At 43.6% G+C, this 72089-nt stretch overlaps 1 protein-coding gene across 1 annotated transcript; it reads left to right on the forward strand.

Moving 5' to 3' along the window:
* Positions 1-5990: 5990 nt before the first annotated feature.
* LOC135504667 (fibulin-2-like) lies at positions 5991-53762 on the forward strand. Its single transcript, XM_064923434.1, has 16 exons — positions 5991-6095; positions 8832-10357; positions 32397-32511; positions 33212-33341; positions 39730-39949; positions 40301-40525; positions 41599-41703; positions 42451-42552; positions 44747-44881; positions 47807-47944; positions 48808-48951; positions 49062-49190; positions 49941-50066; positions 50317-50562; positions 50646-50769; positions 51357-53762. The coding sequence occupies exons 2-16, from the start codon at positions 8968-8970 to the stop codon at positions 51712-51714; spliced, it is 3687 nt and encodes a 1228-aa protein (XP_064779506.1). The 5' UTR covers positions 5991-6095; positions 8832-8967; the 3' UTR covers positions 51715-53762.
* The last annotated feature ends 18327 nt before the right edge of the window (positions 53763-72089 follow it).

A 72089-nucleotide genomic window follows, 5' to 3' on the forward strand; every position in this document is an offset into this window, starting at 1 on the left:
CTCCCTCACGCATCTTTGGCTCATTGGTTGACACTGCGTGTCTGATTGACAGGAACAACATGTGAGGCTGTTAGTCTGAGCAGAAAGTCAGAACGAATGTGTGTGTGCTTGAGCATTTAGGCCTATATTATTTTTTTTATTTTTTCATTCTTTAAATTACTTAATTATATTAATTTAAATCTTTTGATTATTTATATCTTAATTTTTAAAAATACATTTAATTAGGACTCGTTTGTGAACGACCCATCACTAGTGCGTGCTCAGTTCCCTCCTGTACTCCCTGGTCACCCATGACTGCATGGCCAAGCACGACTCCAACATCATCATTAAGTTTGCAGATGACATAAAAGTGGTAGGCCTCATCACTGACAACGATGAGACAGCCTATGGGGAGGAGGTCAGAGACCTGGTAGTGTGGTGCCAGGATAACAACCTCTCCTTCAATGTGTTAAAGACAAGGAGATGATTGTGGACTAATGAAAAATGAGTACTGAACATGCCCCAATTCTCATCAACAGGTCTGTAGTGGAGCAGGTTGAGAGCTTCAAGTTCCTTGGTGTCCACATCACCAAAAAACTATCATGGTCCAAATACACCAAGACAGTCGTGAAGAGGACACGACAACACTTATTCCCCCTCAGGATACTGAAAAGATTTGGCATGGGTCCTCAGATCCTTCTATAGCTGCACCATCGAGAGCATCACCGTCTGGTATGGCAACTACTCCGCCTCCGACTGCAAGGGACTAGAGGGTAGTGCGTACGGCCCAGTATATCACTGTTGCCAAGCTTCCTGCCATCCAGGACCTCTATACCAGGCGGTGTCAGAGGAAGTCACAAAAAATTGCCAAGGACACCAGCCACCCCAGTCATAGACTGTCCTCTCTGCTACTGCACGCCAAGCGGTACCGGAGTACCAAGTCTAGGTCAAAAAGGCTTCTTAACAGCTTCTACCCCCAAGCCATAAGACTCTTGAACAGTTAATCAACTGGCTACCCAGACTGTTTGCATTGTCCCCACCCCCTATTTTTACACTTCTGCTACTCTCTCTTTATTATCCATGCATAGTCACTTTACCTCTACCTAAACGTACATATTACCTCAAGTAACTGACTTTTTTCCCCTAAATGTTTGTTAACCTTTTGAAAATACTAATATTAATGGACCAAAATACCAACAAATCTTCAAATTGAAGATGTCAGAAATGTCATATCAGCCTTTGGTGCCTGGCCTTAAAGACATCCTCCAGCTATTTTTTTACTTTAACTTTTGAAAAGCAATATTCAATGTGTAAATACAGTGTAGTCCACACACTAAATGGTAAGAAAATGTGTTTTAAGCCCAACTGCAAACTTCATGGAGTAGGGCATTCAAGGAGTTGGGAATCTGTGATGTCATCGGCCTTCCCCTTAATTGAGGAACAATAGATGAGCAATAAAGAACAAGAGAGGAAAGCCCCGCCCCCCCCTCCCCCACTTATACTATGTCATGTGCATTTTGTTAAGTCAATCACGTGTTAAATTAGATGTAACTGCACTGCCACTTTAAAACAGCTCCTACTTCTCAAGTCACTCCCTTTGTGTCTCAAGTCACAACTGACTATATTCTCCATACAGTAGTGTACTGATTTTGACCAGTCGCTCTGGATAAGAGCGTCTGCTAAATGACTTAAATGTAATGTAATGTAATGACCAGAACTTAGTTTAGGGCCCTGGTCAAAGTAATGGACTGTATTGGGAAATGCAAGGTATTTGAGAGGCAGTCTGGAGCAAGGAGCAGAGGTACACCATGCAGGTTCCTCTGGGCATTAGTGAGCTGAATGGACCTTCACAGCCAGTTAGCTCATGGGCTCAGGTCATTAAAGAATCAGAGACGGCCTGTCTGCCAGGCACAGCACAGCCCAGGCTGAGATCACAGTCCTGCTCTGGACAAGAGGAAAATCTATACGTTTGTCTCCAATGCGGTCACTATTAGAGTATGTAGTGAGTCACGATACACATGAACAAACTGTGGGTGGATAGACTTGACCTGCACTGGACAATATCCATGGATGCTGGCAAGCGGACAGTGGGGGCAAATGTTTTATCCAGTTACAGAATAGCACTGAACAACACATGGATTAGACTTGTATAGATTTGTACAGATGTGTCTATAACACAGTATCTTAATCCAGTGAAGCCTGACTAAGGGGATTTCTGAAAATGAAAAGTCTTGTCATATTCATTTTGTCTCTATAACCTAACAGAAAAAACAGGCTTCTGGCAAAAGTTGTGGCAAATCCTTTGCCAATTTGCTGCAATAAATTATGCAGAGATGTCATCGACATGTCATCGATTTGTCGTGGGAGTGTCCCTAAAACAAAGCCAGGAATGGCACCATACCCCCTTGTGTCTGTCATTTAACCACGGCAAGGTGACTGGGAATATGGTTGAATACAAACAGTCCAGTTATTCCCTCTGTAAGGCAATCAAACAGGCAAAATGTCAGTACAGAGACAAAGTGGAGGCATAATTCAACAGCTCAGACACAAAATGTTTATGGCAGGGACTCCAGACAATCACAGATTATAAAGGGAAAACTAGCTACTTCACGGACAGCCTAAACACTTTCTTCGCCCGCTTCGAGGAAAACACAGCGCCGCCAATGCGGGCCACCGTCGCTTCCCAGGACTGTGAGCTCTCGTTCTCTTTGGCCGAAGTAAGTAAGACATTTAAGCGTGTTAAGCAAGGGGCCCTGGGTTTGTACCTCGCCCTGTGCAACTGGATCCTAGACTTCCTGACAGGCCGCCCCTAGGTGGGGAAGGTAGGCAACAACATCTCCACTATGCTGATCCACAACCCCACATGGGTTCGTGCTCAGTCCCTTCATGTACTCCCTGTTCACCCATGACTGCGTGGCCACGCACATCTCCAAATCAATCATCAAGTTAGCAGACAACACAACAGTGATAGGTGAGTCAGCCTACAGGGAGGAGGTGAGGGCCCTAGCGGAATGGTGCCAGGAAAATAACCTCTCCCTCAATGTCAACAAAATTAAGGGGCTGATCGTGGACTTTAGGAGACAGCAGAGGGAGCATGCCCCCATCAACATTGACGGGGCTTCAGTGGAGAAGGTGAAAAGTTCCTTGGCGTCCACATCCCTGCAATCTGAAATGGTCCACCCACACAGACAGTGTGGTGAAGAAGGCGCAAGAAGGCTTCAGGAGGCCGAATAGTTTTTGCTCTCTTTAAGACCCTCAAAAGCTTTTACAGATGCACCATTGAGAGCATCCTGTCGGGCTGTGTCACCGCCTGGTACGGCAACTGCACCGTCTGTAACCGCAGGGCTCTCTGGAGGGTGGTGCCGTCTCAATGCCTGCCCTCCAGGACATTTACAGCACCCGGTGTCACAGGAAGGCCAAACGGATCATTGGGGACCTCAGCCACCCGGACCATGGCCTGTTCACCCCGTTACCATCCAGAAGGTGAGGTCAGCTTCTTTCTCAAGGCCATCAGACTGTTACATAGTCACCACTAGCTGGCCGCCGCCCAGTACCCTGCCCTGAACTTTAGTAACTGTTACTAGTCGACGACCACCCGGTTACTCAACCCTTTACCTTAGAGGCTGTGGCCTATGTACATAGACATGGGACACTAGTCACTTTAATAATGTTGACATACTGTTTGACCCACTTCAAATCTGTATACTGTATTCTAGTCAAGGCCTATCCTATTTAACTATTACTGTACATATTCTATTCTATCCTAAGTATTCTTCAGATATACTACATATTCTATCCATAAACTGTCCATAATGTCTATACATCCCATTATATATATATATATATATATATACAGTGCCTTGCGAAAGTATTCGGCCCCCTTGAACTTTGCGACCTTTTGCCACATTTCAGGCTTCAAACATAAAGATATAAAACCTCTGAGACTATCACAGTGCAGGTGCATTTATACGGAGACTTAATTACACACAGGTGGATTGTATTTATCATCATTAGTCATTTAGGTCAACATTGGATCATTCAGAGATCCTCACTGAACTTCTGGAGAGAGTTTGCTGCACTGAAAGTAAAGGGGCTGAATAATTTTGCACACCCAATTTTTCAGTTTTTGATTTGTTAAAAAAGTTTGAAATATCCAATAAATGTCGTTCCACTTCATGATTGTGTCCCACTTGTTGTTGATTCTTCACAAAAAAATACAGTTTTATATCTTTATGTTTGAAGCCTGAAATGTGGCAAAAGGTCGCAAAGTTCAAGTGGGCCGAATACTTTCGCAAGGCACTGTATATATACACATATACAGTGCACCAGGCCTATAGTGCGCCTCGGCAGTCCAGTACGCCCTGTTCCTCCTCCCCGCACTCACCCTGAGGTGCGTGTCCTCAGCCCGGTACCACCTGTGCCAGCACCACGCACCAGACCTCCAGTGCGCCTCCAGGGTCCAGTACTCCCTGTTCCTGCTCCTCGCACTCGCCCTGAGGTGCGTGTACCAAGCCCGGTACCACCAGTGCCGGCACCACCACCAGGCCTATAGCGCACCTCGGCAGTCCAGTACGCCCTTTTCCTCCTCCCTGCACTCACCTTGAGGTGCGTGTCCCCAGCCCGGTACCACCAGTGCCAGCAACACGCACCAGGCCTCCAGTGCGCCTCCAGGGTTCATTACTCCCTGTTCCTGCTCCTCGCACTCACCCTGAGGTGTGTGTACCCAGCCTGGTACCACCAGTGCCGGCACCACGCACCAGGCCTATAGTGTGCCTTGCCAGTCCAGAGCGTCCGGCGACAGTAGCCAGTCCAGAGCGTCCGGCGACAGTACCCAGTCCAGAGCGTCCGGCGACAGTGCCCAATCCAGAGCGTCCGGCGACAGTGCCCAGTCCAGAGCGTCCGGCGACAGTTTACAGACCGGAACCTCTAACGACGGGCCACAGTCCGGAACCTACCACAACGGTCCCCAGCCCGGGGTCTCCAGCGACGGTCCCCGGACCGGGGTCTCCATCGAGGGTCCCCAGCCCTCAGTATAAAGAAGTGGGTGGCGTCCAGAACCTAAGACGCCACCAAGGTTAGATGCCCACTCAGACCCTCCCATATAGCTTTAGGTTTGCGGCCGAGTGTCCGCACCTTTGGGGGGGGGGGTACTGTCACACCCTGACCTTAGTATTCTTTGTTTTCTTTATTATTTTGGTTAGGTCAGGGTGTGACGAGGGTGATATGTGTATTGACCTGTCTAGGGTTTTTGTATGTTTATGGGGTTGTGACTTGTCTAGGTGTTTATGTCTATGGTTGCCTAGATTGGTTCTCAATCAGAGGCAGCTGTTTATCGTTGTCTCTGATTTGGAACCATATTTAGGCAGCCATATACCTTGGGTAATTTGTGGGTTATTGTCTATGTGTAGTTTCCTGTGTCTGCACTCATTATATTTATAGCGTCACGTTCGTTTTGTAAGTTTGTTTAGTGTTTCTTCGTTGTTATTAAAGAAGATGTATTCACATCACGCTGTGCCTTGGTCTCATCGTTATAACAAACTTGACAAAGAGCCGCAGAGATCATGTGATATTTTCTTATTGAGTGAGAAGATTTGCAGGAGAGTTTGATTATTGTGTGTAGGCTTTTTAGCCTTTATTCTTTTCAAGTTATGGACATTAGATGGGCATAACATGGGTATAATAGTTAGAGTTATTCACCAGCACAACCTACTTTTGGGTGAATCATCTGGAATGACAATATACAACGTCACAATAATGACAATGTAAATGGGGAAAATGACTGCATTCGTCAAATAAACCCAAGTGCAAAGACTAATATTGGAATGTGACATCAAGCAGCCTATTTCAATAAAGTAAAACAGCAGCTAGATACACAGATTGAAGCGATTTGGAATTCGTTCAAACGTGAATCAGCAGCTTAATGAAATAGAGGCGCAAAAGTATTCCTGACCTCATAAGTGATTTGCTGAAGTATTCGGAGGGCAAAGTTTTTGTTCCGCCCCTATCCTCTCTCAGTTTTCAGAGAGCGCTTGCACATCCCCCTTCTCTTCAGAATGCGCTCAGCTAACTTTGGGCCAGCATACAAGATACCGGTCGCACACTGACAGAACTGAGAGGTAAGGCAAAGAAAAACTTTTCAATCACTGCCTCACTGCCTTTGCACGCTTGTTTGTGAGAATGTGTTTATGTGTTAACCTTATAAGAGACTGCATGTAACATGTAAAAAATTATGGTTTTCCTTTCCAACATTTCTACCCATCAGTTATGTGCATGGCAGGTTATATTGACATTTAATTCTCCACATAACTAAGAACATTTCAGGATTTTATTTATCCTCTATTAAATTATGCCTATTTCACTTTCACACTTAACGTTTATTGTTAAAACACAGAGAGAAAAAAAGTTCTGTTTCCAATATCAAATTATGGAGTATTCTCAGCCCTGAAGTCTATTGCTTATGTCCATTTGTATGTAATGACAAAACGTAAACAGTAATATTTGTTAAAAGTGATTTGGCTCTGTGAGTTTGTGCACCTTATCAAACCTCAGGCTACTGACTTTATTACATTCAAGTCATTATTCGCAGCCTAGCAGATATCATACAAGATAATGTCAGTCTATCTTTAAATCTTTACACCAGTCAGAAAATATAGTATTTAAATACACGAAGACAAACATTACTGTTGAGAACTTTTCCTGTTAAATCACATGACAACAATGTTTTCTGTATCCTTTGCTCAAACTCCTTGGTACTAGGAGAGGTACATGAGCAAACCATGTACACAAACATTGTCTGGAAAACTTTGGACATTGTTTTAGCTGATAGAAAAAAAACTATAATTTGTTTCATTTAAATAAACTAATCTTACATAGGTCAGTAAAGATACAGCGACTAGATTTGTCTTCCATTCACTTTATCTTTCTTATCACAGATTCTGGTAGTGGTTTAGAGTGAGTGGCACATGTTTATACAATTAGTTTGATTTGCCCAGCCCCAACTTTCTTTTTCTTTTATGAATCTCACTGTCAGCTGTGGCAGACATAGGAACTCTGAGCCTCAGCCTTCGATGCAGTACATCATGCCATGTCGTTGCATGCCATGTGCTGAATTCAACATCATTAAAACACCAAACCAGTGGGGCACATGCCAGTCAAGACTGTGAGACCTGTTAAAATGATTCCTTACCCGCTGCATACAAAGCCATCATTGACTGTCTAAGTGGTGCATTCGTCTGTGCTGCAGTCCTTCTCATTCTGTGGTCTGGTATGATGAAGTGAGAGAGACGTAGCCCCAGATGTGCGAGAAGTAGCCAGAACCAATGTTTTATTTCCAGTTGGATGTCTAATGGCTCTCAAAAACGTATCATTTGAAGAAACGTTGAATTTGGAAGGGGAGATTGTAATATTTCATTTAGAAAAACTCTGCAGTTGGCTGTGACTGCCATAACCTGTGATTGGTTGACTTTAACACAGAGGGGTTGTGTTAGTGATAGAATCCTCACTGAAAGGAAGTGCATGGTCCCCTACATAATCAGCACTGAAGGGCATATTTGTGCCAAGATAATAGGATTCCTCAACACAGAGCAGCACACCATAAATCTATATATATGCAGGTTAATAAACTCAACATTCTCATTAAAATATAGTCATGGAACCAGGACATCATATGGCAGGAATATGTTGATATAGAAAACAGAGGGACTGTATGTAGAGTTATGAGTTGCTGCTGGGAGTTTAAAGACGTGTCAGTGCAGGCTTCTCCATACAACCAACGTACACATGAGCGTGAAGGGTGTCTATTGAGGAAAATATACCATGTCAACACTGGGTGACTTTTGCCCTCCCAAACTGCTCCACCATATGTTGGAATCCATGCACCAGCAAGCTGTTTCTAAGCATTATGGGGGCAGTGAGTCTGGGCTGTTGTGCTATGTGTGTGTCTTTTGAGTCTAACACTGTTCATATTCCTCAACTGGGTTAAGGTCGGTGTTAAAGATTAGTCAAATGTTAGGAATGGATCTAATATTTGTTTTATACACCATGTTTCACTTAGAACTGGAATGCATTTTGAAAATAACTTATAGAATCGTACCAACAGATTTCTTTGATTGAAACGTTATAGTGTTTCTTAGGACTGGATCAAGCACACGAACAGTTGGGGGGAAAAACAGGAAAAGTGAAATAGAAAACACCTGGTTTTCAATAGATTCTCTGATTTGTAGTCCCATCACTGACTTGGATCACACACACGAGTTTAGAATTGGCTGGATATGGATCACTGCAAAGATTGTTCAGTCTCCATACAGTAGTGTAAGAAATGCATCTTATTAAAAGTTACAGAACGTACTTCTTAGAAAGGACACATTTTTGAATTGCAGATTTGGAAAATCTCTGACACTAGCAACCACATTAAGCCTACTGTGGTGCATGAGCTTTGTCCTCTCTTTATCGGTGTTATTCTGTGTGTAGGAGCTGTCAGGTACAGTGCCTTTTCTTTTCTAACTTTGGACGGTTTGTCTAGGGTTGTCCATATTTCCCCCTATCCCTATCCGGCATTACCTGTAGCCACTTTTCCATAGCAATGTAATGAAAACCACAGTATGCATCCCGAGCTGTCCTGTGACCAGAGAATGGGCATGGAAAAACATACATTAGCCCAATGGTCAATTTTATTATAGGCCTAATGACAGTAATGATCGCTGGTTTAATCAGTGGAGACTGGTGGGACCCAGTTCAATGACAAACAACTTGGTGATGCCTTGGTGATGGACTTGGTGATGATCTTGTGGTTCTGTCACTGCAGTAGGTTGACATAACAGTAATGTCATGTTATTTCTCTTTCATTCTCACAGGTTAAAGGAGGCCATTTGAAATCAAAACCTTCAACATCATTCTCACTCCAGGTCGCCTGCAGAAGACTGTGGACAATAGTTATCATCAAATTCCATTTTCAACAATTGTTCTTGGGCTCTGGGACTTTTATGAAAAATGAACCAAGAAAAACTGATGCTGTTTCAATGTGTGCTCCTGTTGTGCCTGGGCACCTGTCTAAGCCAAAGGGACTGTACAGGCGTGGATTGTCCAGTGTTGGACAACTGTATTGAGGAGGTTTTGGAGAAGGACGCTTGCTGTGCCACCTGCGTTAAAATAGGATGCTCATGTGAAGGTTATCAGTACTATGACTGCATCCACGCAGGCTTCCGGAATGGGAAAGTTCCAGAAGGAGAATCTTACTTTGTGGATTTCGGAAGCACAGAATGTTCTTGTCCACAGGGAGGCGGGAGGATCGGGTGCCATTTCATCCCATGTCCCCAGATCCCTCCCAACTGCATCACTGTCGTGGAACCTGCAGATGGGTGTCCGCAGTGTGAGAGCATCGGTTGTGTCCGAGGCAACCTGAAGTATGAAGCGGGTCACTCCTTCCAGATGGACCCGTGTCAGGTGTGTCACTGTCCTAACGATGGCGGGAGCCTGATGTGTTCTCCTATCCCTGACTGCGACCCTCGTCACATGAAGAAGCCCATGTTAGCAACAACCAGACAAAAAAACATCTCTCTGAGAGACCTCAGCAAACCGCATGACAATAAACAGACAAGCCCATTAGACCTACTCGCCCCCGGTAACACCCTACCTCTTTACAAACCGGACCCACCTGTCCTGGATGAAGATAAGGATTATGACTACACACTGCCTGACTCCTCATCTACTATACCACAAGACCTGGTCCAGACAACAGAATCGACCACAGTGTCACCATCCTATGCTGAGACAAGCTTTCCTACTTATGAGATATTTAATGACCTGAAGCAGGAGCTGAGAGAGAGACTGGGAACATATGATCAGGAGACAAGAGAGGAGGTGACTGTTACCGCGGATCCACATCACATGGACCAGACCACCTCAAAGGCCCAGGGGGAGTCAACAACCTCAACAACAACAACAACAACTAAACAGGAAGTTACCTCAGAGAGCCACAGGCATCAACAGGAAGTTGTTGACCAGGACAGCAGACATCACAGAGATGGTGACTTAGTGATGAAGAGTAACACTTCGAAGGACATCACACAAACTGTCAATAGTGACAAGGGAGTGAGACACACTGGCCGCCACAAACACAGAGACAACCAAAACAGTAGCCACCATGATGGCAGTCGTTCATCCCAAAGCTACGGGTGGCACCATGAGAAGCACCTTGAGGAGCATCTTGAGGAGCCCACAAAGCCCCAGAGTAAACTTGACCAGGACTTTCTCGCAGTGAAGTTCAGCCCAACCAGCAGTGCTCCTGTCATGAGGGAGGAAGGAGACCAGGCAGCCAGGAGACAGTCCCAGGTCCTCTTCAACTACCAGGGCCCAAACGAACAGTCTCGAAACACTGAGGGTAAGTCAGCAATATATGGCCACTCTACCAGTCCACAGTCTAAAATAATAGTGTGCTGCTGATATTTTTGTATTCATTTTTTATAATTACTGTACTTGTATTTAGGGTAAGTAAATCTCCTACAATGTCCTCTGAGACCTAGTTAAAGGCCATACATAAAAGCAGTTCTTTCATATGCATTTTGTTCATTAAAAGATAGGAACCACATTCATCCAATGTAATGGTTTATAAATGTGTGCCTGTGAAGACAGTAGCCCAGTGTAAGAACTAGAACATCAGATGATGTACTGCCCTCCTTCTCTTACATCCTATGACATTCTTAATCAGTCTATAGTAGCTGCGAGCTGACACAGGTCCAGTAAAAACTAGGCTTCACGGAAAGCATACGGTCTCTAGACAGTGAGCCTTCCACTTTTCTAGAAAGTTCAAGTTCATTTTATCAAATAGAAATTCCTTAGGATAACCCCGCAATAAAGGACTACAATCGAGTCATCTGGAGAATTCAGGGATTGTTTCCATGTTTGCGTTAATTCAAACCCAAAGTGACAGCTAGATACAGTAATGTGACATCTTCCTTGTGGTGTCTTCATCAGGTCTTCCCTCTTCCCAGTAGCCTCCTGAACACCAAATGTTTTTATATTTTTAAAGTGTATATCAGATAGCTGCAGTGAAATGTGTTGTTTTACAGGGTCAGCCGTAGCAGCACAGTGCCCCTGGAGCAAATTAGGTTAAGGGCACATCAGCAAATTTTTGCATAGTCACCTCAGGTATTTAAACCAGCGTCCTTCGGTTACTGCCCCAACGCTCTAACAGATAGGCTACCTGCCACCCACTCAGCTTCTGTAGATTCTGTAGCAGTGTCCCTCGCGTACAATCATCAGTAGGCTCAGCATTAGCAGCCCTCCCCAAGGCATAAATACTGTACATCGAGAGGAGCTTCTGAGATGGAGAACAGATCATGAAGAGACTAGCTAAATGTCTGGAGGATGGGTTAAGAGAGTACAGTATTCATAGAGCAGGGATCATCAACAAGATTGAGGCCAGCGGGTCACCATCTCTGCTTTGAAATTGGGGTTGTTTGTAACACATATTCATAGGTAATACCTGTGATTGTGTACGACCTTCAAATTACCACTGTAAGGGGCCTCCAATATGTTGCATCATGTTCTCATGAAATCTAGGTTTCCCACTGGAAGAAAAAAATCCTCAATCAGTTCTTGAGATTCCAATAGGGTTTACGGGTTTACCTTTTATAATATCTACAGTACTACTATGGATTACACATAATAGGATTTCAGTGTACTGCACTAAAACTGCACTAAAATGTAATAATCTCCTCCTGATTTTAGCACTGCCACAGCTACTGAATTACAGTACAAACTAGGTCAGCGCTATAGGAATTCAGACTCTTGCACTATACTGTAAGTAGGTAGTGTGTGACAGTCAACTGTGGATTTTCCCAGCTTTGACTAGACACCCTTCTTTACTATACTATAACTGTTGAGACCTGTTGGGATTTTTTTCTGCTTTCAGCACTTGGCCTCCATAGGAATGTATAGTGTATGTATTAGCTGTATGGGGTGTTTCTTTGGGAGTTAGCATGAGAGATACCTATCACGTACATTCCATGCAGCAAGGATTCACGAGAGCGAGAAGATTGAAATATGCCAGGTCATTATTGGCATTGGTGTTTACCATTCACACAATTTGTTTCTAAAGGCAAGGCCAAAGTCAACTTCTCCAGTATGGCTTGTAAGTGCCTATGAGTTAATATCCCCCAGCTTGCCTTGGATGCAGTGCGACACATATATTTGTTGTGACAGATGCCCTCAGCTGTTTTCTACGCTGCATATCTGAATATTAGGGTATGATCCAAGAATGAAATGTTAGATTACTGTTGCTTCAAAGTAGGTTGACAGAGAGTCTAAGTTCATTCACGTAAATGTCTGTCCAGCACACTCTGAGTATCTCTGTCCCATTTGGAGCAGCTCATTCCCAGGGGCAGTGGAGACAAAGATGACTAGCCTGGCAACTGTCCAGCCCCCTGGGTCAAGCTGACATTGTTAAGGGTCAGAAGTCATGGTCACGGGGTGAAGGGAAAGAGGGTCCAGCATGGAGACATCCTTAAGGACAGGAAGAGACTCAATCGATAAGGTCCCTGAGTTATGCCTGTTATCAACCCCCATTAGGGCAGCATGCCAGAGTCATTCGGAGAGGAAAGGAGAAAGCATGCACTTCAAAAACACAAAATATATTCACTACACATAAACAGTCCTGGTTTCTATTGGAAAGCGGTCCAAGGTAAATCATTTTTCTTTCTGTTAGAGTCGATAACTACCCTGCTCCATCTAGAGTCTGGGCTACGTCCCTCCCTCTACCAACTACATGGTATGGGGATTTCTAGGCACTCCGTGGTGGTCATGGTCGTGGTGGTGTAGGATGTCTTGGGGGGTTGTACTTGAAAAGGGCATAATATGGAAGTGATGAATGAGACCTCTGTTGTGGCCTGATTGCCAGACGATACTCATTGCTCCCTCATGATCCACTTTGATTACTCTTCTCCCACAAGGCATTGGGCCTCCCAATCCAACCAGTAATCACTGGAGCTCAGCTAGACTACACCTTCACACTCACTCCTCCTGCTCATTAGGGAACCCACTTACCCTACTCAACCAAGCTGAAGCCATTTTGGGATTGATCTGTTAAACAGGCATGGGGAAAATGTTAGATGTGTACAAAAGTTCAAGTCCATTTTGGACTTTCGTGCAAAACTATCATTTTCAGTGGCCACTTTGCTGTAATTGTCACCTTCAGTATTGGTGTCAGGCAACACTGGCTCAGTATTCAGGTAGGCTTCCACACACAATCATACAGCCTAGCCTATGGTTATGATGTTGAACTCAGCACAAGACAATGATAAGGACACCCCCTCAATTGGGTAAATGGAACACTATTATTGTTGCTGTTATTATTATTACTGCACATTGGACTTGGCTATTATTACATTATTTATGGTCCAAGACATTTAGCCAATGATGACAGACACCATACCAATTAATGAACAACGGACAATATATCGAAGTGTATACAGATTGGGGCTGCTTCCTTGTGGGGCTACAGCACATTGCATCCTTAAGGGCTAAATAAAGAAAGAATTAAGAACTCCTCTTCTCTCACCAGTCCACTATTGCTCAAAATGATTAACACAGCTGTTTTTTTACCCTTTTTGTGGTATCCAATTGGTAATTACAGTCTTGTCCCATTGCTGCAATGGTCAAGAGCCGTGCATCCTCCGAAACACGACCCAGCCAAGTTGCACTGCTTCTTGACACGGAAGTCAGCCGCACGGAGGACAGACCAAACTCTCCCCTAACCCAGACGACGCTGGGCCAATTGTGCGCTGCCCCATGGGTCTCCCGGTCGCCTGCGACAGAGCCTGGACTTGATCCAGGATCTCTAGTGGCACAACTAGCACTGTGATGCAGTGTCTTAGACCACTGTGCCACACGGGAGGCCCCCGTAGGTTCATTTCTGAGAGATGTGAATACAGCACTAATTCCACTTTCATTAAAAAAAGGTAAGGATGCCACCCAGTGTTCTCATGTTTTTGTGATAAACACAGATATTCATCTCTTTTACAAAATGTTGTCACGTCTCGAGACTTAGTTAATCAAATCTTTCCACACGGATTAAATAGGCTTTGCTCAAAAACGTTTATCCTCGGATAACCATTGACTATTACATATCTTACATGCTTCATCAGAAACAACAGCTCCTTGGGCTGTTTTATCTCTCGATGCAGAAAAAGCTTTTGACAGACTAGAATGGTCATATCACTGGTCTGTCTTGGAACTGTGGCTCCAATGTTATTTATATGATTAAAATACTACAGTCAGGTCCATAAGTATTTGGACAGTAACACAATTTGCATAATTTTGCCTCTGTACGCCACCACAATGGATTTGAAAGGAAACAATCAAGATGTGCTTTAAGTGTAGACATTAATTTAAGATCTTTGTCAAAAGTATTGTATGAACCATGTAGGAATTGCAACCATTTTCTCTACAATTTTAGGGGCTCAAAAGTAATTGGACAAACTAACGTAATCATAAATTAAATTGTGAGTTTTAATATTTGGTTGCAAATTCTTTGCCTGAAGTCTGGAACCCATAGACATCACCAGCTGCTGGGTTTCTTCCCTGGTGATGCTCTGACATACCTTTACTGCAGCTGTCTTAAGTTCCTGCTTGTTCTTGGGGCATTTTGCCTTCAGAATTGCTTTCAGCAAGTGAAATGCATGCTCAATTGGATTCATGTCAGGTGATGGACTTGGCCATTGCAGAACATTCCACTTCTTTGCCATAAAAAAATATTGGTTTGCTTTCGCACTATGCTTCAGGTCATTGCCCACATTTCTGTGAGCACCATCCAATGACTTTTGAAGCATTTGGCTGAATCTGAGCAGATAATATAGCCCTAAACACAGACTTCATCTTGCTCCTTTGGTCAGCAGTCACATTATCAATAAATACAAGGGAACCAGTTCCATAGGCAGCCATACATGCCCACGCCATAACACCACCTCCACCAAGCTTCACAGATGAGGTGGTATGCTTTGGATGGTGAGCAGTTCTTTCCATTCTCCATACTCTTCTCTTCCCATCATTCTGGTACAAGTTGATCTTTGTCTCATCTAGCCATAGGATGTTGTTCCAGAACTGTACAGGCTTTTTTAGATGTGGTCTTCCTGTTTACATCTTGTGGTAAACCCTCTGTATTTACTCTGGTGAAGTCTTCTCTTTACTTTGACATAGCTATGCCTACCTCCTGGAGGGTGTTCTTGATCTGGACAACTGTTGTGAAAAGGGTTTTTCTTCACCAGGGAAATAATTATTCTGTCATCCACCACAGTTGTTTTCCGTGGTCTTCAGGGCCGTTTGGTGTTCCTGAGCTCACCAGTGTGTTCTTTCTTGTTAATAATGTACCAAACAGTTGATTTGCCAACACCTAATGTTTTTGCCATCTCTCTGAAGGGTTTGTTTAGATTTTTCAGCCTAATGATGGCCTGCTTCACTGGCAGTGACAGCTCTTTGGACTTCATATTGAGGGTTAACAGCAACAGATTCCAAATGCAAATGCCACACTTGAAATAAACTCTAGACTTTTTATCTGCTTACTTGTAAATTAACTAATGAGGGAATAAAACACACCTGATCATGGAACAGCTGAGCAGACAATTGTCCAATTACTTTTGGTCCCTTTAAAAGGGGGGCACGTTTATAAAGTGCTGTAATTCCTACACCATTCACCTGATTTGGATGTAAATACGCTCAAATCATATTCATTGTTTAATTTCAACTCCAATATGCTGTGGTAGACAGCTAAAATAATAGTAACTTGGTCAATGTCCAAATATTTATGGACTTGACTGTATATGCCAAATCCCTCAGACATTGTCATAACAGGCAGTATCTGCTCTGTTCAGAATCACAAGAAGAAGTAGATAAGGTGAGCCAATATTCACCTTTGCTATTTTTATTATCCATGAAACCCCTGGCCCAGGCAATTCGTCAATCGAACGAAATAACAACAATTTCCCTAATCTCATTATACCCAGACAATATTTGACTACATCTAGACAATATATCTCAATCGCTCCCAAACGCATTGAAGATCATAGATAAATTCAACTTTGTCTCAAGTTATAAAATGAATCCTAACCAAATCTGCTCCACCGCCTCTCAAGACCCTGAACGAGGACTCCATCTCTACTTATTGAATCCCAATTGTTTCCCATATTAAATATTTAGGAGTATATATATTTTCTTCCTTAGATAAAACCATTGCAAGAAACGTTTTACATAAAAAAATGGCTATTATTTGGTTATTTTGTTATATACAGTGCCTTCAGAAAGTATTCAGACCCCTTGACATTTTCCACATTTTCTTAAGTTACAGCCTTATTCTAAATGGATTAAATAAATACAAATCCTCAGCAATCTGTCCACAATATTGACAATGTGAAACAGGTTTGTAGAAATAATAATATAGAAGCAAACTACAGAGATATCCTTGATGAAAACCTGCTCCAGAGCACTCAGGACCTCAGACTGGGGCGAAGGTTCACCTTCCAACAGGACAACGACCCTAAGCACACAGCGAAGACAACGCCGGACTGGCTCAGGACAAGTCTCTGAATGTCCTCGAGTGGCCCAGCTAGAGCCCAGACTTGAACCCGATCGAACATCTCTGGAGAGACATGAAAATAGCTGTGCAGCAATGCTCCGCATCCAACCTGACAGAGCTTGAGAGGATCTGCAGAGAGGAATGGAAGAAACTCCCTAAATGCAGGTGTGCCAAGCTTATAGCATCATACCCAAGAAGACTCAATGCTGGATTTGCTGACAAAGATGCTTCAACAAAGTACCGAGTAAAGAGTCGGATGCAATATTGTATGATGTAATATTATGTAATATACTTATGCAAATGTAATATTTAAAAACATTTTTTTATACATTTGCAAACATTTCTAAAAACCTGTTTTTGCTTTGTCATTATAGGGTATCGTGTGTAGATTGATGCGGGAAAAACAACTATTTAATACATTTTCTAATAAGGCTGTAACCTAACAAAATATGACAAAAGTCAACGGTCTGAATACTTTCCAAAGGCACTGTAAATATTTATTTTTACCCAATTGCTATTATACAGTCTTGTCCAATCTCTGCAACTCTTGTACTGACTCGGGAGAGGCAAAGGTCGAGGGCCATGTGTCCTCCAAAACACGACCCTGCCAAGCCGCACTGCTTGCTTAACCCGGAAGCCAGCCGCACCAAAGTGTCGGCGGTAACACCCTCCAACTGGCGACCGAAGTCAGTGTGCATGCACCCAGCCCGCCACAAGGAGCTGCTAGAGCACGATGGGACAAGGAAATCCCATCCGGCCAAACCTGGACAATTGTGCGCTGCCTCATGGGTCACCCAATTGCGACCTCCTGCAACACAGCCTGGGATCGAATCCACGTCTGTAGTGACGCCTCAAGCATTGCGAAGCAGTGTCTTAGACCGCTGTGCCACTCGGGAGGCTCTATTGCTAGAAACTTTAACAGAGTGCTCAAATCAATTCAATTTGACCTCAGTAGATGGACTAACATCCCAGTTGCTTTAACCAGCAGAATATCTTTTGTCAAAATGAATATATTGCAACGGCTAAATTTCGGTAGTTCAATGCTTCCCATATCTCCCCCTTCTGGCTGTTGGGATAAAATTAATAGTGTGGTTTACATTTGTATTTGGCAAGGTAATCGATCCCGCATAACATTAACAAACTTACTAAGAGGGAAAGACGTAGGAGGACTACGCGTACCAATTGTATTTCCAGGAACTGGCATTAAATTGGTTTAGACATGATTATTCTGCCCCCTGGCCTTTACAGAGAAATATGGTGTATCCTATTGGCCTGGAAGAGGTCGTCTTCACTGATATATGCCTTAAACAATGTAAACTACGCCTTGGTTGTATTATTGTTCACACAAATTCTATTTCGCGCATAATTGAAAAACGATGTAACTGGAAATCAAAATGACTCATACTCCATTACTTCACAATAATGCCTTGCGATCTGGAGGGTTGCAATAATGCCTTTTGCATCCCCCCCCAATGGTCCAAATGAGGAATCCGTACCCTTGCCTATATCATGGACAGTAATGGTTTAAGAACATTCCAAGATTCGAAGGATACATACATATTACCAGGCAACTATTTTTTCTTATATTGACAACTTAGGTCACCTATGCTGGCCTATGGAGTCCCTTGGGAAACCCAACCACTGAACCCTACAACGAGAAAATTATCTAGGCTCCCGAAAGGACTGATCTCTATAATATATAAACAACTTTTGGAAAGCTCATATTATGAGCTAGCCATTAAAAAAGTATGGTCCACAGACCTTAGTGAATCTGAACAACCCTTTCACTGGAACATAATATGGAGAAATATGAACTTTGCTTCTCATAATGCAAGCCATTAAACTATACATTTTAAGTTTGTTCACAGACTGTATTTAACACCAAGGAAAAGTTTTACAATGAAATTGGCCTCAACTCCCTGTGTTCACTGTGTCGCCTAAATCAGGTAGGCACATTCCTTCATAGGATGTGGTAGTTCCCTGCAGTTAAATGCTTAGATGCAGGCGGTTGGACTAAGATATGTGGGGTTGGGGGGAATGGGATGGGGAGTTGGGGGTGTAGGCCCACCTCCTTTTTGTTTATTTTTCTTTATATACCAATTTTACTATTACAAAATCCGGTTTGATCAATATGATCATTTCTCTATGTATTTCTTACTTTTGTTTTTCTCTTGCGTGGCAGCCCACGATACATGTTATATAAACCGAATACATGAATTGAAATTGAAATTGTACCTGTAAACCCCCCCAACAACCAAAAATGTGGTAAAAAAAAAGAGAATTAAAAAAATCAACATGTACTGTCCCAAAAAACATACTGTAGCATCTGGGAGTGAACTAGGCAGATATGTAATTTTGGTGAGGATAAAAGGATTGGGAATTCCAGACCTGGCCACATCAGGGTTAATCTCTACCACTACTGTCAGGATGGGCTTGCAGGTGGTTGACTCTCTATCCAATCTAGGGGGATTTCCAGGTCATTTCCAGGAATTAAGGAATATCTCATTATTGCAACATATCCTTGCCATAAACCGGCAAACGGATCTGCAAAACCACTTATAATTAAAAATACTAAGACAACAAGGCCAAATGCAGAAACCAGATCGTCAACAAGATCTATAAAAAGCATGAGATTGGTTATACATTACAACTGAATAACAGCTGCAGTCAAGACCAATGACCAGCCATTTCCAACCAACCATAAATCTGTTCTCATGGCTAAAGATTAGATGATATGCATTATTATTCTTCATCGATGTGTTATGATTTGGCAGTAAAACATTTACAATGGGCCTAATAAGATTAGAGGTTTACTTGCGTGACCACAGATGGACAGCTCCCCGAAATGCAACCCTCTTGAGTGTGTGTGTGCACACGCTTTATATTTAATAAAGTTATTGCAGTATAACTAATTGGGTTTGTAAGCGTATTATGAAATATATATGTAATCTTCAGTATTGCCATAAAAGGGGGCACTGTTAACATAAAGGCAATAATGAAAAGGAAACACTAATACTGTACCTTTTGGAAATAAAACCTTTTTCTTTCTATATAGTAACATTAGACTGTTTTAACTGCAGCTTGCAAATCCAACCATGACCAATTGGACAATGTTTGTCCCATGGTATTTGGTGTTATGTTTTCCACAAAATGCAAAATCTGGATTTGGATGGGTTTGTAAAGGCATGGTAGTAGATCATTTCCTGCTTGTTGACTTGTGATGGCCGGCTGTGAGATATTACCCAAAGAACACCAACAAGAAATGGCTCCTCGAGTTAGAGTAAATTATAGGTCTGGTGAGGGTGTGCTGCATATATCCATTGCTCTACATGTAGGGAAATAATCACATTCAACAGCTCTATCTATTTTAGTCTGTTTCAACATAAATCAAATTAGTTGTATTTATTTAAATTTTTCACATAAATATTTTACATAATTGTGAGTAAAGCATCCCCAACCAGACCCTAAACCAGGCTCCTTATATACAGTGGGGAGAACAAGTATTTGATATACTGCCGATTTTGCAGGTTTACCTACTTACAAAGCATGTAGAGGTCTGTCATTTTTTATCATAGGTACACTTCAACTGTGAGAGATGGAATCTAAAACAAAAATCCAGAAAATCACATTGTATGATTTTTAAGTAATTAATTTGCATTTTATTGCATGACATAAGTATTTGATCACCTACCAACCAGTAAGAATTTCGGCTCTCACAGACCTGTTAGTTTTTCTTTAAGAAGCCCTCCTGTTCTCCACTCATTACCTGTATTAACTGCACCTGTTTGAACTCGTTACCTGTATAAAAGACACCTGTCCATACCTGTCCACTCAATCAAACAGACTCCAACCTCTCCACAATGGCCAAGACCAGAGAGCTGTGTAAGGACATCAGGGATAAAATTGTAGACCTGCACAAGGCTGGGATGGGCTACAGGACAATAGGCAAGCAGCTTGGTGAGAAGGCAACAACTGTTGCCACAATTATTAGAAAATGGAAGAAGTTCAAGATGACGGTCAATAACCCTCGGTCTGGGGCTCCATGCAAGATCTCACCTCGTGGGGCATGGATTAAAATCCTGCAGCGCACGCAAGGTCCCCCTGCTCAAGCATGTCCAAGCCCGTCTGAAGTTTGCCAATGACCATGTGGATGATCCAGAGGAGGAATGGGAGAAGGTCGTGTGGTCTGATTAGACAAAAATAGAGCATTTTGGTCTAAACTCCACTCGCCGTGTTTGGAGGATGAGTACAACCCCAAGAACACCATCCGAACCATGAAGCATGGAGGTGGAAACATCATTCTTTGGGGAAGGTTTTCTGCTAAGGGGACAGGACGACTGCACCGTATTGAGGGGAGGATGGATGGGGCCATGTTTTGCGAGATCTTGGCCAACAACGTCCTTCCCTCAGTAAGAGCATTGAAGATGGGTCATGGCTGGGTCTTCCAGCATGACAACGACCCGAAACACACAGCCAGGGCAACTAAGGAGTGGCTCCGTAAGAAGCATCTCAAGGTCCTGGAGTGGCCTAGCCAGTCTCCAGACCTGAACCCAATAGAACATCTTTGGAGGGAGCTGAAAGTCCGTATTGCCCAGCGACAGCCCCGAAACCTGAAGGATCTGGAGAAGGTCTGAATGGAAGAGTGGGCCAAAATCCCTGCTGCAGTGTGTGCAAACCTGGTCAAGAACTACAGGAAATGTATGATCTCTGTAATTGCAAACAAAGGTTTCTGTACCAAATATTAAGTTATGCTTTTCTGATGTATCAAATACTTATGGCATGCAATAAAATGCAAATGAATTACTTAAAATCATACAATTTGTTTTAGATTCCGTCTCACAGTTGAAGTGTACCTATGATAAAAATTACAGACCTCTACATGCTTTATAAGTAGGAAAACCTGCAAAATTGGCAGTGTATTAAATACTTGTTCTCCCCACTGTAACATTGGTTGCAAACCTGTCAATTCGAACCTTACGGGGCTCCTTCAGATCACCAGAGCCAATCGGGCACACTTAGGTGTGTGTCTGTGCCGCATACTGGTCTGGTCATCCATCCAACCACATGGAACTGCAATGGGATTGGAGTTTAGAGAGGGAAACCATCAAAGACCGTGTAGTCTGGATGGCCCTCAGGTCTCCTGTCCACAAACCACAGCCCAGTCAAGAGTTCAGACTTCAGAGAGATGGATGGATCACACATGTCCTGCTATCTGTTCTACTATCAGTCTCGCTGTCAGGGAGATTAGAATAAATAGCTGTCGATTCACTGTCTTCTTCAACATGCTGTCCATGGAAATGGAGTCATATGGGGGGGAAGCCCCTCTTCCCTGTTATGTCAGGGAAAGCATTTGATGGACAGGCCAAGCAGTGCAACTAGGACAGGGTGATGTATTTTATTTACAAGATGGAGTCATCTCTGACAATGATGTCAAAGGTGTAAACAGCATGGCTCCAATGTATCTGCTTAGCTTATGTAACATGTTGGCTTATTCGCTCACACGTGCATACGATCATCCCAATATAGCTTACCTGGATGGAGCATGTTCACGTGTACCAACCATTTCTGAGTGAGAAAGAGAGCATCCATTCATTTGTTTTGTGTGAATGTGGACACCTCACCTGTACTGTAAATCAGTGGCATTCCTGGAAAGGGAAAGATGGAATGATCCATTCGTTTTTATTAACACTAAGGTGAACTGTATGGCAGCGACGGCCACCAATTTATGGCACGAGGATGGGAGCTGCTCTCCCCTTGTTTTTTGCTCCTCTCAGAGAATGATGTCGGATGTGGGGGCGATAGTGCCGTGTGTGGTTGATGTCACCGTAACTTAGTTTTTGACAATTGCTTACAAATGATTTCTGAAACTATGGCTCCTTTTCTCTAGACTCTGCACACAAAACCCCAAAACACACGCACAACATGCAAGACGTCACACATCTCTTGAAAAACCAAACACTTCGTTCAAAACTATTTAAACTCTTCTCAAAATTGTGTTTTTGCATATAACCTCTATACACAAACCATCAAATGATGTGACAAAGGTAGAACACACTACTATCTTGTGTCTTTTGCATGTTCAGTGTGCACTGGAGTCCACAGCCGTTTGTCATAGCACTCACTCGTACAAGTACACTATCGTTCAAAAGTTTGGGGTCACTTAGAAATGTCCTTGTTTTTGAAAGAGAATCAACGAAACCAAGAAAGCCAAACTGAAGCTTATTTACAGTGCTCAAGATCTGATTTCTCAGTGAATAAATGAGCTATAAGTGTTTTCACACGTGAACACTGGGTTAGGTAATCTGTAAAGGTGTGGCATTTTGAATGGCAGCGTTTTCCAAACGAAACACGAGACCTGTTACTTTTGAGTGATGTGTCTAATGTAGAGAACTGTGTTTAGTGTTTTGCAAAAAGTGTGTTTGTTTTAACAACTTGCAAACTGAGTGTAAAGCAGATGATGTCCTTGCAGTTTTGCAGACTTGGTCTGAAGATTAGGTACATGAGTTAATGGTTTCACTGAGTGTGCCTCAAGTACCACTTTAAGTGTATAAGAGATTGTAAAAAACTGTAAAGGCTAACAGACAGATGTAATGACAGGCCAAGAAAAGAGAGATGTACCTCGAACCACCTATCAAGCCCACCTCCACAACTCTCCTCCTAACATGATGAATCCACCATGCGGGTGATTACACACCTGAATGGAACACATTTGCTTTAGTTCCTTGATGAGAAGGCTTGTCAGAGGGATGTGGGATATTCACAGGCTGAGCTTAGACATATTTTCAGTTACTCCAGGTATTTGTTTCAAAACCATCACTATAAAGTGGTCTGTTTCAGTATTAATGTTTGACCTTTATCTGCACAGTCCCGTTTCAGAGCCTTTTTGAAGTTACTCAAAGGGCTCAATTCAATCAAACCCACACTGTGGTATTTTCACAGTAGCTCTTTTTCCCATGGTCAAATAAAAATGTAGAATGGTCTTGGGTTCTGTAAAGACTCGCTATTATTACCAGGTATACTCTCCACACTGGTAGATGCTTCCAGATTTCAGAATAGGAAGTATGTGTTTGTAAATAAAGACAGTGCACAAACATTGTTTTGGCAGGTTTAAATGAATTCAAGTCAAACTGCTGTTAATATCTTACCTTAATGATGAGCACATGGGACCATTCTGTACTGTGTTTCATGATGACTGCAGTGATCCCACCTGGAGAGAAAATGAATAGGATGCAAATGAAATGGATGACTGATGAAGTACTCTGTCTTCTAATAATAACAAATTCATGCAGGTTCAAAGAAGCTTGTCATATGGTGAGACTGGGGACAGATATTTATGAATCAAAGAGGCTTTGCATCCTCTAAAGTTTCCATATCTTTTCATTTCTAAACCTGTAAATTATGCACTGCTGTGCAGCGAATTCTCCACTGGAAATGAACGGCTTAGTGCTCACATGAAAAGGCATGTCAAGGAGAGAAGACCATTAGGACTAAAACAAAGGAATGTAAATCACTAAGGAAAGGTATGGTGAATAAAAAGAGAGAATTACTGACGAGTTAATGTAAGCTCCCTCAACAAATGAATATTTTTGTTGGTAAATGTTCGTTTTTTTCTTGCTTACGTGTTATACTATGCAAACGTGTCATTATTTCTCCTTCCTGCCTGTTTCTTTAATTAGACTCGTGTTTTAGTTGATTGCGTCGACTTGTGAAGTTTTCACGTCTGTGTGGAGTTTAATCATGTGGAAATGGATCAAAAATCTCCACTTGGCACCTTTTCCCCTCCCTCCTCCAGCTGCTCATTCTGTTAAATCAAATGCTAAATTTGAATCAGCCTACATAATAATTCACAAATGAGTTTAAAAGATGTAGAAATGTGTTTTTTTTCCAGTCTGCTGGTTTAGAAACAGGGCAGCTGTAAGGCCCACAAACATAAAACAGTTTTGGAACAATGACCCAATTTTGTGTTTCACAAGGGTAAACCACTTCATGCCAATTGCCTTCAAAGATGTTGTGACAATCTTACAGTTTTCCACAACTGTTTACACACGTTTGCTGAATCTTTGGGCCATTATCCCAAAACTCGAAACACAAAACACAAAAACACCAAAAGCAAAACTCTACAAATCTCTAGCAAAAGCAAACACTGCATTCAAAACTGTTTTATCTCTTTCCAAAATGTTATTTTTTTGCATCAAAATGACACACGCGTCATATGAATAGATCTGTCTACTAACCAACAACACACTGATGTGCTCAACACAAAACACTCTATGAATATCCCATCAGTAGGTTTATGCCTTTTGCCTTTTCAGTGTTACACTGTAGCCGGTTGTAAAAGATTGTTACAGTAATGTATACCTACTCAAATATACATAAATAAACACACACAAATGCGTGTGCATGCATGCCGGGCCATGGTGGAAGACACTGGCTGTTTCACACCAGAACAGGAGACCACTGTTGTGAACATGGTGGTGGCAAACAGCACCATTAGACTAGGAGAAATCCAGAACCACATAAATGCAGACAACACAATATTCAATAACATTCACCAGGTGGGCTTGTCTACATTGGACCGTGTATTACAGCGCAACCGAATCCGGATGAAACAGGTCTACAGGGTGCCATTTGAGCGAAGCTCATAGTGGGTTAAAGAACAGCTCTATGAATATGTGCAAGTAAGTACTACACTGTGAATTTACTATCATATCAGGACTGTATGTACAGTACTGTAATCCAGTGTAAAGTGCCTCACCATATTGACTGCTCTAGGTTTACATTTACATTTAAGTCATTTGGCAGACGCTCTTATCCAGAGCGACTTACAAATTGGTGAATTCACCTTATGACATCCAGTGGAACAGCCACTTTACAATAGTGCATCTAAATCATTTAAGGGGGGGGGGGGGTGAGAAGGGTGAGAAGGATTACTTTATCCTATCCTAGGTATTTATGTCACATATTGTCTTGCTGTCTGTTTCAGAGAGTCTTGGAGCTGGATGCCGCTGCAATTCAGCACGTTTATATTTACATTTATGAGGCTGGCTTCAACCTAGACAAAAGAAGGGGAAGGGGACGGAACATTATTGGCCACCGTGAATGTCCCTGGACAGCGTGGAGGGAATATCACCGTGTGAGCAGCCGTTCACCAGTAAGGCGTCCTCCATCACCATGCCAACCTTGGTCCCTACAACACCGCCCTTCTCTTCACATTCCTGGACACACAACATGGCATCCTCATTCCAACCGAGCAGAGGGGTGGACCAGAGCAGCCCAGGTATGTTGTCATCTGGGGACAACGTGAGTTTCCACCAGGCTGCAATGGTCCACATCTGGTTTATCAACCACCCACAATTGAAGAGTTTTTTTTCTGCATGCGATGGAAGGTGTATGACCGACCTCCCCTCGCACGCATGCCTCTTCTCCGGACAATGGAGGTTGCATGTGGTGCAGTTGATGTGGGGGCTTTTGGCGGCTGGATCCGTCACTCCAGAAGATTCTTCCCCGAGAGGCAGGATGCGGCCTAATGTCTTTTTTCTTACATTTTGCATGTGTTTATGTCTTTTTGTGTTTAGCGTTTTGAAAGAATGAGCCCCTTTCATTTTTATTTCTGTACAGAAAACCATTTTACTGAATGTTTTTCCTGTTTTTCTCCTGTTGGGTATGGAAAGTGTTACATACAAAACACAAGTGTTAAAAAATACTGCATTTTGGAAATAAATGTCAAATGTTTTTGTTACTGGGGACGGGGACGGAACATTATTGGCCACCCTGAATGTCCCTGGACAGCGTGGAGTGAATATCACCGTGTGAGCAGCCGTTAACCAGCAAGGCGTCCTCCATCACCATGCCAATCCATGGTTGAGCACATGGTCAACCAATGTGGCCCTGATCTCATCTGAGACAACTGTCCTTCCTCATCCTCTTCCTCCTCTTGCTCTCTAATTCTGCACACCCAACCCCCTGCATCCTTGGGCAAGTACTGTCTCAAATTCCTGCTGCATCTTCTTGATGAAATGGCATCACTGCTAAAAGGTCAGCTTCACTGTCAAGTTCCAAGGAAAGCGTTCCCAACAGTCCTTTTTTGATTGGGCCTATTACACTCAGCCACCAAGCAGATTGTGGCCAGTAAAAGAGGAAATGGTGATTTGAGTGTCTTACCCTTACTTCTTAGGAAGTGAACAGGGTGGAGCTGTGTTGACTAATGGAAAATGTTCTTTTGACACAACGATCCTGATGAAATGTGGTATGATTCAGTTCTCAGTAAGTGGGGGTCTGACGTTTCTGGTTAAAAACAATTTTTTTGTGGAAATCAACGAGACAACAAATTTGACCTTTTTGGAGATTTCAAACAGATTGCAACAGAAGGGGAAAACTTTCATTCCCACTGAAAGGTGACTTCCAAGCTGTGTGGCTCAGCAAAGCTTTCAAAGATGTTCAAAATTAGTAAATATTTGTGCGTTTAAGGCAAACACTTGCAGCCCACATTTTGATATTAGAGGAAGTAGGCCTACTCCAAAATATAATCAGTTGTTTTTAAGAATGTAAAACCATTTTTAAAGTAATCCAGTCAGATTACAGTTACTTCATTTCTGTAACCTGATTACGTAATCCCAATTAAATGTAATCCATTAATATCCAACCCTGGTCCCATAATAATATAAAATATTTCAACAGAAAGACATGGTCCAAGATGGCTGCCGTTGGCAGCAGAGGAGCCTAGTTGGTCTGGAGCAGCAACAGAACACGCAGCTGCCCTAATCTGTTATAAAATAACATCTAGAACAGGTGCAGTTGAAGTTTACATACACTTAGGTTAGAGTCATTAAAACTCGTTTTTCAACCACTCCACAAATTTCTTGTTAACAAACTATAGTTTAGGCAAGTCGGTTAGGACATCTACTCTGTACATGACACAAGTCATTTTTCCAACAATTGTTTACAGATTATTTCACTTATAATTCACTGTATCACAATTCCAGTGGGTCAGACGTTTACATGCACTAAGTTGACTGTGTCTTTAAACAGCTTGGAAAATTCCAGAGAATGATGTCATGGCTTTAGAAGCTTCTGATAGGCTAATTGAAATCATTTGAGTCAATTGGAGGTGTACGGTGGATGTATTTCAAGGCCTACCTTCAAACTCAGTGCCTCTTTGTTTGACATCATTGGAAAATCAAAAGAAATCAGCCAAAATTGTAGACCTCCACAAGTCTGGTTCATCCTTGGGAGAAATTTCCAAATGCCTGAAGGTACCACTGTACATCTGTACAAACAATAGTACGCAAGTTTAAACACCATGGGACCATGCAGCCATCATACCACTCAGGAAGGAGACGCGTTCTGTCTCCTAGAGATTAACGTATTTTGGTGTGAAAAGTGCAAATCCATCCCAGATCAACAGCAAAGGACCTTGTGAAGATGCTGGAGGAAACAGGTACAAAAGTATCTACAGTATATCCAGTAAAACACGTCCTATATCAACATAACCTGAAAGGCCGCTCAGCAAGGAAGGAGCCACCGCTCCAAAACCTCCATAAAAAAGCCAGACTACGGTTTGCAACTGTACATGGGGGCAAATATTGTACTTTTTGTAGACTGGTGCACTTCACAAAATAGATTGCATCACGAGGCAGGAAAATGATGTGGATATATTGATGCAACATCTCAAGACATCAGTCAGGAAGTTAAAGCTTGTTCGCAAATGTGTCTTCCAAATGGACAGTGACCCCAAGCATACTTCCAAAGTTGTGGTAAAATAGCTTCAGGACAACAAAGTCAAGGTATTGGAGTGGCCATCACAAAGCCCGGACCTCAATCCCATAGAAAATATATGGGCAGAACTGAAAAAGCATGTGCGAGCAAGGAGGCCTACGAACCTGACTCAGTTACACCAGCTCTGTCAGGAGGAATGGACCACAATTCACCAAACTTATTGTGGGAAGCTTGTGGAAGGCTTCCCAAACTTTTGACCCAAATTTAACAATTTAAAGGCTATGCTACCAAATACTAATTGAGTGTATGTAAACTTCTGACCCACTGGGAATGTGATGAAATAAATAAAAGCTGAAATAAATAATTTGCTCTACTAATATTCTGACATTTCACATTCTTAAAATAAAAGTAATGATCCGACCTGACCTAAGACAGGGAATTCTTACTAGGATTAAATGTCAAGAATTGTGAAAAACTGAGTTTATTTGGCCAAGGTGTATGTAAACATTCCGACTTCAACTGTATAATACCAATAGGCAGCAGTCATAATACATACACAGGCAATAATATTTCACACTACACATACTGAAGGACAATACTTAATGCTGAAACAATAAAAACATAAATATGAAAGTTTATGAGAAACATTAAAAAACATACATGAAACAGGATAAACCACAGAAGGAGAGGTGCAACCTGTGGCTAGAAGGTGAATTTGACCAGTGGGTGCACCTCACAAAGACAATTCACAGAGGAGGTGAGTAGATTAGAAAAGGTTGGCAGTGGAACAAAATAAATAATAAAGCTCAGGGATGGATAGACATTGACAGAAGGGTTACCTGGAGGAAAATGGGGGAGGGCCATGCTTTTTCAATTTCAGTGAATGGGAGGATATCATATTTTTTATTTCTATATTTCTCTGTGTTTTAATCTAGTCCAGGGGGGTAATGCAATTTGTAATTGATTACATTTCAATATTTCTCAAGTGTTTCAGAATTAGTTGCTTATTAGGCTATATATCCATGTGTGCCCGATGCTGCCCCTCACCTGTGATTCATCACTAGGTGCACAATATCTAGTGTGTCTATCGGCTATTTAGTGTGGTCTCAATCAAATTATCCATAGGCTATAGGCTATAGACTATGAAATGCTCAGAGAAGCACACAGCTGCTGGGATGGTGTAAATATAACTAGGCTGCATTTCACACTGCAATGGATATCCCAACCCTCATTCCAGCCTGCTCTTCTCTTGCTGATCAAAAAGTTTTGTGTGCTGCCTATCCAATGGCTGTGCTGTGTAGACCTGCGGTGGCAGTTTGGGAGAGTCAAAGACTTCTTCAGATTAGTTTTTTTTTTATTAGGCCTAGTTAAGATTTTTTTGGGGGGATTAGGCGTAGTCAAAAAAAATATTGCGCGCCGACTAGCCTATGTTCTGTTCAGTTTGACAGGGAGAGCACGAAGAAGGATGACCGGTGGTTAACTTTGATAGCTTACTACTACTGTAGTTTATTTGATTAAAAACAAACAATTTCCTCCCGAGTGGTACTGTCACATCCTGACCTTAGTTCCTTTTTTATGTCTCTATTTTAGTTTGGTCAGGGCGTGAGTTGGAGTAGGCATTCTATGTTTTGTATTTCTGCTTTTGGCCTGGTATGGTTCCCAATCAGAGGTCAATCGTTGTCTCTGATTGAGAACCATGCTGTGTTCCCACTACGATTTGTGGGTAGTTGTTTTCTGTTTCGTATCTGTACCAGACAGAACTGTTTTGTTCTCGTTATTCCTCGTTGTTATTTTATTTAGATTTCAGTTTTGATTACAACGACCGTTACAATACAATACGACCGTTACATACATCCGGGTTCTATCCAGGACTGTGTTTCAGCCAGCCGCAACCGGGAAACCCATGAGGCAAAGCACATGGGGTTGGGTTTGGCCGGTTGGGGTGTCCTTGTCCTTGCCCCATCGCGCTCTAGTGACTCCTTGTGATGGCCGGGCGCATACACGCTGACTTCGGTCGCCAGCTGAATGCCGTTTCCTCCGACACATTGGTGCGGCTGGCTTCCAGATTAAGCGAGCAGTGTGTCACGAAGCAGTGCGGCTTGGCGGGGTCGTGTTTCGGGGGACGCATGTCTCTCGACCTTCGCCTCTCCCGAGTCAGTACGGGAGTTGCAGCGATGGGACAAGACTGCAACTACCAATTGGATATCACGAAATTAGGGGTAAAATGTACCCCCTCCTTCAAAAAAATATACATACATTATATGTTTCATGCTCATGATGTATTTATCGGAGTCATTGACCTCACAATAAGCCAGATTCAAGTAATATACGCTTGAGTTGCTGAAACAGGTACAGCAGGCACTGCAGAATCAGAAATGACAGCTCATGGTGTTGAAAGTAGGCAAATTCGAGTAGGCATAATTAATTTACAGTGGGGCAAAAAAGTATTTAGTCAGCCACCAATTGTGCAAGTTCTCCCACTTAAAAAGATGAGAGAGGCCTGTAATTTTCATCATAGCTACACTTTAACTATGACTGACAAAATTAGAAAAAAATCCAGAAAATCACATTGTAGGTTTTTAAATGAATGTATTTGCAAATTATGGTGGAAAATTGGCAATTGTCAATTCGATAGGACTTTTGTAATACAGGTAATAGCCTAAAGGTAAGGCTATCTTACAAACTAATGTAACAGTTTTTATTCAACATTAAAATTAGTAACAGATCCACGGCCACATTTTGAGCTTACTGTAACTGTAAAAGTAGTATTATGTAATGATGGAAAGTGTGTATGTTCAAGATAGCATGCAAAGGTCGCCGGTCTGTGGGTTCTGCACAATATAAATATCTGTGCAGAAGCTCAAACAACATTGATCACTTGCACTATGTATTTTTAATGTAATCTCAACTGCAATCAAGGTCACTTGGTTATGATATTGGATGAAGCACATGACGTTTTTTTGTAGTTTTTTAATATAACCTTTATTTAACTAGGCAAGTCGGTTAAGAACAAATTCTTATTTACAATGACGGCCTAGGAACAGTGGGTTAACTGCTTTGTTCAGGGGCAGAACCAGTTCTTATATAAATTCAAAATATCTAACATTGTATTCCCATTCGCTCTTTGTTGTGCTTTTAAATGGTTTAATGTGCACTGAAAATACATTTAGATGACAACTAAGCCTACAATCAGACATTGTTACTCCATTGAAATTTGGTTGTGCTTTCAGATGATTGAAAGCATAGTGATGCCACATTGGGAATTCAACAAATGGGACACCTTGGTTAGAAAACATGTTACGTTAGCAACACAATTTGTAGCAAACAATGAGTTTGTATGGGAGAAATGTCCTGAAAGAGGCACATCATAGATTCACCTAATTATACCAACCAGAGAGATACAGTATTGTAGGCTACGGGCCTACCATTTCAGCAGGCATGGCTACACTCGGAAACATATCTTTATCCTGGAGGGTTAGGTTCAGTCTGTCCAAATGAACTACAATACAGCACAGGAGGCACTAATGAAAGTTGGAATCGATGATCTGGAGTCATCGTAGTCATGACCACTGAGGAGGCCAAGCATATTTTAACTCTAAATGAGATGCTATGTTTTTTCCTCTGTCTGTTCCTAGTGATGTATGGGGGTGATAACATGTTGCCTGAGCACTGATTAGCCTTCAAGCTAAAATATAGGATGTATTGCCTCTGAAATGTACTTTATAGAGTCTAAGGTTTCACAGTGCTCCCTGCCAGGGAAACACACAGAGGTGGAAAAGAATAACAATTTGTTCCTCATCCTGTTGAATGTGTATTCAGTCTATTCACCAAAAACACATTCAGACAAGGTCAACAACTCTTAAAATACATTGTGGAACAGTAAAAGTCAAGCTGGGATGCAGACTCACTCTCAATAAACTTGCTAGGATTTATTCTATTTTGATATTGCATAGACTGCAATCGTACACATTAAAAGCTGCCTTCCATGAAGGACTGAGTGAGATCTATAGCGTGAATGATACAGTCTGAGATTGCGCTGTCCAATGGGGATCTCTTCATTATCTTCTATGATTTTTTTTTTTCATGTGTTCCCTCTGAAACACTGACTACAACCATGTCTGTCTGTCTGCTTCTGTAGTGTCTTCCAAGGAGTTGGTGGAGATCTGCTGTGAGACTGGGGAGAAGTGGGCCTCAGCCAACGGCCACTGCAGAAACATGGAGCTCCCCAGAGAGGACAGACACTCCATCTGTCGGTAAGCCCATGGAGACACACTGGACACAAGTACTAGGATGCCCAATTTTTGTGTAGTAAATCCTTAATTCCTCAACTCAAAACCTGAGTTTTTCCTGGTCATGCTCGGTGTCCTACTTAGCTACAGAATGTCTTAGAAATGGCAGCTTTACTGCTTTCACCATGCCAATGAGGGATGGCCTGCTTCTGCTTCTGCTTCTGCTTCGGCCAACTTGTCGTGGATGGCAAGGCCACCATGCATTAGTTTAGTTCATTCTAATTTGTGTACTTTTTTAGCCTACTTGAAACATGATCATCTTAGAAATGTATTCTTACAGTATGTGATTTCGCTTTCTGGGCCCATGTCATTATTGTATAGCAAGATTCAATGAAAGTTGTCATTGATGTTTTGTATATGAAGGGAATGATATGACTTTCTATCTACAATTGGATTACAAGTGACAATAACAAAACCAAACATTTTACAGGCCCTCTCATAATTTTTGAAAAGTATTTTATATTGCACAGCATAATACTGTTAATGTTTGCCTTAATAGACTTCCAATTTGGTTCTATAACAATTCCAAGCGATGCTGGTTTTGTCAAGAGCTAGGCAAAGATAGCCAACCTACTACTAGTCTAAGACCAGTTAGGCATAGGTACAGTCAAAACACTGCCTCACAATCTTACATCCCTCCTGTGTTTCTTTCTTTCTCTGCCAGGACGGCTCAGAGACAGTGCTGTCTGGGCTCTCTGAAGGAGAGTCACTGTTTCTCTGGTATGAATGCAGCCAGAAAAGGAACTGTGTGTGAGGTGGACAACAATGACCAGTGTGGAGGTGACTCCTACAAGGTAAAGGTGCTTCCCATGGTTCTGTTGGTTGGTTGGTGCTACACCAGAGTTGTGGGTTTGTTTCCCACATAGGCCACATGACATATAGTGAGTAAAGTTCTGTTGTTCTTGCCACAACCAACTCCTACTTCTGTTTTAACACTGAGTATATGTGCTTGGATTTGGATGAAATCATTTGTTAAATGTCCATATATTCTTATCTGACACTGTTTCCTGAACTGTTGAGAGAGCTGACCGAATTTGCAGGGTCAGTCCCCAGAATGATTTAAGGTCAAACATAGCCTACCTGGAATGAATTTAAATCAAACAAACTATCTCTACAAGACATTAATAGCCACAGTTTCATCGATTTAAAATGTACAGTACAGAGACAACTTTAAAAGTAGTTTAAAGAAAACCTCCCTGCAGATTTCGACTGGCCCTAGTTATTGCCATTGAAGACCACACCAATCAGGAGGACCGTTTAGAATCGCTATGTGATTCAATTACCTCTTATTCAATTAAGACAAATAACAGAGGGAGGACCATGTTTGTGGTCAAGGTTCCCACAACTTTATGGTTCACAGTCATGAAACGCGGTTGCAGTACTTCAGGAGATGTGTCGTGCCGTTTTCAGCATCCTCTCTGGATCAATAACTTGGACTCGCTGGTATTTTGAGAACAGCAACAATATTTAATATTTCTGGGAAAATTTAGCTATGTAGCTCAAGGTCTGTTATGGCCATCAGTGAGAGTCCAGGCATTGTTATGTAGTGTGGACTTGAAGTGTATTAGCCCATACAGAACCATTTATCTGCCATCATACCTGTGTTCCAGGAAGCGCCCGGAACAGTGGAGGGCTATTATATATACAGTCGTGGCCAAAGGTTGAGAATGACACAAATATGAATTTCCACAAAGTGTGCTGCTTCAGTGTCTTTAGATATTCTTTTCAGATGTTACTATGGAATACTGAAGCATAATTACAAGCATTTCATAAGTGTCAAGGGCTTTTATTGACAATTACATGAAGTTAGTCTAGAGCGATTTTCTAGGTTAGCTAGCCAGCCAGCTATTGTCGTTCTTTTAACGTAACGTAACGCAATCAACACTGCTAGCTAGCCAGCTAGCCCCCGACTAGCAGCACTGTAGAAACTATTACAGTACAACGGTTTGATTTGTTTGATCGTAGCTAGCTAGCTACATAGCCGTCTTTTCTAAGATCTAAGACAATTGTGTAGTCTAGAGCGATTTTCTAGGTTAGCTAGCCAGCTATTGTCGTTCTTTAACGTAACGTAACGCAATCAACACTGCTAGCTAGCTAGCTAGCCCCAAATAGCAGCACTGTAGAAACTATTACACTCGACGGAACGACTTGATTAGTGTAGTGTCAACATCGCAGCCACTGCCAGCTAGCCTACAAAGTCAACAACGCAGCCACTGCCAGCTAGCCTACTCCAGCAGTACTGTATCATTTCAATCATTTTAGTCAATAAGATTCTTGCTACGTAAGCTTAACTTTCTGAACATTCGAGACGTGTAGTCCACTTGTCATTCCAATCTCCTTTGCATTAGCGTAGCCTCTTCTGTAGCCTGTCAACTATGTGTCTATCTATCCCTGTTCTCTCCTCTCTGCACAGACCATACAAACGCTCCACACCGCGTGGCCGCGGCCACCCTAATCTGGTGGTCCCAGCGCGCACGACCCACGTGGAGTTCCAGGTCTCCGGTAGCCTCTGGAACTGCCGATCTGCGGCCAACAAGGCAGAGTTCATCTCAGCCTATGCCTCCCTCCAGTCCCTCGACTTCTTGGCACTGACGGAAACATGGATCACCACAGATAACACTGCTACTCCTACTGCTCTCTCTTCGTCCGCCCACGTGTTCTCGCACACCCCGAGAGCTTCTGGTCAGCGGGGTGGTGGCACCGGGATCCTCATCTCTCCCAAGTGGTCATTCTCTCTTTCTCCCCTTACCCATCTGTCTATCGCCTCCTTTGAATTCCATGCTGTCACAGTTACCAGCCCTTTCAAGCTCAACATCCTTATCATTTATCGCCCTCCAGGTTCCCTCGGAGAGTCCATCAATGAGCTTGATGACTTGATAAGCTCCTTTCCTGAGGACGGCTCACCTCTCACAGTCCTGGGCGACTTTAACCTCCCCACGTCTACCTTTGACTCATTCCTCTCTGCCTCCTTCTTTCCACTCCTCTCCTCTTTTGACCTCACCCTCTCACCTTCCCCCTACTCACAAGGCAGGCAATACGCTCGACCTCATCTTTACTAGATGCTGTTCTTCCACTAACCTCATTGCAACTCCCCTCCAAGTCTCCGACCACTACCTTGTATCCTTTTCCCTCTCGCTCTCATCCAACACTTCCCACACTGCCCCTACTCGGATGGTATCGCGCCGTCCCAACCTTCGCTCTCTCTCCCCCGCTACTCTCTCCTCTTCCATCCTATCATCTCTTCCCTCTGCTCATACCTTCTCCAACCTATCTCCTGATTCTGCCTCCTCAACCCTCCTCTCTTCCCTTTCTGCATCCTTTGACTCTCTATGTCCCCTATCCTCCAGGCCGGCTCGGTCCTCCCCTCCCGCTCCGTGGCTCGACGACTCATTGCGAGCTCACAGAACAGAGCTCCGGGCAGCCGAGCGGAAATGGAGGAAAACTCGCCTCCCTGCAGACCTGGCATCCTTTCACTCCCTCCTCTCTACATTTTCCTCCTCTGTCTCTGCTGCTAAAGCCACTTTCTACCACTCTAAATTCCAAGCATCTGCCTCTAACCCTAGGAAGCTCTTTGCCACCTTCTCCTCCCTCCTGAATCCTCCCCCCCCCCCTCCTCCCTCTCTGCAGATGACTTCGTCAACCATTTTGAAAAGAAGGTCGACGACATCCGATCCTCGTTTGCTAAGTCAAACGACACCGCTGGTTCTGCTCACACTGCCCTACCCTGTGCTCTGACCTCTTTCTCCCCTCTCTCTCCAGATGAAATCTCGCTTCTTGTGACGGCCGGCCGCCCAACAACCTGCCCGCTTGACCCTATCCCCTCCTCTCTTCTCCAGACCATTTCCGGAGACCTTCTCCCTTACCTCACCTCGCTCATCAACTCATCCCTGACCGCTGGCTACATCCCTTCCGTCTTCAAGAGAGCGAGAGTTGCACCCCTTCTGAAAAAACCTACACTCGATCCCTCCGATGTCAACAACTACAGACCAGTATCCCTTCTTTCTTTTCTCTCCAAAACTCTTGAACGTGCCGTCCTTGGCCAGCTCTCCCGCTATCTCTCTCAGAATGACCTTCTTGATCCAAATCAGTCAGGTTTCAAGACTAGTCATTCAACTGAGACTGCTCTTCTCTGTATCACGGAGGCGCTCCGCACTGCTAAAGCTAACTCTCTCCTCTGCTCTCATCCTTCTAGACCTATCGGCTGCCTTCGATACTGTGAACCATCAGATCCTCCTCTCCACCCTCTCCGAGTTGGGCATCTCCGGCGCGGCCCACGCTTGGATTGCGTCCTACCTGACAGGTCGCTCCTACCAGGTGGCGTGGCGAGAATCTGTCTCCTCACCACGCGCTCTCACCACTGGTGTCCCCCAGGGCTCTGTTCTAGGCCCTCTCCTATTCTCGCTATACACCAAGTCACTTGGCTCTGTCATAACCTCACATGGTCTCTCCTATCATTGCTATGCAGACGACACACAATTAATCTTCTCCTTTCCCCCTTCTGATGACCAGGTGGCGAATCGCATCTCTGCATGTCTGGCAGACATATCAGTGTGGATGACGGATCACCACCTCAAGCTGAACCTCGGCAAGACGGAGCTGCTCTTCCTCCCGGGGAAGGACTGCCCGTTCCATGATCTCGCCATCACGGTTGACAACTCCATTGTGTCCTCCTCCCAGAGCGCTAAGAACCTTGGCGTGATCCTGGACAACACCCTGTCGTTCTCAACCAACATCATGGCGGTGGCCCGTTCCTGTAGGTTCATGCTCTACAACATCCGCAGAGTACGACCCTGCCTCACACAGGAAGCGGCGCAGGTCCTAATCCAGGCACTTGTCATCTCCCGTCTGGATTATTGCAACTCGCTGTTGGTTGGGCTCCCTGCCTGTGCCATTAAACCCCTACAACTCATCCAGAACGCCGCAGCCCGTCTGGTGTTCAACCTTCCCAAGTTCTCTCACGTCACCCCGCTCCTCCGCTCTCTCCACTGGCTTCCAGTTGAAGCTCGCATCCGCTACAAGACCATGGTGCTTGCCTACGGAGCTGTGAGGGGAACGGCACCGCAGTACCTCCAGGCTCTGATCAGGCCCTACACCCAAACAAGGGCACTGCGTTCATCCACCTCTGGCCTGCTCGCCTCCCTACCACTGAGGAAGTACAGTTCCCGCTCAGCCCAGTCAAAACTGTTCGCTGCTCTGGCCCCCCAATGGTGGAACAAACTCCCTCACGACGCCAGGACAGCAGAGTCAATCACCACCTTCCGGAGACACCTGAAACCCCACCTCTTCAAGGAATACCTAGGATAGGATAAGCAATCCTTCTCACCCCCCTTAAATGATTTAGATGCACTATTGTAAAGTGGCTGTTCCACTGGATGTCAGAAGGTGAATTCACCAATTTGTAAGTCGCTCTGGATAAGAGCGTCTGCTAAATGACTTAAATGTAAATGTAAATGTAAGTTGATGCAAAGAGTCAATATTTGCAGTGTTGACCGTTCTTTTTCAAGACCTCTGCAATCCGCCCTGGCATGCTGTCAATTAACTTCTGGGCCACATCCTGACTGATGGCAGCCCATTCTTGCATAATCAATGCTTGGAGTTTGTCAGAATTTGTGGGGTTTTGATTGTCCACCTGCCTCATGAGGATTGACCACAAGTTCTCAATGAAATTAAGGTCTGGGGAGTTTCTTGGCCATGGACCCAAAATATCGATGTTTTGTTCCCCAAGCCACTTAGTTATCACTTTTGCCTTATGGCAAGGTGCTCCATCATGCTGGAAAAGGCATTGTTTGTCACCAAACTGTTCCTGGATGGTTGGGAGAAGTTGCTCTCAGAGGATGTGTTGGTACCATTCTTTATTCATGGCTGTGTTCTTAGGTAAAATTGTGAGTGAGCCCACTCCCTTGGCTGAGAAGCAACCCCACACATGAATGGTCTCAGGATGCTTTACTGTTGGCATGACACAGGACTGATGGTAACGCCTCACCTTGTCTTCTGCGGAAAAGCTTTTTTCCGGATGCCCTAAACAATCGGAAAGGGGATTAAATCAGAGAAAATGACTTTACCCCAGTCCTCAGCAGTCCAGACCTTTGGCAGAATATGAGTCTGTCACTGATGTTATTCCTGGAGAGGAAGTGGCTTCTTTGCTGCCCTTCTTGACACCAGGCCTTCCTCCAAAAGTCTTCGCCTCACTGTGCATGCAGATGCACTCACACCTACCTGCTGCCATTCCTGAGCAAGCTCTGTACTGGTGGTGCTAAATCAACTTTAGGAGACGGTCCTGGCGTTTGCTGGACATTCTTGGGCGTCTTGAAGCCTTCTTCACAACATTTGAACCGCTCTCCTTGAAGTTCTTCATGATCCGATAAATGGTTGATTTAGGTGTGATGTTACTGGCAGCAATATCCTTGCCTGTGAAGCCCTATTTTGTGCAAAGCAATGATGACGGCACGTGTTTCCTTGCAGGTAACCATGGTTGACAGAGGATGAACAATGATTCCAAGCACCACCCTCCTTTTGATGCTTCCAGTCTGTTATTCGAACTCAATCAGCATGACAGAGTGATCTCCAGTCTTGTCCTCGTCAACACGCACACCTGTGTTATTGAGAGAATCACTGACATGATGTCAGCTGGTCCTTTTGAAATGCAGTGGAATTTTTTGGGGGGATTCAGTTCATTTGCATGGCAAAGAAGGACTCCGCAATTAATTGCAATTCATCTGATCACTCTTCATAACATTCTGGAGTATATGCAAATTGCCATCAAAGAAACTGAGGCAGCAGACTTTGTGAAAACTTTTGGTCACGACTGTATACTCAAGGCCTTGGTGTAATGTAAAATATTGTCTTTCATCACCCCACCATGGGCTCTACATAACTCAAGTCGTATAACACTTCTGCACAGCCACACTATATCTCAATGGTCACTATTTCAGTTTTATGTTTCACTCTCCCCCTTGTAGCCTGAACGATATCCTGCTGAGACGGAAGATAGAGGGTTGAAATAATTGAGAGAGGTGGGGATAGATGTGAAAGGGGAACTTTGAGCTCCATGCTTTATATGAAACCCCTTAAACATAGCATACAGTATATTGTTTGACCGTACAGCCTTCTTCCAATAAGGCACAATGGATAAGGTACATGTAGATGTTAAATCTGTCGATGTTGAATCTGTCCACCCTATAGGAGTGTTGTAGCTGCTGCTCTCTGGGGCTGAGGTTCCGTAGCGAGAGCTACCGCTGTGAGGCTCACCAATACCTGGGTTACCCCTGCAGCCACGTCTTCCTCACCTGCTGTGAGGGAGAGAAGGGGAAGGCAGGGGAAGAGGGAAAGGGAGGAGAGGGAGATGGCTGGGACAACCTCAAAGAAAGGCCCGCACTGGACCCCACTGCAGTGCCAAAAAGAGGTAGAGTCATGCAGACACGCACGCACACACTACACACACACCACTGCACTGTCAAGGGGTAGTGTAGCACAACAGTGTACTGCCAGAGAAAGGCATAAACGAGAGCCTCTTTACCTCTCCTTACTAAAGAGAGGCTTTGTAGTGAACTCTTCCCACTTTGTGCACCACACTACCCTGCCTGAGTGAGGGCAGGTTATAACCATACTGTACACTCTTTTATAAGGGATAGAGTTCCTGTTCTGTATTCTCTTGTATCCAACTTCCTTGGTTCATCTGCTCTACTTGACTCTATTGTACTGTACAACACAGAGGTAAGGCTATTAGTGACAGTCCTCTCTCCTTGTCCTGTAGTGTCAGACACCCCGTTCCCTAAAGAGGCCTTCTCCATCAGGGAAGAGGAGGAGCAAGAGAGGGAGAACACGGTGGAGGGCCCTCCAGAGATGGAGGATGTAGATGAGTGTCAGGTGTACCAGAGCACACTGTGCCACCACAGGTGTATCAACACCCCCGGGTCCTTCAGGTGTGCCTGCTACCCTGGCTATGTGCTGCAGCAGGACGCGGCCAGCTGTGTACCAGGTAAAGGAAAACCTCTCGTAGGTTCTTAGAGTATGTCAGACCATGCACCTTGCAGTACTCCACAATACTGTATGTGCAAGATCACTTCACAAACAGCCCGGGTGTCTGGCTGTTTCGCCATTGAATAATGGCACACAGTTGCCTTAATTGGCAAGAGGACGGCAAGTTGGATAAAGTGGAAACAGATTGGCAACCTGAAAGTATAGAACAGTTATGTAAATGTAAGTCCATAAAACCACTGAAAGAGGACTGATTCCAGAGTGTAGTACCTTTGTGCCAGGTAGTACATTGTGCCAAAGCAAACAGTATGATTAACGGCATTCCGTGTTTTCAGCTACCTGCTAGTCTCTATCTATCGGTCTATATTTATCCACACTTTGACAGTATATGATTTTCCTGCTCTAACTGGAAAGAGTTCCTGTCTTCGGTCTGATTGAATGGTCATTGTTATCGATATAGAACATTCAGAATCACTTCCTGATCTCGTAGAGGTGCTCACCTAATAGCTAGTAGGCTAATGCTCACCATCAACTGAACATGTTTAGATTGTAGAGACTGATCTTGGAGATGAAGCTTTTTTTACTGGAATAGATAGATGTTGTACCTGTATATCATTAACGTCTCATACTGTTTCGATAAAGCCTCTTGTCACAGTTATTACAACAGTAGCCTACATACATTTAGATGAGTAAAGAAAGTATTTCCAGGTATTTCCAACCTACTGTAAGTGTATTAGACCTTTAATGGGGCTTTCACAGAGCACAAGCCTGTCTCAACAGGAATCTGATGTGAGACCTACTTTACAGAAAAGTACTGTGAGTCTGCAGAGTCCCACTAATAAAAACACAGGTTTGTCTGCAGGCCATGCCTTTTCCTATTGTACCCCAACTCACTCTCTCTCTCGCTGAGGGAACTTTTATCTGTGCTCCGTGGCTGTCTAGCCTCATATCTGTGGACGAATTGAAGGCACTTCACAGATTTTCCTTATCCATAAAGATTGGATGACTTGGCGGTTTGTTGGTTATGCTGTTTAAGTAGTCTTTTCCGTGATGAGTTTATTCCTGTTTTCACAGAGACGGTGGATGAAGAGAACAGACTGAGAGAGGATGACAGGCCAGAGGTTGGGTCTACCTCCACTGCACCCCCCACCACTACAACCCCTGTCAACCCCTGTGAGGGTGAGTACAACCTCACTGTAGGCCAGGATGGTGCCTTTCTACTGTAAACCTGGCAGACCACAATGTCTACTGTGTTTTCATATCTTAAAACCAGTTATTAGTCTTGATAGGCGAAACCAAACGCAGGTCTGGAATCAGTGTGTGAAAGTAGTCCTATTAGCAATAGAGGAACCATTAGGGAACAGCCTATTAGGTAGGAAACAGAAATGTAAATCATTAGACAGCCATCCGGTCCCTTAAGAGACCCCAAGGCCCAGAAGGTTTTCAGTTATACACCCTTCTAGTGTGATTCATGTCACATTCCTTCACATTTGTTCCTCGATACCATTTAATACCATTCCATTAGTTCTGTTCCAGCTATTACCATGAGCCCTTCCCAATTAAGGTGCCATCAACCTCCTGTGGTTTAAATGTCACATACAAGTATTCCGATTGCATCAAAGGCCATGAAGCTCCTGTGTGTATTGAGAAGTCTCCAGCCATCCCTGTGTAGTCCAGCATATGATATCTAGTGTGGGTCTCCTCAGGGTGTGTGTTTGCCTCCATAACTCCAGGGTGCGGTCGCATGAGGAAATACAATACAAACAGGTCAGGGGTCAAAGTGGAAACAGGAAATGAGTGAACAGGGATACAGTAAATCACACAGAGGTTATCTAACACACATGCAAGGCCAGGGACCTGCCCACTCTGACTTATGTCACCCTGATTACAGTGTGTTTTAGTGTGATGTTGTGCCCCTCTGAGCAGGAAATAGCCACTGTATGCAACAGTGCTCCTCAGTGGCCGGAAGGCCTCACTGCTCCTGTTTTCCAGGGTTCTCTCTGATGGCTGACGGGCAATCCTGTGAAGGTAAGGGACTCACACACACACACACACACACACACACACACACACACACACACACACACACACACACACACACACACACACACACACACACACACACACACACACACACACACACACACACACACACACACACACAGAGCACTAATCCCCTCTTCTCATCATGACACTAGAGGAGATGCTCAGCTGCAGACAAACAGAACCTCATATTCAGAAGCAGGCTCCACTATGGGATTAAATTAGTTTCTACCTATGTGTTCTCACGCTGTTCCTTCACTACTACACGTCACACACGTCTACTGGTTGAGATCTCCCTGACCAAATCAACACACGATATGGGATTGTATGGTTCAGTGGCGGTCGGTGACATTTAAGATGAGGGAGGACGATTTTTCTTTTCACGAGCATGGCCTTATTTCTATTACAGCATATTGGATGACTGTCATTCATTTTCCATTCACCCAGTTCAATGTAACAGCGATAGGTCAAATTTTCCTTATACCCACCATGAGGTTGCTACAACCGAGCCTATGAATGAAAGTTTACAATGTCGATGCACACAGGTCGAGAGAAGCATTTGAGGTGACAGACAGTGACACATTCAATACCGCCTTGCACATTCTTGCCTGCATCTAGCTGATCTAGGGTGTAATCATTAGTCCAACAGTTGCAAATTAGATTTCCTTTGGACAAATTTGTTTATCCCCGTTTCGTTCCGTTTAAGAAATGTTTTTCAACAGTATTGGCGGAATGGATACACCCCTGATCATGCGTAAACACAGTTCACTTTCATAGTAGCCACGTTATATTCCTTCTCGCATCTATGCGCTCTACTCCTCTCAACCTTTCCCTTCTCTTGTGGACTTCAATGTACAACACATCAGCTGTATGTGACCAGGCAAAAAAAACACTTCCCAAACCATATCATAATCGCTACACACAGCCCACATCATTGTCACCATATTAGCTAAAGTAGCATCATAGTCAACATAGCTAATATAACTAATGCCTTAGTATACCTGCAGAAATCATGCATTAACGTTAGTGTACAGTCAGTAAGCAGTTTAGCACATACCCCGGTGGCAATAAATGAGTAAAACCAAAGCTTACCTTGACTTGGAAGAGTTCCAGTGTTGTGTTGGATAGTCATAGTCAGGTAGCTAACATAGCATCCCTCTGTTTGAGCAGGCTAAACTATCGAGCTGCATTTTCAAGTTCAGTGAAACTGAAAAACAATGACAGTCTCTCTCTCTCTCTCGCTTCTCCTTCATTTTGGAAGAGATGTATTTGTTAAAAACTGTTCAGCTATTGTCTTACTCTCTCTTTGAGTCAACTACTCCCCACTTTTTATGCACTGCAGTGCTAGCTAGCTGTAGCTTATGCTTTCAGGACTAAATTCATTTTCTGATCCTTTGATTGGGTGGACAACAGTTCATGCTGCAAGAGCTTTGATAGGTTGGAGGACGTCCTCCAGAATTTGTCATAATTACTGTGGAAGTCTATGGAAGGGAAGAACCATGAGCTTCCTAGGTTTTGTATTGAAGTCTATGTACGCAGAGGAAGACAGAAGCTAGCTGTCCTCCAGATACATCATGGTACTACTGTAGACCTTCATTGCAAGACAGTTTGTTTTTATCAATTATTTGGTGATGTACATTTATTGACTATAGTTTCATGTTTTATGAAATTCACTGAGGAATATGGTCCTTCCCTTACACCTCTAAGGAGCCCTCACTGGTGTGGTTGTATGGCTGTATGGTTCTTACGATGAAGCCATCTCTTCTTGCAGACTTAGACTTCCTGCTTGGTGGCGGTGGACTGTTCTGTTGTGACGTGGTGAATGGTGGTGCAGTGTGTTCACAGATCTCTCATTGTGTGAGATTTATACCCAGTGGCCGTGCCCCCAATCCCTCCTCTCTGTGGAGGCCAAGGCCAGGGCCATGCAGGCTGCTTAATCTATCTGGGACTGGCACTGTGTTGCACTGAGAATTACACATGACTAGAGGTGACTATAGGGGTTATTCTAATGTGCTTACTTGCTCTCTGTTCTCTCTCTCACACTCTCTCTCTCTCTCTCTCCTGCTCCTGTTCTGTCTTTCCACTGTTATATCCCCCTCTCCCATTTGCACTCCTCTCTCTCTCTCCATCTCTCTCTCTGTGTTTCTTCCTCTTTCCCCCTCACTCTCTTTCCACACAGATATCAATGAGTGTTTGATGTCCACCCATACCTGTCAGATGAATGAGCATTGTGTGAACACGGCTGGGAGTTTTGTGTGTCGGCGTCAGATCACCTGTCCTCTGGGTTACCAGACCAGCAACGATGTCTGTGAAGGTACTGTAGCTGCAATCTGCAGCAGCGCCCAAAGCATTCACTCTCCAGTAGGCACATGTATAGGTGTAACTTGTATCAACACAACAACTGTGCATTAACTTGACCTTTCACAATGTGAGGAAAACACATTGTTTAGCTTTACAATCCCAGTTGCCACCCTTGGGAGAGTGACTACGAGTCAAAGGTTGGAAGCTGCCTATCAGATCTGTAACCATTCGTCATGTCAGCTACAGCGCAGTTATAACACAATTTCGCGACTGACCACACAAGCAAGTGTTTTTGATACTGAATATGATTACAAACTAGATAATAGCATTATGCTGTAGTTTCGGTTTTGCTCTGTCTCTGTACGAAGAACTCATTTGACATGTGTTTATGTTGATTGTGCCCACGGCTCCAATGTCATAGGAAACCTCAGAGCGTTCTTCATTATTTCCATAACCCACACTTGGCAGAGTATGCTAACGCCGGGCTCTTACACACAGCCAGTGTGCTCTGAGATAGATCTGTGAGATGAGCGGGTTGTTAAAGTCCTGTTGGTGATCACTGAAGGATGAGTCTCAATGGGCTCTGGTAGAGCCTTCAATGTAAATGAAACTCACACAGCGGTGAACCAAATGAGCATTTAAACAGGGCTCATAACGGCTGACACATCAGACGGCTGGTTGGAGTGAGGTGTGTTTCTACTCCCCTTTGAATTCCCTGCCCATGACTTCCTACACATCGACCAATCAGCCTCTCATCGAATGAAGTCCACAACCCCTCCCGCATCTTACAGAGAGAGCAAAATTCTCTCCTCGTTGCTTACTCCAGGAGTTGATTGCCATCCCCAATTTCTTAGCCAATAATTGCAATCCCTGCTTGGGGGAAGAGTGAACTCCCTGGTCTCTGTGAGCTTATCGAGCCAGTTCCCTCCTTGATTTGTTGTGAGCCAATTACCTTCCTACAGTATTGCTTTGACTGCGACTGAACACCCTGCCAATCTCTCACACGTTTATCCCTAGTCTCTCTCTGTCTCAGTGTGTCTGGTTCTGTCAGGCCTGTGCTAGCCTTACCAGGCATGTCTCAGGGCCGGGATGGTGTTAATAAGCTAGTTAAGCCCTGCCCTACCCAGGGGACATACTGGGGCTTTAGCGTGGTACATACTGTATAATTTCCCTACAGGGATCATGGAGCATCACGCACGCATACAGTACATGCGGTTTCACGCATAGACTAGGACACACACTTGGTTGCTTGCTGCATGCACTCGCACACGCACAGACACACACACATAGTCTTGTATAACTAACCTTGTTGGACACACAATTCAGTCCCATTCAAAATCCTATTTCCCTTACCCTATCCCTAAGCTTAACCCTAGCTCAACCTAACTCTAGCTCATAACCCTAAACCTAATTCTGACTCTAACACCAATTCTAACCTTAACCCTAAGCCCCCTAGAAATAGCATTTGAGCTTGTGGCAACAACAACAAAAAGTCCCCAGTTTGTTTAGTATTCTTGTGAGGGCTTCTGTTCCCCACAAGTATAGTTAAACACACACACACACACACACACACACACACACACACACACACACACACACACACACACACACACACACACACACACACACACACACACACACACACACACACACACACACACACACACACACACACACACACAGAAGTTGTCTCTATGTCCTGTTTATGACAGATGTGATTTCCCTACAGTGATGAGGCTCTGTACAGCAGCAGATATGTCAGTGTAGACAGCTGGGGATTCCCAGTGTAGACAGCTGGAGGAGCTATAGCACAGAGATGGGTGGGTGGAAATGGGTGGTCCCTTTTATATTTTAAGTAGAAAATATGCACCAATATTGCATTTTAAAAAGCCTGTTATATTAAATGAAGTAGCCTTGAATGTAGACCACATGAATAATTGCTAAAGGGTGCAAAATGCAGCATTTTGACATGTCAACCCTGTGTCACCTCTACGAAGACTTTGACCCACTTATAACCCCAACATCATTCACCATCCTGGTAAAGCCCTAGTTATTTTGTTGCTTTGACGGTCATTTCCGAAGACTATTATTTATTTCATGTGGTTAGTGATTCATTTACATCTGTCACTCATTTTAAGGTGAACCCTGCTAAGTGAACTTAATTATAATTTTTCTTTTACTTCAAAAGAAACATTGGAACATTTAATAGTCAAATCATAGTGTAAAAGCAAGTGAGTTTAGTCCTACTCTTCTTGGCCATACCTGGTGTTTTGTGGTGGAAAGCTGAGCAGGTCGAGCATAACACGTCAACGCTGTTCCCAATAGATTAGTCCTACATGCTAGAAATGTTTTAGCAATTTCATTTGTTTTGTGAAGCTTGCATTTAATTGCCACTCCCTGTTGCGCACAAGCCTCCATTTCCCCTGTCACAAGGGGATTTATGTCTGATTAAGATGAAATCGTCAACCCTGTTATCATCCACCCTGAGAACACTAGAGAACAGCCAGACTAATAATGCACACTATAGTCTGACGGGCTGACTCAATGGAGACAATTCATCATGTATAAATGATAATTCTACCTGCTGTAGAACTACTGCAATGAGGATGATTGATAGTGGGATCATTCCTAAGATCCTCTCTGACGATGGAGAACAAACCATTTCATTGTTGAGGCAAAGAAGGGTGTTTGGATAGATCTATGTGAAATTATTTATCTGGCACTCTATCTCAAAGCCACAGTGACACCCAGTGGTTACAGTAGACATGACACGAACAGGCTTGCAACGTATAAGTAGTTTTGCTTCTCTTCAACTCGATGGATTACAAATGGATCACAAGCTGACATTAGTTCACCAACCCCAAAAAAATGTGTTGTTGTATTAGAGGCTTTTATTTCTAACCTACATCCTGTTAATAATCACTGTCTCTGTCCACAGATATTGACGAGTGTGTTCAGGGGACTCATAACTGTGGGCCAGGCTTTGAGTGTGTGAACAGTGAGGGTTCGTTCAGGTGTAACGCCAAACCGCACTGCTCCATGGGCTTCACACAGGACACACGTGGGAATTGCATCGGTAAGAGGGGCTGTCCACACTGACTGGGTGGGCTAGGCCTGGGCAGACCTGGGACGCTGTTAACAGGTGTAATAGAATGCACAAAACAATATGAACATAACTATAGTAGTGTGTCAAAATGAACGTAATGGTTTACCCAGTCCTGATCAGGTAAAGAGGGGCTAAATGCCACACAGGTAGTGAGGTTTAAACCAACATCCAGCAGACCAGACCAGGTACAGAGGGGTTAAATGCCACACAGGTAGTGAGGTTTAAACCAACACCCAGCAGACCAGACCAGGTACAGAGGGGTTAAATGCACACAAGTAATGAGGTTTAAACCAACACCCAGCAGACCAGACCAGGTACAGAAGGGTTAAATGCCACACAGGTAGTGAGGTTTAAACCAACACCCAGCAGACCAGACCAGGTACAGAGGGGTTAAATGCCACACAGGCAGGGGATTAGAGGGGAGCACAGCAGACCGCAGCCGGGCAGATGAAAGCCAACCCTCCTCCTCCAGTCAGTACATTCTGATGCTGAGGAATGAGCCCGAGGGACAGGAACTGGGGCATGTCTAGGCAGTTCTGAACCACTGTAAAACATTGTAAAATACACAGTTAGAAGATTAGAAATTAGAGTTACACACACACACACACACACCAAAATGATCCCAAGGAATGGAAGTGTATGGTGTGTCTGCCTGAGTAACAGTTTAACTAAATGGCTGCCACTCTCTCTTTCGCCCTGTCCTCTGGTTTTCCTGTTCTTCCTTTTCCATCCTCCCTTCTCAAACTGTCCCTCCACACACCTATGTTCCCTCCTCCCCCTATGTGACCGACCCTCTCTCTTCCCTCCGTGTTCATCCTCCCTCCATCTATCAGACATAGATGAATGTGGTGTAGTAGGCCGGCCCTGCAGTCATGGCTTTAACTGTATCAACACAGTGGGATCCTACAGCTGCCAGATGAAAATCATCATGTGTAACCGTGGTTACCATGCAAGCCCTGACGGAGGCAGGTGCATAGGTAAGAGGTGGAGTAGTATACAGATCTGTGGTTTTCATTTTCATGGTTACCACCGACAAGATCTCTCCTCTCTTCCCCTTGTCCCTCTCTTCCTCACTTCCTGTGTCCAGATGTGGACGAGTGCCAGAGCGCTCTGCATCGCTGTGGGGAGGGACAGATCTGCCACAACCTGCCCGGATCCTACCGCTGTGACTGCCAGACGGGCTACCAGTACGACATGTTCAGGAAGATGTGTGTGGGTAGGTACTGTGGCCTACTGACCTCAAGCAAAGAAGTTCACGCTTTTCACTTGCTTATTGAAATGAACCCTTTGTCAGAATAGTTCTGGATCATTTTGGTAGGCCCCCCCCCACCTCACCTTCATACCATTCCTGTACCATACCGGGGTATATGGTATTACCGGCAGTGCACACAAGGGGCACTATTTCTTTGCAAATGTATAAAATAACACAAAAACTGTATTTAGGCAGCAGGGAGGGCATTGATTGTCTCTGCTGTAATCAAGAAGCTTGATCTGGCAAGCTAGCCACTTAGCTAGCAAGTTAGCAAACCAAATGCATAACTGGAGCCCTGAGCTGGATATACAATATTAGATAGCTAACTTGTAGCTTTTTTATGATATATATGTGGTATACCGCCCAAGCCTATTTTGTTCCTCGCCTGGTCTTCTCTGTATTGTGTCAGAGTTGCTGCAGTTGGTCTAACCGGCAGCTAGTCAGCCAGCCAGGCAGCCTCTGCAGAGAACAGTGTGCTGATTCACTGGGTTGTGACTTTAATAATAATGGACTCCAGTGGGATGTTTAGACTATCAGCAGGCAGCTGGCCCCTCCACTTCACACCCCTATTCACACACACATACACGCACTAAGGAGGTGTACAAAAACACATACATGCGTTTTGTAAACACACTTTCTCTCTCACACCCACATTCTCGCTCGACCTCTCTCTCTCTCACTCACTCACACACAATCTCCCTCCACTCTCGTCAGATGTGAATGAGTGTTGGCGCTACCCCGGCCGCCTGTGTGCCCAGACCTGTGAGAACACCCCGGGATCCTATCAGTGCTCCTGCACCGCTGGCTTCAGCTTATCCAGCGATGGCAAGAACTGTGAAGGTGAGTCTGTGTGTGTGTGTCCTGTTATACCCCCAGCAGGACAGAGAAGGCTTTTGTTCCCCACCGTCACACCTCTAGAGGACTGCGAGATTGGACTGATAGTCTAAAGCCAGTAGTGGCTGTTGGCGGAGAGACATAAGAGCCTTAAACATATTGCATTCTGTGACGCCATGGACATCATGACATTGTTTCATGAGTTACTTTGAAACGCTACAGCGCCGTTTTAATTCCATCCTTGAATGTCTTACAGATGTGAATGAGTGTCTAACCAACCCCTGCAGTCAGGAGTGTGCCAACATCTATGGCTCCTACCAGTGTTACTGCAGACAAGGCTACTACCTGAGAGAAGATGGACACACCTGTGATGACATTGATGAGTGTGCCCAGAGCATTGGCCACCTGTGTTCCTTTAAGTGTGTGAACGTCCCAGGGAGCTACCAGTGTGCCTGCCCTGACTACGGCTACACAATGTCTCCCAATGGACGCGCCTGCAGAGGTGAGGAAACAGTGATGGACACATGCCATACACCTAATACATACACACATGACCTCTGAGCTGACTATGGGTTTGGGTTACAGACATAGATGAGTGTACCACCGGGGCCCATAACTGCTCATTGGCTGAGACCTGCTACAACATCCAGGGAGGCTTCCGCTGTCTGTCCTTCGACTGTCCACAGAACTACCGCAAATCCTCTGACACGTAAGTTACTGTATCTCAAGTCATCCGTTATCCCAGCAGTTGAATTGAAGAATTTTAAGCTTCTGTGTCGTTGGAAAAGTTCAAACAAAAGAAATATGGGCATTTTCAACAGTGTTTTTGTGTTGCCCTCTGGGGCTGGTCAACTGTGGTCTCTTGATTTTCTCAAAGCTCAAAGTTCTTTTGAGGTCTTTCTACAATCTGGCGCAGTGTACGCGGGAGGGAACGATGCTTCCCTTAAGGGTAATGTGTCAGGCTGGGTAATCTGATCTAAGCTGTGAAACAGAAAGCCCACCTGGGACAGAGGCCATGACAGGACTAGGAAGATCTGTTTGGAATCACATTGAGTTTATGGCTCCATCTCTCTTCTATTTCTCTTTGGTCTTATTTTGAAATGACCTGGACAAACAGACATGTTTTGCATATAAGATTCTGACCACTATTATTTTATGTTTTGATTTCATGACTCTGGCTCTCTGACTCGTGTTTTTACTATACTCATTCGTTTAAATTTATTTTATTTTATTTATTAATATTGTTTTTCATTATAGTGATTGTGTGATTCTGACTCTCATTGGCTGATCCTCTAGCCGCTGTGAACGACTGAGCTGCCCCAACTTCCTGGACTGTCAGAACTCTCCCCTGAGGATCACCTACTACCACCTGAGCTTCCAGACCAACATAGTCATCCCCGCCCAGATCTTCCGCATTGGCCCCTCCCCTGCCTACTCCGGGGACAATGTCATCATCAGCATCACCCAGGGCAATGAGGATAACTACTTTAGCACGCGGAAGCTGAATGCCTACACAGGCGCAGTGTACCTGCACAGGCAGGTCCATGAGTCCCGGGACTTCCTGATTGACGTGGAGATGAAGCTGTGGAGACAGGGCACCTTCACTACGTTCCTGGCCAGGCTCTACGTCTTCATCACAGCCAACTCACTCTAACAGACTGGCCCTCAGCCTCCCCTTGCTCCTACCCACCTCCCTAATGGACAGCCAGTTCCCCTCTGACCCCCTACCCCTACCCCTCAGTCAACTTCAATAATCATACCAGTTGCCCAATTTCATAACACATTGATGATTAGGGTTGCAAAATTCCTGGAACTTTCTATAAATTCCCTGGTGTTCCCGAAATCCTGAATGGAGGATTCCCGGAATCAGGAGGGAATAAGCAGGAAATCCGGAATTTGGGAAATACAATTTCAAACCAGGATTTCTGGAAAACCAGGGAATTTATAGAAAGTTCCAGGGATTTTGGAACCCTACTGGTAATAGCAAAGGTCGTTTTGCACTGTAAAAAGAAATATGTTTGAACTTAAAAAAAACAAGTGACCTGGCTGCCTTAGAATTGGTTATGTCCACTCAGTAGGTGAAGATGAGTTGACAAAACGTAAAATGAGTGACATTAGTTGATTTACCTTGAAATCTGAAGTCAGTGGGCTAGAGGTACCACTAGTTTTTACAGCCTAGATCAGGGGTAGGCAACTAGATTCAGCCGCAGGCCGATTTTTGTCAGAGCTGATGGTCGGCGGGCTGGAACATAATTATTGCAATTTGTACACTGCAAATTGACTACAACTAGACCCAAAAAGAGATTGTATTTGAAAATAACAATAATTTCATACCTTGATTACATTGAAACATGATCACATGTCTATTTTTTTTGTTTGTTGTGGAAATACTTGGGAATACATTTCCTAATTGTATATTTTTTTTACTAAATCACTTGCGGGATGGTTTTGGCTGACGGGCCGGATGTTGCTGACCCCTCGTCTAGAGTGTCTTTAACCCACTAAGACAGGTTGTGTTGTCAGTCAAAAAGTTACAGTATCAGCGCCTTACTCCAAATGATAAAATTATCTCTTTTTTTAATCCCTTATGCTGCTGTTCCCTTCTATCCTCTTGAAGAATTTTGTACCACTATGCTAATTTAATATCACAGTTTATTATGACATGTATTTGTACCTGTATTATTCAGACACATTATGCCTGGATGTATCATATTTCTGCTGGTTTAGTAAGCTGCAAATTATTGTATTTTTTAACTAAAACTACACAAACTGTTTGATGTTCCGTGTCTATATAACCTATAACAGTATCCATATATGGTGAACAGATTCAAATTAAATACCAGGCACATTTTTGGACACATAAAATCCAACTTATGAAAAGAAATCAATTCAATTTACTTAAAAGTAAACCAAGTTACTGCTACTCCTGGTTCACAAAGTACAAGTGAATCCAGACAATCATTTTCAACTTGTGTTAGACTTGGGTGACGTGATTACGATGTGTCAGAACATGTCACACTGCAAATATACATGCCTATTTACATACCTTTTCACACCTTCCTAGTGAGATCATCGCCGTGAGAGGCCTTCATTTACACTATCTACCCACAATACAAAGACACGCGTTTTACAATGACTAATAAAAACAAGCTAATATCATAGTGCGAAATGCTTGTAATATAAACATGTGATGATCTTATCTTATAATAATATAATTAATCACTATATGACGCAGTTGTTCTTTCTCCCACTTCCTCTCTGATTTTGTAGCACTTTTTGAAAGAGTAACATCTCCATCTACAGGACACAGTGTGTTCTACACAGTCTGTCGTATATACACCAGTGATGCATGGCTGGAATTCAATCAAACTCACAATGGAAATGTTTAGTGTCTGTTGACAAACTGCTGCCCACATACACCACCTGGGACAATAATAGGTTTTCACAGAATCCAAAATGAATTCTGTGATTTTGTTTGAACATGGCACAGAGCTACTGTGTTAATACCACAATGCAGGTTTGATTCGATTGAGCCCATAGCTACTGAAATGTTTGCCACTTGCCAGTGGAATCTTGTTTTTTTTTTACATTCGGATTATTTTGGTTTTATTTGAAGGTCAGAAAGAGTACAGAATGTGGAACTATAATTAGAATCTCAGGATGGAAACTTAAATGGAGTGTATAAAAAAATATTAGATGCCCTCCCTGTTTTTTTTATGAGCTTCAGTTTGCGCTAAGGTCATCTGCTCCTCTAGCCCTGGGCTCTGAGGACCTCCCTTACCATTGTAAACACGGAAAGGGTGTGAGTGGCTCCTTGGCAACTGTATAAATGTATATTGCACATCCAAAGAGAGACGTTTGCCAGTTATCTGCTCATTAGAATGAGTTATATTTCCAAAGGTCATTTCAACAAAAGAGTCTAAATTTCATTTTGTTTTCCACTCTCCCTGGTCTAATTTTAGTCCAGAGGCCTTCTCTTGGCTCCGAGAGAAAATGTGATAGCAGTTATGAGGCACATGCTTCATAGCTAAACTGTGTCTTCCACACAGGGGAGATACTGAGCTATAGTGAGGTAAGATAACTAGCACTGTGCCTACCTGTGTCGTTCTGTAGCCTAGTACACAGAACAAAACCTACTGACAAATATCAACATACACAAACAGTCATGTCCATATATGATGACTATGCTATCATACTGACATTCTTTCTCTTATAAAGGTGTTCAACACAAGATGGCTCCCGAGTGGCGCAGCTTTCTAAGGCACTGCGTCTCAGTGCTTGAGGCGTCACTACAGAATGTTTGAATCCAGGCTGTATTACAACCGGCTGTGATTGGGAGTCACATAGGGCGGTGCACAATTGGCCCAGCATTGTCTGGGTTTGGCCGGTGTAGGCTGTCATTCTTAATAAGAATTTGTTCTTAACTGACTTGCCTAGTTAAATAAAGGTAACAAAAAAAAGATAAGTGGCCAGCAGTTTTAGCTATAGTGACCAACCCTACAGTACACTACATGGGTGTATTGGGCGGCTCTCCCCTCCGTGTTCACTAGAGTCAAGCCCAAGCACTTCCTGCCATTGAGGTGCCATCCGACACGTACTTATGAGTGCACTGGTCTTGATCAATGGTCCTTTTCCACAATTAGCTTTATCTGCTGCTCTAGATTGGCTTGTGTTTTGTTTCAGGGACACAGTGAATCACACATCCCAGAGAGGGGAAGTTAGGAGACATGCGGCTATAATGGTTTCAAAGGACAGTCACAGGAAGTTATGAAACGAAGGGAGAGGGACAAGAGAAAGTTCTAGGATAGATAATGTGGAGACATTAAGCCAATGGAAATTATACCAGGTCAGAAGGCAAGTAGTGTTTTGGCATTTGTGTTTCAGGGGAAGCCTTGACAGTGTTTACATTTAAACAAGGCAGCATCAAATGAATGTTAATGAGACTGTTTGAAATTCCATTTGTTTGGAATGAACCTGACGGAATCTTTAGCCGTATATACTATAACCCCAAATGGCTCATTCATGCCCCCCCCCCCCTCTCCCCAGTAACTATTCCCCAGGTGGTTGCTGTAAATGAGAATGTGTTCTCAGTCAACTCACCTGGTCAAATAAGGGTTAAATAAAAATGTAAAAACCAAACACATTCCCTATACTAATCAGACGCCACCTCAGCATCCTTGTCCTAACATGACGATAAGCAGAAATATGATGACCAAAATCAAATGTGATTCATTCAGAAGCTTAGGCCTACCTCCCAAGTGTAGAGCTCTCTCTCTTGGGTGAATTGGATCAAGTAAATGCAGATAGTTTGTTTTCTCATACTGTAGAGAAGAGTTGTGTCAAGCTGTAAGTACAAACGCAGATTTGAGGGTGTTTATTGGTTTTTACTGTACTTTACATGACTATCACTATCAATGTCACTATCTATGGTCTGTGAGGAGGGGATATGTAGGGGGAGGGGGGGTTGTTTCAGACACGGTTGTCTTTGATAGCTCAGGTGGTCACCACCTGAGGGGGGAAAGAGTGTTAATGGGCATTCTCAGCTCCAGACAAGCACAGGCTAGTGCACCCTTTCCTCTGGCTGTCTTACACTGAGGGAAGTATGCATCATTAGAGACACTGGAGTTCCTAACTACACAGAGTGCAGGCAGGCAGGCAGGCAGGCAGGCAGGCAGGCAGGCAGGCAGGCAGGCAGGCAGGCAGGCAGGCAGGCAGGCAGGCAGGCAGGCAGGCAGGCAGGCAGGCAGGCAGGCAGGCAGGCAGGCAGGCAGGCAGGCAGGCAGGCAGGCAGGCAGGCAGGCAGGCAGGCAGGCAGGCAGGCAGGCAGGCAGGCAGGCAGGCAGGCAGGCAGGCAGGCAGGCAGGCAGGCAGGCAGGCAGGCAGGCAGGCAGGCAGGCAGGCAGGCAGGCAGGCAGGCAGGCAGGCAGGCAGGCAGGCAGGCAGGCAGGCAGGCAGGCAGGCAGGCAGGCAGGCAGGCAGGCAGGCAGGCAGGCAGGCAGGCAGGCAGGCAGGCAGGCAGGCAGGCAGGCAGGCAGGCAGGCAGGCAGGCAGGCAGGCAGGCAGGCAGGCAGGCAGGCAGGCAGGCAGGCAGGCAGGCAGGCAGGCAGGCAGGCAGGCAGGCAGGCAGGCAGGCAGGCAGGCAGGCAGGCAGGCAGGCAGGCAGGCAGGCAGGCAGGCAGGCAGGCAGGCAGGCAGGCAGGCAGGCAGGCAGGCAGGCAGGCAGGCAGGCAGGCAGGCAGGCAGGCAGGCAGGCAGGCAGGCAGGCAGGCAGGCAGGCAGGCAGGCAGGCAGGCAGGCAGGCAGGCAGGCAGGCAGGCAGGCAGGCAGGCAGGCAGGCAGGCAGGCAGGCAGGCAGGCAGGCAGGCAGGCAGGCAGGCAGGCAGGCAGGCAGGCAGGCAGGCAGGCAGGCAGGCAGGCAGGCAGGCAGGCAGGCAGGCAGGCAGGCAGGCAGGCAGGCAGGCAGGCAGGCAGGCAGGCAGGCAGGCAGGCAGGCAGGCAGGCAGGCAGGCAGGCAGGCAGGCAGGCAGGCAGGCAGGCAGGCAATTTATTTATTTATATATATGATGGAAGGTATGTGAGAGTATATGTTACACCGGGGCTCCTGTGTGTGCTGTTTCTTGGTTGGGTTCCAGTCCGATACCTTTATCTCTACCCCTCTCTCTGATCACAAAGGACTGGACCGTATCAAATAACAAATAGGATAATAGCTCTACTTACCCTTCTGGTGGGCCAAATGCTATTCATTGTCATAGGTCTTACATCTCTATCCAAACTGGGCAGATCTGGGACAGGGGGTAGAAGTGCTGAGCGATTAGTGCTTTTAAGGACAATGACTTTTTAAAAACCTACAATTAATTATGAAATAATGACTTTCAAATTATTTTAAAGCTTTTAAATGGAAATTCCATAGCCCAAAATAGTGATCAATAAATTGCCAAAACATTGAAAACATCCCATTGTCAGGTCCAAATGAACAGAAAGCGGAAATGACTATGAAATAATAAAATATTTTAGTTGTGTATATCCTTTTTAATTCCTTAAATTCATCATCTCATTTCTGCCAGCCAGCCAGCCAGACAACCATCCAACATTATCTCTGTGCTCCCCACACGTACCGTCTTTGAGTCATCCTATTTAGCTAGGCTAGCTAGTAGCTGCCTAAGTATGCTGCAGAGCTCTCTGATAAAATAATTTTACTAGTTCTTTAAAGTACAGAGGGCATACTTTCAAGACTGCTTATTACCAATTACTACAACTATCAATTGGGTAGCGCTACATCACAAACTGTCTCTATCCCTCTGGTTATTGGGTTGTGTACATTCCTCTCATGTGTCTGTGTATAGGCTATACTTCTCTGTCTAATCCAGGAAGAACAGGAGTAATGGGTTATGGTCATTGTAGTTATGGTCAAGTAGCACATTTCTGCACTAAACTAGATTGAATATTTGACTAATGAAAACTACAATTCCCTTCAGACTAGTGTTCTACAAAGATCTTGACCTATGCCACTTTCAGGTGCTATCGCAAAATCGGAACCTCCAAATTCAAATTAAGGTAAATTATTTGCGTAGAGCTTCCTAGTGGTTGATTTTGGGATCTGACTCTTCTGCCAAGGATAGCAAGTCGGAAATTTCGGAATTTCCTAGTTACGACGAGAACATGAACGCTGCACTCATTTATTTTGTGAATTATTTGTTTTCTCTCTAGTGAAACGGCAAAAAATCATAATTCAAGTAATTGAACCGACGTTGGTCAATTAGTTGTTAAATAACAGAAGAAGACAAAAAGCTGGTTAATCGCTCAGCACTAGGAAGTAGTGGACAAGGGCAGAGGAAAGTGAACAAGAGAGCAAGGGAATGAGCAAGGGAGCATATTGGAGTCCACCGTAGGGTTTTAATTAGACATGCATAGGTGTGTTGATCACTGAAGAGGCCTGACCTGGAGGGATTTCAGCCCACTGCTCCCTGGGTGGGGAGAGTTACTGCAGTCCGAATCACAGGTCTACACCTCAGCAGGCCCTCTGTTCAAAGCGAGGCAAGCTGAAGATGAAGAGTTTCTTCGTTAACTGCCATTCTGACAGTGTGCAATGCCAGACATCTGCGGCATGTGTGACTTTTGACCTTTCACCATTGATACACTTCATGCAGAGTAGATTGTTAAGTTTAATTTGTAACGACAACATTTGATTAATTGTGTTTCATTATTGATTTACAGTAAATATCAAATTAAAAGTGATTTAGAGAGAAATTACAACTCCATAAACATGGACATGAATCAAATAAAACTACTGTATTCAATGCTTATTTTGAGGCATACATTTAGAATGTAATTCATGATGTGTTGTCTAACACTTAATAAATGTTTGGATAACTGGTAAATTTGTACATTTCAGAATCTGAATTTTACAAGATGCAGCAGGTACTGTAATGCTTTCAAGGCTGTCTGCATACCAGGGTGACCGCAGAGCAGTCTAACTATTACTCTCTTCATCTCTCCCCCCCTCCGGCTCTCTCTCTGTGTATTCCTTCCAAAAAATCCTCCACTTCTTCGGGATGTGTACATTTGTTTTTAAGCCTAAAGCAACGTCTTTTCATGGCAGTTGACAGCCTTCCATTTAGAGAGTGAACATTGAGTTCTGAAAGTAGCCTCTTTTTACATCACTGGAGTCTAGACGCAGTGGTTCCCAACTCCGGTCCTCGAGTACCCCCAACAGTACACATTTTGTATTGTAGCCCAGTACAAGCACACCTGATTCAACTTGTCAACTAATCATCAGGCCCTCGATCAGTTGATTCAGGTGAGTTTGTCCGGGGTTTCAACCAAAATGTGTGCTATTGGGGTTACTTGAGGGCTGAAGTAGGGAACCACTGGTCTAGAGAAAGTGTTTTTGAAAAAGGATGACATAACCTACAGATCTCATACATTACCTGAGCAGCCGTAGGGCCTCGGATTCATTAGCAAATGAACATTTCCACTTGCCATTGTTCTTGTCTCTGTCATAAGTTTACTGCTCTGTTAGAGAGATTGATGCCTCTGTGTTTATCTATCCTCTCTCTGAGTGACTGGTTATTCAATAGAGGCTTATTCATAAACACAAATAGCAATCAGCATAAATCTTGTCACTACCAGTGTTCTTTACAATACGCTTGAAGAAATATTATTCTAAAGACAAGCCTGATTCCTTGTTATTTCTATCTAATTATATAACTTGTCACTGATGCACGCTCTTATGACTCATACCAAACACGCCCAGATAATGGTTTTGTTAGAGGGGAAATTTCCCTAACTCTTCACATTAACTTATCTACTCAAAAGCCTGTGGACATGTATGGGGACTGATCACTAGGCTGTAGACACCTGTCTACAGCCTAGAGGATCCACAATCTCTGTCTTGGAAAACAAGAAACTTGACATTCAACAATGTCTCATGACACACTCCGAGCCTGTGGAAGGTGTCATCAGACTTATACAGTGTCACTGTGTAGGCTTGTCAGTACCTCAGCAGTCTGGCATGTCAGCAACGTCACCTGGATGTCTCGAGACTTTGAATTTAGGTCATGGATTGTTTTAAGTATTGTAAAATATTGTGTTTATGCCACAATGCCCACATAACAGATAATCTGATTTAAGCCAATGGACAGCACTCATTCACAGTAATGTAGCTGTAGTGTATATGTCCTTTACATTTCCTATGTTCCAGTTGAACTATTGTGTCATTAAACTATGTGGCCTTGTGGTTATCTCTGCCCTGAGATTGGAAGGTTGTGAGTTCAATCCCTGGCCAAGTCATACTAACAGGTAAAAATGGGACTTGATGTGTCTCTGCTGGCATTAAGGAAATAGATTGGGGGTAAGGCCCTGTGATCGACCCGTGTCCTATCCACGGGCTGTACTTGTACATCAAGCTACTACTTACTTACATTACATTTTGTATAGTTCAATTAGTTACTATGTCAAACAGTGACCTGAGAGAGTAAGACATCAATTACTTGGCAAAAGACAAACACACTATCCTCCCTCCCCCTTTTCATCCTTAAAATCCCTTTACATGTGCACATATCACACAATCTTAGTATAAAAGCTTTTTACCACTTTAACTGACCAAGCCCGGGAGCTGCTGGTTAAAATAGGAAGACTATGCCAGTTCCGCTGGTGTCCCTGGGTCGCATGTTCAGAAAGATAGCCATGAAGATAGAGTGAAATACATCATTCCCCAGGTGTCTTAACATATGTAGAAAGCCAGAGTAGGGTGGATAAAGAGCAGATTGACAGGCTGGGAACTGAAGCTGTGGTCTGGGCTGAGCTGAGGGTGTCTGAGAGACATGGTGGAGGAGCAGAGAGTGGAGCTGCTAAGAGCCACGTGAACCAACTGCAGACAGAGATTGAAGGTGAGCTGAGAAAAGAGACATGTTTATGTAGTATATTCAGTGTGTACATTGAGTGTACAAAACATTAAGTACACATTCCTACTATTGAGTTGCACCCGCTTTTGCCCTCAGACCTGCCTCAATTCATCGGGGCATGGACTCTACAAGGTTTTGAAAGTGTTACATAGGAACTCCACAGGAACTACAATACTTCTTAGATAAAGTTGAGTGTGTCAGTTCAGAGGGCCTGTTGTTCGGACCTCTGGCTGTCTCTATGGGGGTACCACAGGGTTCAATTCTTGGGCCGACTCTTTTCTCTGTATATATCAACGATGTCGCTCTTGCTGCATGAATTGATGCATCGATGAATTGATGCACTTTTCAGATATTTTATCTGATCAATTAGTCTTAAGGAATTATTTACTTTACCTCCCGTTAGTCTCATTCCAAACTTCGTAAATTGTTGGTTATCTGCACAAACCCAGACTTCACTATGAGTCATCCATACATCATTTGTCTTAAATCATTTATTTATTACTAACTAAGTAATTCACAGAAATGCATAAACAAACAAGGTAAATGTGGTTACATGAAATGATAGGAGAATATGCCCTAGTGGGCTAAACCAGCATGGCGGCTTGTTAGACAAAATGGGAAGTGGGGGTCGACTAAGAAGTCACGACAGAGTGATAATTATAACAATTGAAATGCTAATCCTTTGCACATGAACGCTCACTCCTTCGGGAACAATTGCAATCAATATATATATATATATTTACGCTCAGTGTGTCGTCTTGATCGCTGGTGAAAAGTTGTGGTTAGAGGGGATTGTTCAGAGTGACATTTGTTATAGAATGGATGTTTCGGCGGTTGTCGTTCTTTGCGTTCAATGATATCGAATTCCTAGATGCAGACTAGTAATTAATATCAAAGACTTGTTCTTATTCTATCGGTATCGATAGTCTAAGGGTTTAACCACGAGGTATGGTTAAAAGATTCAAAAATGGTCTAGAACCTTTGTCCTCCTAATGGAGAAAAACATGGTCTGCAAACTTTAGCCATCTCGTAATTGAGGTAAGCTCGGTCTGCTGATCAAAAAGCCGAGTGGGGTTTATTCGGAAGGGCCGAAGAGGGCTGTCCCAGGATGTCTGACCCTAACTGAGGGGCGGTCCTCTGATTTAGTTCAAATCAAAAGGGAATTGTATTTTTCTTCATTAAACAGTCCAAAATCATATTACACAATTATACAAACAGTATCGTAGTCACTCATTCATCTTATACAACAATTAGATGCAAACCTCATATCTGAGGCTATGATATAAACAGCATTATGGTAATGTGGCCACACCATCTCCCATTAACTTCCCAAGTTGTGACAAATGGACCAGTTCGTAGCTGGATTCTTCACCGATCTTTTATACTCTCTCCGGAACATGAAATTTGTTCATACCTCAAGTTCTGTGAGGTGGAAGAAATTCCATTGTGCTCCATGAAAATCTACCCTCTCTATACTGTGTGTCCATGAGGAGGTCTTCTTAGGAATTTACGACCTCTGACCACAACAGCCTAGTTGAAGGAGGCAAGGGGAGGCAGGGAGAGGGGGATGGGGTTGCTATACCCAAAGAGGCCAACGTCATGACACCTACCAATCCTTGACTTCAGCGATGTCATTTACAAAATAGCCTCCAACGCTCTACTCAGCAAATTGGATGTAGTCTATCACAGTGCCACCCGTTTTGTCACCATAGTCCCATATACTACCCACCACTGTGACCTGTATGCTCTCGTTTGCTCTGTATCTCAGCTCACTGGTCACCATAGCAACCCCTGTGTGTGGATTAAAAGTGGTCTAGATTTTCTTTCCTCTGGTTGCACATTTAACATGCTGATAGAAATTAGGTAAAATGGATTTAAGTTTCCCTGCTTTAAAGTCCTCGGCCACTAGAAGTTTTCTTGTTTGCTTATGGCCTTATACTGCTCATTGAGTGTGGTCTTAGTGCCAGCATCAGTTTGTGGTGGGAAATAGACAGCTACAAAAAATATAGATGAAAACTCTCTTGGTAAATATTGTGGTCTACAGTTTATCATGAGATACTCTACCTCAGGCGAGCAAAACCTCAAGACTTCTTTAATATTAGATTTTGTGCACCAACTGTTGTTTACAAATATACACAGACCGCCACCTCTTGTCCTACCAGAGGCAGCTGTTCTGTAACTTTAATGTCCTGTTGGTAGGATATTCGTGATCGTAGCTAATCTATTTTGTTATCCAATGATGGTACGTTGGCTAATAGAGCTGATGGTAGAGGCAGATTACCCACTCGCCATCAGATCCTTACAATATCTCAGTTCGCCGTCCTCAATATCTCAGTTTCTTTCTCATGTGAATGACGGGGATTTGGGCCTTGTCAGGTGTCTGAAGTAAATCATTTGCATCCAACTCGTTAAAGAAAAAATCTTCGTCCACTACGAGGTGAGTAATCACTGTCCTGATATCCATTAGCTCTTTTCGGTCATAATAGACAGTGGCAGAAACATTATGAACAAAATAAGTTGCAAATAACGCAAAAAAACACACACAGTAGCATAATTGGTTATGATGCCATAAAACAGCGCCATTCCAATGCATCCAATGGTGTTGTTCTGCATTTAGGAGTGGGAGATGTGGTATATATAAGGCTTATGTTTGGAACCCACATATGGGGTGGCCAATATCATAGAACCACCTTCAGTGGCTTCCTGCTCTTTCTAACATGAGAAGATTGTAGTAGAGAGAATACAATTGCACAGTGTCACACTATAAAGTTGATAATGCAAAATCACAGCATGAAAAAAAGACACATCATTTGTTTTATTGAATTAGAGTTATGTTACTTGGATTGGATGTGTTATGTGAATCAGTATTTTGAGCAGAACCACAATATTTCTGTAATACATATTTCATCCTGCAAAAGTTGTTGTCTCCTTGGTAGCGTACTGTTCTGTTACAGTCATGGTATTCTACATTACTTTTTTATTCTGACAATCAATGGGAACATCATTATTGCTATATTGCTATTAGGTTGAGAAAAATGGTAATGAACAAAATGGCCAGCCTAGCATTGTGCAATTAGGCTATTTACCTGCCCAGGGCAATACCTATTCACTCTGTCGCTGTCTCAGTGAGCATAAGGTCAAGTCTCGAACACTGCCCTTTAACAAAGTGCCACTTTGGTTGAGGTGGGCATATTACGTTATGAAAACCCCCCAACAAATTCCTCAAATAAAAGAGGAGGAAAATGACATCTCATGAATGTGATCATTGTTTCCTTCCCTTTGGTGTTTCACATCATAAACCTCTCGGAATGCAGCTGCATCACTGTTTGAGCTTTGACTCAAATCCATTCAGACGCTTTGTTGTGCAGTCAGTCAGATCGTACGTATGAACACACACACACACACACACACACACACACACACACACACACACACACACACACACACACACACACACACACACACACACACACACACACACACACACACACACACACTCTCCTTCTTTATCAGTCATCTACTACAGCCCTGATAACCATGATGAACACCAATAAGAGACGTGCAAGTACTCCCTGTCCCCTCATTCACTGCCCGTGACCGTGGTTAAAACAGGTTAAGTTGAGAAGTAGCGATTAGTTCCCCCCCTCCCTCTGCTATCTCCCATAGCAAATACTTATTTTTGCACGTCTGTATCTCGGTGACGATGAATGATATGAGTTAAGATCTCCACAGAAATTTCAACATGGTGTCAAAGCATGCACTTACTGTATTTGTGTCACATTCCAAGTTCTCATACTGACAGATTGGGTAAGGACATAGTAGCATATCTACTTCCTCAAAGTATGATAGACACTGTTTTAAGATGTACGATAAACAACTAAATACTTTTCTAACGATAAAATGATGCTTTAGTCAGTAGGCCCACAACAATTCCTTCTCATAAAAAATGCAGGCCAAAGTGATAATGCTCATCCCAGTATGCAGAACTAATTCACCAGTGTTTTTGGAAAGCGCCTGCAGTGCCTTGGAGAATGGTGGCTCCTTTGAATGTGCTGAGAAGTTTAGATACTACCACCAGCTACAGCAAGAGAGAGAGCTCTGCTTTGCTGCACCGAGGCTAGTTAAGCAGCTGCCATTGTGAAAGAGAGTCCCATATATTCTCTGACAACCCAGGACTGTGTGAAATGAATGCACCTTTCTTGCTTCCCACTCCTTTCACTCCATGTCCTCTCTCTCTCTCTCTTATAGTCCATCCCCATCACCGGTTGGAAAAATGTTTTCATAATTGCGTTTAATTCTACATTGCGTGTCCCCAATATAGGGGGTTTGGATAGAGTTTCAAGACAATTGAGAATGTTCAGGGAACCTCACTTTTACAGAGGTTATGACTCACAGAGTGGTGTACAATTAAAGACATCAAGCCAACTTATTACAGCAGAAAACCCAATACCCATATCCATGTGAATGCATTGTCCATCATACTCCCAGACTCAATTCTCTCATGTTAACTTTGAATTGTGTGTGCAGCTGTGAAAACACCCTGGATTATCAACTCTTAATTGTGTGGATGAAAAATCAAATGGGTAGAAGAGACACAGGATGGTTAAGGCTTAAAGGCTTGTAAATTACCATGGAAATTACCTATCAAAGTCAATCACAATGTACTGTATAAGGGCACAAGGCGACACCCTGATGCAGACATGGAAGGCAGATGGTTTGAGTCTTTGATATTTATTCATAATCCAAAACCAGAACAGAGTCCAGGAGGTACAGTGTGGCTCGAGGTCAGGGCAGGCAGAATGGTCAGACAGGCAGGTACAGAGTCCAGAAAGCCGGCAAGGGTCAAAACCAGGAGGACTAGCAAAAGAGACTAGAAAAGGCAAGCGCACGGGAAACCACGCTGGTTGACTTGGAACATACAAGACAAACTGGCACAGACAGACAGAAAACACAGGTTTAAATACTCAGCGGATAATGGGGTAGATGGGTGACACCTGGAGGGGGTGGAGACAAGCACAAGGACGGGTGAAACACATCAGGGTGTGACACAATGTTTAATTTGAGCAACGACTTTAATCTAAGTGATTTTCTTTGTGGGATTGTTCAGGTGTGAAGGCAAATTAATCGTGAGAGTGTTGGACAACTTGAGTGCCACCTCTCTCTCTCTGATGACTTAGCTGTAGGGATTTATTAAACTGTGAATGTTATGGTTAGGGCAAGGTTCACCCGTAAACCACAAGTTCAAGGGGCAGGATGCGTGGTGTCGTGTCTTTGGCTATGCCGGACTAATTGATGCTATCCTATAAAATAATTTCTCTGTAATTAATATCACCTGATTGAGCTAATCATGTAAATGTAATTAACTATAGAGTCGGGCACCACTAAATAATATTTATATAGCCGTTATCTTCCAAATAAACTCTTAAAGACCTAGTAATATTTTACATCCATAGCAGTCAATATCAATCGTGACCTCAATTCAGTCTCATCTGAAAGTTGTAAATGATTTTATCTGCACGAATACTGGCCAACAAGTTGAATCAGCAATACAAAATTGGATTTAATTACTTATTTACTAAATACCTAACTAATCACACAGACTTACACATACACACAATTAATCATAACTTGATTACAAATTACGTCATAAAGGAAAACGTCCCTAGCGGGCGGAACAGATATGACCGCTTGTTACACAAAAGAAAAGGGGCTGGGTTGAGTGAAGAAGCGGGAAGACTGAGGAACAAAGGGAAGAAGCTGTGCAATCATAAATACAGTATCCTATGCATTCTAAATTACCGCCCATTTTGTAAAGGAAAATGCAATACATATTTACTCAGAGCTGTGCTTCGGTAGGTTGGTGGTAGATGGAAGGCCGTGTTGCACAACCGAGTCCTTTGAAGAATGTCTCTGGTGGTCAATTGGATATGTTGTAGTAACGTCGTTGTGTGGTAGACGGGATACTCTGTCTGTTCCTTCCTAACCTATGCTATGTCTTGCTTGTCCTATGTTGCTATTGTCTATATTGTAATTGTTTTTAATAACCTGCCCAGGGACTGCGGTTGAAAATTAGCCGGCTGACTAAAATCGGCACTTTTACTGAAACGTTGATTAATGTGCACTGTCCCTGTAAAAATAAAATAAACGAAAACTCAAGCCTGCGTTTGCAGCTGCTATCGCTAACTCAACGGCTAGGAGGTATCACTTCTGTAGTGAATAAGAGTTCAAAGTTTATACCATTCGCAACCAAAGTTCATGCTGATTTTGGCTTCGTTCTGTAGTTATTATCTGAACCATTCTGACATAGGACCGTCGTCCTACATCCCCGGAACAGGAAGTTATATTGTCGTCAAGGGCTTATATAGGAAGCGAGAGGAGCGTGTGTTTGAAAAGTTTTATAGCCCATTCCCCTTCACAGGGCGGGCCACTGATTGAGTAGCCCTATCTTATGAAAATCCAAATCTCTCATTTTAGAAGCTAAAATCACATTCCATCCCATCACAAATAATTTCATATTCAAACATTTAAATTGAACAACAATTCCATGTGAACCCGATAATCTGATGTGTAGACTTTCCACTGTAGAGTTTATGTCATCTTTTCATGGATGAGAATTTCTCAGATGACAACCGAACTGACATCATATTCATTAAGTATCACCGCATATGTTCAATTGTTCGGATTACCAGAATATAGTTCATTTCCCCCCACCTTCTGATGTTCCCAGAATCTCTATGTTAACCAAGGGGTTTTGCAAATGTAACCTCAGTAGGGTAGAGAGAGGAAAAGGGGGGAAAGAGGTATTTATGACTGTCATAAACCTAACCCCCAGGCCAACGTCATGACAGTGGTTTCATGGAAATATGGATGCAATAATTGTGCGCACATCTGTCTGTCTTTCTGGTGGTTTCATGACTTCTATTACAGCCATGAACTTTGTCAGGCCTTCACAAGCTTTGCATCTCATTAATAACATGTACATCAACAATCTAGTCTATTTGCACATACAGTAATAGGACATTTCTGTTTGTAATTTGTAGTTCATTGCTATAAAATACTGTATACTGTCTGAGATGAGAATTGGAGTGGAGCCATGGTAGCAGTATCTGCTACTCATAGCAAATGAGTTCCCCAGTGGGTACTATTAGTGCTCCTTTCTCCACCACAAAAACATGTTTGGTGCAAGCAAAGCCCCGAAGCTAAACTGACTGTAGACGTGCATTCCATTCTGCCCGATTTAAAAGCAGAGTCTAATATTTTTAGGAATTAACTTGATCAGAGATGAGCATGAGGCATTTTCTTGATCAAATAGAAATGGAGTATAAAGAAAGGTAGGAGTCATGTTACAGTTTGAGGGGACCTACCACGGATGATCAAAGTGTTAAATCTTCAATCACCATGTTAAAATTATGTCGGGAGCTTCAGTGAAAATATGGTTGAGCCCAAGGGCTTCTTTGAGATGCAAATTCAAGCGTGTTCAATGTGTGTTTCAGAGTTTATTTACCACACACACACACACACACACACACACACACACACACACACACACACACACACACACACACACACACACACACACACACACACACACACACACACACACACACACACACACACACACACACGCACACTGTTACGTTCCCCAGTTTGTGTTGTAGTTTGTGTATTTGCATGTGTTTATTTCACGCACACACAGATACTATGATATACAGTATGACATTATGTGCATATAATATCCCATAACAGCCAAATATAATTGTGCAGTGACAGAGAAACCCCTGGCCCCTGATGGCTTGTCTGTCGGCATGTTAATCTTCACAGGTCTTTTTAACCTGCCATTGGACCCTGTGTGATCTGGGAGAAGGGAGGCGCACACACACACATCCAGAGCCGCTCGGAGCCAGCTGTTTCCATGGAAACGAGGCCTTGTACCGTGGCCAGAGCCTGAAGATGCATATCTCCTTAGAATCCTGAAAACACCTGATTGTACTCAGATTCAAATGCATCGCACTGAACCAGACAGAGAGGGGCTGTTCACTGAAAACGCACACAGGAATTCCTTTCCATCTTGTCCGTGGTAACATGGCGAATTAAATTCTATCACAGACCAATACACACAAAAAAACAATTCTAGTTGTCTATATTTAGTTCTTTTTTCATTTTATAGCCAGTCTGTTGAACTTGTGTAACACCAAGCATGATGAGAGAGGGAGGGAGGGAGAGAGACACAGCAGCATGTGAGTGCTCGCATTTTTCAACATGTTTTTTTACAAAAAGATAGATTTGGAGTTAGATAAACTTGGATTTTTCAGCAGGGACATATCCTTCACCACAGATTCAAAACTCCAAACCTACAACCTAATTTTGGACAAAATTACCTGGAAGGATTACTACTACCAAGGATTCCTTTTTCAAAGCTATACAGAGAGTGCTCTGGCAAACAAACTGCAGAGACCTGAGGACACCATCCAACCTGGAACTGAGACAGACCAACGTCAAATAGCAGTGAGGTGTGAAGTGAGAGGTGCCGAAGCCTTTGAGCCCAACAAATGGCAGGAGTCTCACAGGCTACCCCACCCATAATCCAGAAGCCCTCTCCCACTGTTCAGAGACCATCCACTGGCATTTTCTACAAGAAATCTGCCTCCGGAAATAAAAGCTTCTCCCAAGTGGGTGTGAAACCTACTCCCGTTGCCTGCTGCACTGCTGCTTGGATTCCACCTGGCGACCTGTTCCCCATCTGCCCTGGCTTGTCTCCCCCTGTCTGGTACTGGTACCCCCACTACATTCCCCCCTCTCTCCCGAGCTTTCGATCGCCTCCGGCACACAGGCACTATTGGGGCAAGTGACTCTGAACTTACAATGGCTAGCCCCAAGTCGTTATATTTGTTTTCTTGTGCATTTTGTTATTTTTCTGTTTGCCTCATGACTCCTGCATGCTTTGTAGACCCTAAACTTTCTTGTTTATCCAACCGTGGGACAGACTATGTTTGTTCCCACACTCAGGATTCTAACTCTTTATTGGCTACACAGACTTTTGGCCTCCCATCCTATTTTAACCATGTCTCGCCGGCTTTGTATTCATGTTGCCTGATGAAATTGCTGTACAATATGACATTGTTGCCATCTAATGCACAGCCAAATGTCATAAATCAACTCTGCAGAGCTCTCCCTGTCCTATTTGGTGCCTTGATTGTATTACTGTTGATGATATCTGGAAATGTGCATGTACACCCTGGTCCATCTACTGTTGCTAGCCACAATTCTGACTTGTGCTCTGATATCTGCTTCACTAATTTATGCTCTCATAAAAGACTGAGTTTTCTGCACGTTAATACTAGAAGCATATTACCTAAAATGGATCAATTGAAAGTGTGGGTTCACAGCGCCAATACAGATGTGTTGGTCATTACTGAGATGTGGTTAAGGAAGAGTGATTTGAATACTGATATTAACCTTACTGGTTATAACCTTTTTCGGCAAGACGGATCTTCCAAAGGTGGGGGAGTGACAATCTTTACCAAGGATCACCTTCAGTGCTTGGTTGTCTCCACCAAGTCGTTACCCATACAATTTAATTGGCTGGTTTTAAGCATTAAAACTTCAAATAGATCTTTGTTGACTGTTGCTGGGAGTTATCGTCCCCCATCAGCACCGGTCTGTACCCTACCTGCCCTAAGCTCTCTCCTGGCCCCTTATACTTAGTCCTAAAGCATTGGGACTCCCAAAATATTTCTCAGATTATTACCAATCCCATAAGGTATGACTCCAAACACCCAGAAAAGGCTACTCTCCTCGATGTTATCCTCACAAATAATCCTGATAGGTATCAGTCTGGTGTTCTCTGTAATGACCTTGGTGATTATTGTTTTACAGCTTGTGTTCGAAATGACTACTCAGTGAAACGACCTGTCCTGATTTGTCATAGACGCTTGGTAAAAATCTTTAATGAGCAAGCCTTCCTTCATGACCTGACCACTGTAAATTGGTATAGAACCAACTTGATCCCCTCTGTCAAAGATGCTTTTTGATATTTTCAGTGGTATTGTTATCAAACACGTCCCCATAAGAAAATTAGAATTATAAACAGGTTCAGCAGAGTTACTCCACCGCAAGAATTTGATTTGGTGAAAGGCTTGGCACACGCATACTCAGGCTGACTGGCTCTCATTCAGGCAAATGAGAAATAAGTGTACTCAGGCTATCTGGATGGCTAAAGTTAGTTCTCTCTCTGTGGGTCTAACCCCAAGAAGTTCTGGAAAATGACTAAAGACCTGGAGAATAAACCCTCCCCCTCACAGCTGCCCATGTCCCTTGAAGTTGATGATGTAGTTGTTACTGACAAGAAACACGTCTGAGCTCTATAATCACCACTTCATTACAGTGCCTTGCGAAAGTATTCGGCCCCCTTGAACTTTGCGACCTTTTGCCACATTTCAGGCTTCAAACATAAAGATATAAAACTGTATTTTTTTGTGAAGAATCAACAACAAATGGGACACAATCATGAAGTGGAACGACAGAAGTCTGCCCACTTCATGATTGTGTCCTAATTTGTTGTTGTTAATACTTGAAGCCTGAAAAAATTTCAGTCTCTCGATGTGCAAAACTGATAGAGACATACCCCAAGCGACTTACAGCTGTAATCGCAGCAAAAGGTGGCGCTACAAAGTATTAACTTAAGGGGGCTGAATAATTTTGCACGCCCAATTTTTCAGTTTTTGATTTGTTAAAAAAGTTTGAAATATCCAATAAATGTCGTTCCACTTCATGATTGTGTCCAGTCTGGTTTCCGCTCAGGTAATGGATGTGTCACTGCAACCTTAAAGGTCCTCAATGATGTCAGCCTGTCTCGACCTTTTTGCCCTGGGGATGATTCTAAGCAATGTTGTGCTGCTATTTGTGGAAAAATTGACTTGGCCTTGAAAGCTTTTGATGCACAGGTAATGGATGGTAGACCATTCAATGATGTCATTCTTGTGGCTGCTATTTTTATTGTCGCCAAAGCTAAGGACAATTCCAGTATTGTTGTCTCTCAGGGGTCTTTGGCCTGGTTATAGGACACATCACTGCACTCTATTATCCTCTGTAAACTGGTCATCTCTGTATACCCATAACAAGACCCACTGGTTGATGCTTATTTATAAAACCCTCTTAGGCCTCTTAGGCCCCTATCTGAGATATCTACTGCAGCCCTCATCCTCCACATACATCACCCGTTCTGCCAGTCACATTTAGTTAAAGGTCCCCAAAGCACACACATCCCTGGGTCGCTCATCTTTTCAGTTCGCTGCAGCTAGCGACTGGAACGAGCTGCAACAAACACTCAAACTGGACAGTTTTATCTCAATCTCTTCATTCAAAGACTCAATCATGGACACTCTTACTGACAGTTGTGGCTGCTTTACGTGATGTATTGTTGTCTCTACCTTCTTGCCCTTTGTGCTGTTGTCTGTGCCCAATAATGTTTGTACATTGTTTTGTGCTGTTACCATCTTGTGATGCTGCCATGTTGTGTTGCTACCATGTTGTTGTCATGTTGTGTTGCTACCATGCTGTGTTGTCATGTGTTGCTGCCATGCTATGTTGTTGTCTTAGGTCTCTCTTTATGTAGTGTTGTCTCTCT

Source organism: Oncorhynchus masou, chromosome 18 (genome assembly GCF_036934945.1).
Source record: "Oncorhynchus masou masou isolate Uvic2021 chromosome 18, UVic_Omas_1.1, whole genome shotgun sequence".
Lineage (NCBI taxonomy): Eukaryota > Metazoa > Chordata > Actinopteri > Salmoniformes > Salmonidae > Oncorhynchus > Oncorhynchus masou.

What these genes read in the sequence shown, in the direction of transcription:
- LOC135504667 (XM_064923434.1), top strand. Translation starts at nt 8,968, where the DNA reads ATGAACCAAGAAAAACTGATGCTGTTTCAATGTGTGCTCCTGTTGTGC. An exon ending in GACAGACACTCCATCTGTCG is followed by an intron (nt 32,512 to 33,211) that starts GTAAGCCCATGG and finishes TTTCTCTGCCAG; the next exon opens with GACGGCTCAGAGACAGTGCT. An exon ending in CACACGTGGGAATTGCATCG is followed by an intron (nt 47,945 to 48,807) that starts GTAAGAGGGGCT and finishes TCCATCTATCAG; the next exon opens with ACATAGATGAATGTGGTGTA.